The following is a 61,253-nucleotide window of genomic DNA, read 5'->3' on the forward strand; positions in this document are numbered from 1 at the left end:
GGGAGACTAATACACTCATAATAAGAAGGAGCCCAAAATGTAATTTGGGATTGGTGCGGTAGTTCAATAATAATTTTTTAGAGGTATGAATTATAATTGATGAAATTTAGTTGGGTGTTCGGGGCGAACACGGGAAGCTTATTTTCATCGGGAGACCAAAATCAATTCCTCCTCTCGGTCCCTATCGTAACATCTTATTTATAAAGTGTTATACCCACCTATATCCACCTTCTTACCCAACCTTAGGTGGTCGGCCAAGTAAGCTTGGAGTCCAAGCTTGGGTCGGCTAAGCAAAAGGTTGAGTCAAGTAGAGGTGGTCGAACCTAGCTTGGAATCTAAGCTTGGTGAGGCCGGCCATATAAAAATTAAAAGGATTTTTTTAAAATATTTCCTTATGTGGAAGCCATGATTTAAAAGAAAGTTTAAAATTAAATATTTCGTTTTATAGTTTCTACAAAAGATTAAAAAAAATTTTGATATCTTTCATTATTTTTAAATTGAGAGGAAGATTTTAATTTTAAAGATAATTTTCCTTTTTGAAAATCATCCACATGTTTTAATAGAGAGATTTTAATTTATAAAAGTTTTCTTTTATAATCAACCATGAAGAAAATATTTAAAGAGAAATTTTCTTAAAAAATTTCCGGAAACAAATTAAGAAGTTTTAATTTTGTGTTTAAAATTTTCCTTGTTTAGAGCTCTTGATGTGGCCGACCATTGAAATTTAAAAAGAAAATTGTTGTTTAAATTTCTTTTTGTTGGCAAGGAGAATAAGGAAGTTTTTATTAAAATTTTCTTATATGTCAAAACCAAGGAATATAAAAGAGAGGGTAGAGGTGCCTCACCTAGGGCTGTAAACGAGCCGAGCCGAGCCGAGCTTTGGGGTGTTCAAGCTTGTTTGATAAGGTAACCGAGCCGAGCCGAGCCGAGCTTAAAATGAACCAAGCTTTTGAAATGAGTGTTCAAGCTTGGCTTGGTTTATTTTTGATGAGCTTGAGCTTGTTTGAAGCTTGGCTTGAGCTTGGTTCGTTTAGATGTTATCGAGCTCTCAATTCAAGCTTGGCTTGAGCTTGGTTCGAGCTTGGCTTGAGCTTGGTTCGAGCTTGGTTTGTTTAGATGTTATCGAGCTCTCAATTCAAGCTTGTTTGATTGTTTAAAACTTTCAGTTGTTTGATTGGTTATTGAGCTTGATAATTTAAATTTATTTATTTTATTTTATTATTTATTTAGTATATTGAAAAGAATTTTATTACTGAATATGGTTCATGAACATTGTTCATGAACGTTGTTCACGAACGTTGTTCACGAACGTAAACGAGCTGAACACATATGTGTTCAAGCTTGTTTGTTTAGCTTAACGAGCTGTTCAAGCTTGTTTGTTTAGTTAATCTTGTGCATATTGAACGAACATAAACAAGCTTTTACCAAGCCGAACACCAAGCTTGTTCACGAACGCTTGGTTCATTTACAGCCCTAGCCTCACCTAACAACACAACTCTTCTATTCCTCTCTCTTTTCTTCCTTGGTGGTGGTCGGCCCTATCATCTCTTCCTCTCTTCTTCTAGTGGTCGAACCTATCATCCTCTTGGAGCTTGTTTTGGTGGCCGGATTTGATTAGTGAAGAAGGAGAGAAAGAATGCTTTGTTTCCTAGTTTTCCTTGGAGCTTGGTTGATGGTCGAGACTTGCTATCTCTTAGTGAAGGTTGCTTGGCCGAAACTTGGAAGAAGGAAGCTTGGTGGATTCTCATCTCGATAGATCGTTGTCCACACAACGTCCGAGATAAGAAGAGGAATACAGTAGAAGATCAAGAGGTTGTTGTTTATAAAGAAATGTATAACTAGTAATTCTATTCCGCATCATACTAGTTTTCTTTGTATGGATTTTGAAATACCAAACACGAGAGGCATATGATTCTAAGTTTTGAATTTGTAATTCGAATTTGTGTTTTTTGTTTTTCGAATTTATGATTCGATTGTTCTATTTGGTTAAACCTAGGGTTATATAAGGAAATTAAATATTAAATTTCTTTAAAAGGCTTTGTCTAAACGGTGGTGGATGATCTCATATCCAAGAAGGCCTAGTAGCTTGTCATGCAGTCCTGAAAGCTAATTTTAGAAATTAATATTTAATTGAATTTGTAACATGAGTGGATTTGGATCAATAATGTTAAGCATCGTTTACGATGCAAGTCTAAACCACTAAAAACAGATAAGTTAAATTTGGAATCAATAATGTTAAGTTCCGTTTGCGATTCCTAATTTAATTTCTAAAGAACACAATAGGTTGGTAGTAAAAGTTCAGGACTTGTACAAAAATTTTGTACAGGGGAACCAGTATGATATTCAGCATAACAACCAACAATTAGTATCAGAGCTAGGGGTTGCCTCTGTGTTTGGTTTTCAGTTATTTAGGCAGGATAATAGTAAGATGTGCTAACTTTGTGGCTGCAGGCTCCAACTATTATGGCTTATAGATATTGTGTGTGATTGGACCCTTGGACATGTAAAGGGCATTTTATTGTGTGTGCATGATTGTATGTATTAAATACAGGAGGAGTTGTATTAGTTTTAGGATTTTACATTTTTATTTCGATCTAGATTACATGTACATTCATTTGTGTACAAGAATAAAATTAATGGATAAAACCTCCTCTTACAAATGTTTGATTTTGTATATGACCACATTATCATGGCATGCAAATTTCACGGTGTTTGAGGTGTTAATAAATTTAAATAATATTATTTGAGGAATCAATATTATTCTAAATTTAGAGTCTTAACCAAAATTTATTTTGTAATTCTTAAGATGACTTTCAACTCACTGCCATTATACTGAAAGAGAACAAATTTACTGACCCCAATTACATAGATTAGAAAAGAAACCTGGACATTGTCCTTGTAACACCCGCCCTCCCACTGCTTAAGGAGGGACGAGGTTACTTACTTACATACATGCATACATATAAAAATCATGGAAGCAGAAACATTTATTTAAATATTTTTCTACACTAATCATCAAGCTTATCGTACTGAACATGTAGACTTAGTAGTATTTATGCATTCACTTAATTAAGACCAACTACTTGAAGCATATTTCATTTTATCATAAGCATACTAGCATGAAACATAAAGAACATAAATGCATAACTATCCATACTAGTTAAAGTACTATCAAAACATAATAATAACACATGGTTCATAAGCAACTTAGAACTTAAAAACATATAGCACTTCCACCGTGCCACTGCCACACACACACTTGTCCTTCCTGCTGCTCCTCTTAGTTTAGCCATTCCTTTCCTTTTTCTGCAGTACAAGGAAACATAAAAACTATAAGCCCATAGGCTTAGTAAGTTCCTTTTCTACTCACAAAAATCATGAATCATGCATGAACATAAAGTAGTAAATCATAACATAACATGTGAGCGCATAACATAAAGTCATATCATATCATGTGAGAGCATAAACATAAAGTCATATCATATCATGTGAGAGCATAAACATAATCATATAAACATCATAGATATATTTCAAGAGCATCTTAAAGAAGCATAAAGAAAAGCATATAACATGAACTTGTAGATGCACGATGTCCTTTTGAAAACATGTGTCATGAGATGAGTATATGCAAGATGTTCTTTTGAAAACATATATCCTATACATACTTAAACATAATCTCAACATGAGGGCCCGACTTATACCACATACATACATAAATGCGTGCATCCTAAATAGATCCAAGGTAGCAAATCTTGAACCTACTAAGAACTAGACCCGTTTCATAGACCATCGACCTAGGGGCGCTTAGGAGCTCATCCCTTTTACTAGGCCCGTTTCATAGACCATCGACCTAGGGGCGCTTATGGAGTCCACCCTTGGTACAAGCCATACAAAGTAAAATAACATATCATGTTTCTTACCATATCATAGCATATCATGTTCCTTGTCATATCATAGCATATCATATTCTTGTCATATCATGCATATCATATTCTTGTCATATCATGAGAGAGCTCTTGATCCCAACTTAAGGGAAATATCTCTTAGACTTTTCATCTTACATAAGCGTTTCATAAACATATCATGATAGCATATAGTGCATATAACATAAAGCATATCATAAGGGATTCCAACATGATGGCATAAATGCTCATACATAAGCATATCATAAGAACTCATAACATGATAACATAAGTGCACATAACATTTAGCATATAGCATACAATATGGGGACCTACAATCCATAGCACATCATAAGGAGTCATTATCATGCATGGTTGGGGTTTTGATCTTCCTACAAACCCTAGCTCATTCTTGGCCGAAACCTAAAGGTGAGGTTCCAACCTTTCAATACAACATGTAGCATGGAAACTTAAACTAACAACATGTAAGAGATCATACATCATGAAGAAGCATAAATAAGCATGATTAGACTTAAAAACTTTGCTCTAAATCTCATATTCAATCTTAGCCGAGACCTAAGGTGAGGTTCCCAACTTTCTAACATAACATGAAACATGAAACTTAAACCAACATATATTAGAGATCATACATCATGAGAAAGCATATACAAGCATAGTTAGGTTTCAAACTTTTCCCTAAGTCTTCCATTCTTACATGGCCGAAACCTAAAGTTGAGGTTCCAAATTTTCTAACATAACATGAAGCATGAAACTTAAACCAAACATATATTAGAGATCATACATTATGAGAAAGCATATACAAGCATAGTTAGGTTTTAAACTTTTCCCTAAGTCTTCCATTCTTACTTAGCCGAAACCTAAAATTGAGATTCCAAACTTTCTAACATAACATGAAGCATGAAACTTAAACCAAACATATATTAGAGATCATACATCATGAGAAAGCATATACAAGCATAGTTAGGTTTTAAACTTTTCCCTAAGTCTTCCATTCTTACTTGGCCGAAACCTAAAGTTGAGGTTCCAAATTTTCTAATATAACATGAAGCATGAAACTTAAACCAAACATATATTAGAGATCATACATCATGAAAGAGTATATACAAGTATAGTTAGGTTTCAAACTTTTGCTCTAAGTCTTAATTTCTTCTTTGGCCGAAACTATAAAATATCATTCTAAATTTCAATGCAACCTAAAGCATGAGAACCTATACTAACATCATACACAGTGAGTTACATATTATGAGAGGTCATAAACAAGCATAGTTGGGTTCCTAAATTTCCTCTACTCCTTTTATTCTTACTTGGCCGAAACCCTAGGAGCATGGGTCTAACTTTGGATGCAATCTAAAACATGAACAACTTTCACTAACATCATGGAGTGGTTTACATACCATAAGGAAATCATAAACATCATAGTTATCTTTTTAAGAAATCCATAAACCATACATCTTTTCTTGGCCGAAACTTTAAAGATTTGAAATTCCAAGTTATGAAGCATAAAACTTTAATCACCATAAACAACCTTTTAAACCCATCTTGACCGAAACTTACAAGACAAAAACCCTAGCTTCTAAGAAAACTTTAAGCATGGAACGTATGGAACTATTGTACTGCATGTGAGGAGAATACTTACTTCCTCTCGTTTGATTCTCTAAGGGAAATAACTTTGCTTGTGAAGCTTTCTTGGAGAAGAAATCTTCTAGCTTGGCTTCGACAATGGTGAGGGGAGGTAAGAGTGATTTCGGTGAAGAGGAAGGAGAAAGTGAGAAGAAAAATAAATTTTCTCTTTTATTTTCTCCTTTTATTCCAAATGAATGGAAGAAGGAAAAATGAATTTTTCCTTCCCTTTCTCTTTTACTCATCCTAATGAAGGAAGAAAGCAAAACTTTCTTTTCATTGAAAGAAGAAGAAGAAAACTTGAACTTCTCCTTCTTAGTGAAGAGAGTCTTCACTTTCCTTACCTTTAACCATAAGTTCTCCCTTTTCATAACAGCACACCCTTGCTGGGGCCACTGGTTATGACATTCATGCATCTAACAAGGGGTCCAAGGTTCAAGCCTTGGTCATGCCTCTTTTTGGTTCTTTTTATTCTGTTTTTTTTAAGAATGATCCACATGAAACCTATTAATCATGCATAAATTTATGTAAAATTTCTAGGGATCCTATGGGTGTTACAGTCCTAACTGCTGAAGGTTATAAGTTTGTACTATTGGAGGTCTGTCCTAATGTGCCTAATAGTGATTCTAGTGAAGAGGAGATTGAGGCTCATAAGAAATGGGTAAAGGCAGATGAGATGGCGCGGTATTATATTTTGGCTTCAATGTCAAATGTGTTGCAACATCAGCATCAAGATTTGCCAACTGCTTATGACATGATGAACAATCTCAAAGAACTCTTCGGACACCAGAATCGGGTTGCTAGGCAAGAGGCAATGAGAAAGTTAATGTCAGCCACCATGTTAGAGGGGATACCCGTAAGGGATCATATCCTCAAGATGATGGTTTATCTGAACGAAATACAGATCATTGGAGCTGAAATCGATGGGGAAACTCAAGTCGATATTATTCTCCAAACGCTACCCAGAAGTTTTGAGCAGTTCCGCCTGAACTATAACATGAACAAAATGGCTTATACGTTGGTGAAACTTCTCACAGAACTACAGGCAACAAAAGGTATATTTCGTCATAGTTTTCAAATTCACTTTACTGAAAATGTTTCTACTTCTAAGTCGAAAGACAAGAAGAAGAAGAAACAGACTGGCTCAACAAAGAAGAGATCTCTAGGTACTGGACCTAAAGCTGGAGTGAAGAAGCCAAAGGGCAAGTGCTTCATCTGCAAGCAGACTAGACATTGGAAGGCAGACTGTCCTCGTAGGAATCAGAACAATAAAGGTATATCTTATTCTCTAGTAGTTGAAACATGTTTAGCGGTGTTATCTACCAACACCTGGTGTATAGATACAGGAGCCACTGATCATATTTGCAATACATTGCAGGGGTTCAAGAAACCCGTCGACTATATGAAGGAGAGATAACTGTCTACATAGGCAATGCTACAAAGGTGGCGACTGTTGCAGTGGGAGACGTCTACTTATCATTTGATAGGAATAGAAGTTTGGTTTTGAGAAATTGTCTTTATGTACCAACTTTTAGAAAGAATTTAATTTCAGTTTCTAAATTATTTGTGGATGGATATTATGTTTCTTTTAATCACAAAGTAGTTATCAAGAAGAATAAGGTTATTATCTGTTCTGGTACATTAATAGGCAATTTGTATACTTTAAATCTAATTTCTCTCACAAAGTAACAAATAAAAATTAATAACACATCTTCTAATTCTACTAAGAGAAAGGAACCTTCGGAAATGAACCAAACATATCTTTGGCATCTAAAGCTTGGTCATATTAACTTGAGTAGGATTCAAAGGCTCATAGCCGATGGACTCTTGGGTTCATTAGTGTTGAAAAACTTTCCAACTTACGAATCTTGCTTGGAAGGTAAAATGACCAAAAGACCTTTTAAAGCCAAGGGGTATAGAGCCAAAGATGCGTTAGAACTGGTTCATTCTTATTTGTGTGGTTCTATGTCTATTCAGGCAAGAGGTGGTTACGAATATTTTGTCTCTTTTATAGACGATTATTCGAGATACGGATACATTTACTTGATGCGCCGCAAGTCTGAATGTTTTGATAAGTTCAAAGAGTACAAGGCTGATGTGGAGAAACGTCATGATAAAAGTATCAAGACATTATGGTCTGATCGTGGTGGCGAATACCTCTTTGGAGAGTTTAGGAATTACTTATCAGAGGCTGGGATTCAATCCCAATTGTCTGCACCTGTTTCACCCCAACAGAACGGTGTGGAAGAACGAAGGAATAGAACTCTTATGAAAATGGTTAGATCGATGATGAGTTATTCAGAATTACCAAATTCGTTTTGGGGATATGCCTTGGAAACAACAGCGCACATTCTAAACTTGGTACCTTCTAAATCAGTACCTTCTACTCCCACAGAATTGTGGAATGGGCGTAAGCCTAGTCTAAGACACATTCGAATTTGGGGTAGTTCAACACATGTGCTGAAGGGAGATACTGACAAGTTGGAATCACGAACAAAAGTTTGTATGTTTGTAGGATATCCCAAAGGAACGAAAGGTGGTTTGTTTTATAATCCTAAAAATCATAAGATCATTGTTAGCACCAATGCTCGATTTTTAGAGGAAAATTATATAATGGACCACAAGCACATGAGTAAAATTATTCTAGAAGAAATAAGAGAGGGCACGCCTAACTTAGTACCAACAGTACAAGATGAAATATCACAAGATACTTCAACACGTATCATAAATGATACACAACCACAGACAGTGTCTCATCGTAGAGAGAGGGTTGTAAGACAACCTGAGAGATTCATGTTTTTGGTAGAGTCGTCGGACTTGGTTTCAGGTAAACATGAACCTGATCCCCGAACATATGACGAAGCACTCCAAGATAAGGATGCATCATCTTGACAAAAAGCAACGAATTCAGAAATAAAATCTATGTATTCTAATAAAGTCTGAGAGTTTGTAAAATCATCAAATAGTATAAAAGCTATTGGATGTAAATGGATCTTCAAAAGGAAAAGAGGGGCAGACGGGAAGGTGGAAACCTTCAAAGCAAGACTTGTTGCGAAGGGGTATACTTAGAAAGAGGGAATCGATTATGAGGAAACATTTTCACCAGTAGCAATGCTTAAGTCTATCCAGATACTCTTATCTATTGCTGCTCATATGGATTATGAGGTTTGGCAAATGGATGTCAAGATAGCTTTACTCAACGGAAGTCTTGAAGAAAACATTCATATGAAGCAACCAGAGGGGTTCATTGAAAAAGGCAAAGAGCATCTAGTGTGCAATCTAAATCGGTATATTTATGGACTAAAGCAAGCTTCAAGGTCTTGGAACATTCGGTTTAATGAAGTAATCCAGTCGTATGGATTTATTCAATGTCCGAATGAGTCTTGTGTATACAAGAAGTATGATGGAAACATGGTGGTATTTCTTGTACTATACGCATATGACATTTTGTTAGTTGGAAACAATATCAAAGTGTTGCCGGAAGTAAGGGTATGGTTGTCCAAACAATTCGATATGAAGGACTTAGGAGAATGCACACATATTCTTGGGATCAAAGTAATAAGGGATCACAAGAAAAGAATATTATGTTTGTCCCAAACTTCATATATTGATACAATCCTTGTTCGTTTTAGCATGCAAGACTCCAAGAAAGGTTTTCTACCTTTTAGATATGGAATAGCTTTATCTAAAAAAATGTCTCCAAAAACATCAAAGGAGATAGAGGACATGAAGGCAGTTCCTTATGCTTCGGCTATAGGAAGCCTAATGCATGCTATGTTGTGCATGAAACCGGATATCTATTTTGTCGTGGGCATGGTTAGCAGATATCAAAGTAACCCTGGACAAGGACATTGGACTGCTGTAAAGCATATATTAAAGTACCTGAGAAGGACTAGAGATTATATGTTAGTTTACCAAACAGATGATTTGCTCCCTGTAGGATACACGGATTCTGACTTCTAATCAGATAAGGACAATAATAAGTCTACATCAGGTTATGTGCTTACTATAGGAGATAGAGTCATTGCATGAAGGAGTGTTAAGCAGAAATGTGTTTCTGACTCAACCATGGAAGCTGAGTATGTGGCAGCCTCTAAGGCAGCCAAAGAAGCTGTGTGGCTCAGGAACTTCCTAATGGACTTAGATGTGATTCCTAATTTACCCAAAATCATCACAATTTATTGTGATAATAGCGGTGCAGTAGCAAACTCGAAAGAACCACGAGCCCATAATTGCAAGTAAACACATAGAGCGCAAGTACCACCTAATACGAGAGATCGTCAAGCGAGGAGAAGTTGTCGCCAAGATTGCATCAGCGGATAACCTGGCAGATCCTTTCACTAAAGTCCTTCCGGCGAAAACTTTCGATCGGCATGTTGAAGGAATGGAAATAAGATGTATGACAGCATAGTCTTTTAGTATAAGTGGGAGATTGTTAGAGTGTATACTAAAAGTCTAGCCTTTTGTAAACATTTTATTGTGAAATAAAGAATTATATTGGTTAAATGTCTACATTTATATGCTAAGTGTAGTTGTTCAATTAATTTATATTGTAGATAACATGGTGTGTGGTGTCACACACAGAAGATCATGTTATCAATTCCTTATAAATTATAAACAGTAGCTCACGACTAAAATGGAAAGGAATAAACCATTGGAATAGTCGTAATGTAATTTGGTATTAGTTTATCTTAACTATAAAATTACACTAGTACACTCTGAGTGTATTGAGCAGAACCATTTAAGGTAAGTTCTTTTTATACTGATTGAATAAAAGAACAAGACCTTTGTTATTATGAAAGTGTATACTCTTAATCCTGATATAATAACAAATACATATATCTAGTATTTATTTCTTTGACTTATCAATGGATGAGATTTAGTTCGATAAATCAAGAGGCCCGATAAGTTGGGAAATGATATTTTTTATAGTGTGTATTGTTGATTATAGAAGGAACTGTGTCTTAGTAATCTAAGTTGATGATGCCCCCAAGAGAAGCTCATAAGGATTGTCATGTAAACCCTGCAGGTGGACTTAGTCCGACATGATAATGAAGTTGAGTGGTACTACTCTTAGAGCTAGATATTAATTAAGTGAGTTGTCAGTAACTCATTTAATTAGTGGACATTTTATATCTTAAACACAGGGAGACTAATACACTGATAATAAGGAGCCCAAAATATAATTTGGGATTGGTGCGATAGTTCAATAATAATTTTTTAGAAGTATGAATTATTATTGATGAAATTAAGTTGGGTGTTCGGGGCGAACACGGGAAGCTTATTTTCACCGGGAGACCAAAATCAATTCCTCCTCTCGATCCCTATCGTAACCTCTTATTTATAAAGTGTTATACCCACATATACTCACCTTCTTACACAACCTTAGGTGGTCGGTCAAGCAAGCTTGGAGTCCAAGCTTGGGCCGGCCAAGCAAAAGGTTGAGTCAAGTAGAGGTGGCCAACCCTAGCTTGGAATCTAAGCTTGGTGTGGCCGGTCATATAAAAATTAAAAGGATTTTATTTTTTAAAATATTTCTTTATGTGGAAGCCATGATTTAAAAGAAAGTTTAAAATTAAATATTTCCTTTTATTGTTTCTACAAAACATTAAAAAAAAATTTGATATCTTTCATTATTTGTAAATTGAGAGAAAGATTTTAATTTTAAAGATAATTTTTCTTTTTGGAAATCATCCACATGTTTTAATAGAGATATTTTAATTTATAAAAGTTTTCTTTTATAACCAACCATGAAGAAAATTTTTAAAGAGAAATATTTTAAAAAAATTTCCGGAAACAAATTAGAAAATTTTAATTTTGTGTTTAAAATTTTCCTTGTTTAAAGCTCTTGATGTGGCCGACCATTGAAATTTAAAAAGAAAATTGTCGTTTAAATTTCTTTTTGTTGGCAAGGAGAATAAGAAAGTTTTTATTAAAATTTCCTTATATGTCAAAACCAAGGAATATAAAAGAGAGGGTAGAGGTGTCTCACCTAACAACACAACTCTTCTATTCCTCCCTCTTTTCTTCCTTGGTGGTGGTCGGCCCTATCATCTCTTCCTCTCTTCTTCTAGTGACCGGACCTATCATCCTCTTGGAGCTTGTTTTGGTGGCCAGATTTGCTTAGTGAAGGAGAGAAAGAAGGTTTTGTTTCCTAGTTTTCTTTAGAGCTTGGTTGGTGGCCGAGACTTGCTATCTCTTGGTGAAGGTTGCTTGGCCGAAACTTTGAAGAAGGAAGAATGAGGCTTAGTGGATTCTCATCTCGGTAGATCGTTGTCCACACAACGTCCGAGATAAGAAGAGGAATACGGTAGAAGATCAAGAGGTTGTTGTTTATAAAAAAAGGTATAACTAGTAATTCTATTCCGCATCATACTAGTTTTTTTGTATAGATTTTGAAATACCAAATACGAGAGACATATGATTCTAGGTTTCGAATTTGTGATTCGAGTTTGTGTTTTTTGTTTTTCAAATTTGTGATTCGATTGTTCTATTTGGTTAAACCTAAAGTTATATAAGGAAATTAAATATTAAATTTCTTTAAAAAGCTTTGTCTAGGCAGTGGTAGATAATCTCATACCCAAGAAGGTCTAGTACCTCACCATGCAGTCCTGGAAGTCAATTTTAGAAATTAATATTTAATTGAATTTGTAATATGGGTGGATTTGGATCAATAATGTTAAGCATCGTTTGCGATCCAAGTCTAAACCATTAAGAACAGATAAGTTAAATTTGGAATCAATAATGTTAAGTTCCGTTTGCGATTCCTAATTTAATTTCTAAAGAACACAATAGGTTGTTAATAAAGATTCAGGACTTGTACAAAAATTTTGTACAGGAGAACCGGTATGATATTCCGCATAGCAACCAACAAAACTTACCCCAGGTATAAGAAGTCGCCAAAAAGTGCAACAATGGGGACAAGGAGAAGAGTAAGGTGAAAATAGAATGTGCTTATCAGGAAGCAGGATCTGCTGGACCACTTTTTATGATCCAGGGGATGTGCCACTCGTATTTGCGGCCGGATCGTGGTCGCGATCCGACCGTAAATTGTTGTGATCTCTTCCTGGGTTCATCGTCCCCACTAGGTTATAGTTGTTGTTCAGAGTGGGCGTTCATCGTCCCCACCAGGTTATAGTTGTTGTTCAGAGCGCGCGGCCCCTCCGGCCACTCGGAGGACACCCTCGCTCGACGCTCAGCAACCTAACTACTTATCCACCACCGGAGACCTCAGGGCAGCCTCCGGCCGCCTGCTCCGAACAAAAAATATAACCTAGTGGGGGCAGTGAATCCAAGAAGGAATCACAACAATTTGCGGTCAGATCACGACCATAATCCGATCGCAAATACGAGTGGCACATCCCCTAGACCATAAAAAAAAATGATCCAGGAGATCTATGCTCGCTTATCAGCATTGCAGCACATATATTGCAAAATATATATTTCCTGCAGCAATAGTAGAGCAATAAGAATTGAAGTGAATAAAAACGAAAAAAAAAAAAGCACAAGGACTTACTTGTCTATCATTAGGGGTCATTACTCCAGAGTATATAAGATAAAAACAAACCAGGCCAAAATGCTTCCTAAAATACTAAGACGGTGCCATCTTGTAACTGAATTGCATGCCATAAGAAGACGCAAGTTGACAGTTACGACAACACAAGTGAAGGCCATTGTACTGACATCCCAAAGACCAAATATCTTTGCTGAAGAATTATGACCATTCTCACTTGCAGTAGTTGTGAAATAATAGAAGATTAGAGACTGGTAGAAAGCAAAAAAATCCCATACAGCCACAACTCCCAACTTGAAATATGTATTTGTAATTCCTTCCTGGTAAAGGTGGGGATACTTCTTTGCTAGAGAAGCACTGACATCCTGCAGAGTAGCATCCACAATTAGAACTGCAACCTAAATAGAAAGAACATTCTACGTGTAGAAGAAAACTAAGACAACTACCTTGTCAAAGAGCCCAAGAATGATTACAGGAAGAGCTGTAAAATTAACATTGTATAATGACTGAAACCAATCATCATAAAATCTCTGGCCAGAGAAGCCAGTATGAAAGGTGAACCAAAATTGAGTCAACGTGAATGTAAGATTCTTGTAGAAAAAATAAGTAATGACCTGCATTTAGAACTTAGTAAATTACTTCTGTCGGTGATAAAATAGGCTTAGGTGCATAGGTTGAACAAGCAAAACAAAGTTACCTTGCATAATCTGATATATGACCATCTTCCATGCACCAGCAGCAGATCTTTAAGGAAGCGAAACTGGGCAATGGCAAAATCACTAGCCATTACAGCTTGCATTCCTTCCAAACCACTTATGCCAACACCAACGTGAGCAGACTGAATCATACTAACATCATTTGCCCCATCACCTATACTAAGAGTTATTTTGCGAGCTCCTTTCTTGACCAAGCTAGTGACCTGACAAGTCACAAGATGAATATAACACTACATTTCTGAACTAACTTAAATCATGGGTAAAAATTCAAATTATTCAGTTTGAAAGATTATTTAATATATATATATATATATATATCATACTAATGTAGGGGAATCATTAAACAACAAGTAAAGGAAGCAATTCAGTCCTACAAAATCATGTAAGAACTCAAAGAAATGGAACAAATGTTGAAGTATGAATTATTATTAGAAAATAAACAATATATATAAGCTGATATGGTAATTACAGGAAAGATTTGATTAAATGGACAAGGAACATGTTCAATAGAAATCCATAAGAAATTAAGCTAAGAGGCCCAAGACATTGAAAGATTCAATATATGTCAAAACTTATTTCTACTCACGAGTTAAACATGGGCCAGATGGGTAATCATTTTTTCACAAAGTTACATGTGAAGTAATCTAAAAATGTATCACAGATACAAATAAGTCTACCTAAAAAATTCTTTAAAAACATTTTATGAATACTATAAGTCCAGCTATGAAATTCTTTACAAATCATTTCGTGAATATTGTAAGAATCACCTTGTTATATGTTACCAAAGGATAATGTCTACGGAAAAATGTTTAATGTCAATAGAGTAAAACACCTAGAAAATTACCTGTGCCTTTTGAAGTGGAGAAACACGGCAGCAGACTACTGAACTACAATTCAAGCTTAGCTTGAGAAGATTGACACATAAATTTCGGTCCAGTGCATACATTAGACATTTACCATCAAGTACTAGCACCAATTTTTGTACAGCTATGTGAACGCCCTCCTGAGCCTCTTCAAGACATCGTTTGAGATCATGACTCACTGAATCTCTAATAACCTGTGAAATCTCCACAGGATCACCCTGGCAATAGAAATATAAGCTTGAGCCAAGACATGGTTCTCATAAATTTCTTAGTGATGATGAGAGAGGATCATTAATCTGGGGGGGAAAACTGAAAGAAAGAAAGCAATATCTATCTTTGTTTGAATTTGATTTTAAAATGTCCCCATGAAATTAATTAGTGGGCAGTATTGGAACATTTGTGAGGCAAATGCGCGTAAAAGCAGCATTCCTGGTGATACCTTGGAAGGGGATGCAAAAGTAATGCTAATATTGGTGGTAGCATTAGTCATGATTGCCGCCATTGATATGGTTACTTATGGTCTAAACTCTATACTACTGCTATTGGTATTGGTGGCTATAGAAATGGTCGAGTGGTGAAATGAAGGTGGCGATTATGGTGGTGGTATAATCATGGTGATGTTCAAAATGGAAGAATACAATGCTGGTAATAATGGTCATAATAGCAATTACTGCAATGTTCATGTTTGCAATGGCCAACCAATTGCAACAATAAAGGGGGCAATGAAATTGTTAGAGCCAGTTGTAGTAATAAAACAAAATTTCTTTTTTTAAGAATGTGTAACAATGCTACCAGCCTAATAACAGATTATTATCCATATCACTGTAAAATAAGTATTCAAAAATAGAAACTGAAAATCCAGATGTCATGAAAAACAAATTTTATTTGAAAGGTACTAAGACAGCCATACCATTTGAACTATAAAAAAAAATTTCACTAAAACATTGAATCCAGCAATCATGTAAACCAATACATGTCCCAGGAACCATGTCTTGCACAGACTAGCAGCAACTTATAAAATTTTATTTATCGAATTATAGCATCATCTTACCTTCTCCTCGACCTCTCTAATTGCATCAGTTTCTGAAGTGATAATGAATTGTTTCATGTCATTATTGATCAGGTTGCATGCTGCAAACCATACAGAAAGGACTTAATCTTTCAACTAGAGAATACAGCAAGGAATTTATTCATGATATTGTGGATGGTCTCAATTTCATGCGACTACAGGCATGGAAGACAAATGTTTGTCATACCATATGCTATGTTTATTGCAGTTTCCAATTTATCCCCAGTCAGAACCCAAATCTTTATTCCAGCTCTGGACAAAGTTTCAATGCAATCTGGAACACCTTCTTGAAGCTTGTCCTCTATAGCAGTGCATCCTATCAGAATAAGAACCTTTTCTATCATCTCCGCCACCTACAATGAAGAAATTTAGATTTAAACGCTGAACAATACATAAAGCAATTGAAGTGTTAAAAAATAAAAAATGAGTTGCAAAATTACTTGAGCAAAACTTAGAAGGGTTTACGGTTTACGGTTTAGGTGCAAGACATTATAAAATATGGTAAAGAAATTGACTTCCAATTGTGCAAACTTGATGGACATGTTTAGGTGCAAGACATTATAAAATATGGCAAAGAAATTGACTTCCAATTGTGCAAACTTGATGAACATGTCAAGTCTTGATGTCAAATACCAGCCAAGCATGGTCAAGAAAAGAGATGCATATGAGTTTAGAAAATTAGATGATAACAAGATTAATAGGATACCAGCACAGGATAATTTACTAAGTCAGCAATGCAATTTAAATATAAACATTTGCATGTTAACCTATAAATTTCAGTTAAACTCAGACTAATCAATTTGACATCATCAGGTGCCACAGGTTTTTTGATTGTTCAGATGAGGGAGGTATGTAATGAGGCCTATTGAAATTGGCCATTCAAAATTATGTGAAACTGAATCAATTCATAATCATGTTTGAAAGAAGAGAAAGTAGATAAGAAAAAATAAGAAAAGAGAGGAAGTAGTTTAAGCAAAAAGCAATTTCTATTCTAAAATGATGTCACAGCAAGTACAAGACTCATTCTTTTTATAGAGCTAAGGACTATGTGAAAAGATATATGCTAAGTAATTTTCTAAACCTTGAAATAAATTAAATATAAATACAACAAAAATTCCTAAACCTTGGAAACATTTGAAGACTATGAATAACTTACTCATCCTTAAGAAAATGGATACAAATTGAAGAGTTATAATAAATATCCATAAAAGCTTTGGAATCACCATGTGAACTTTAAGTTCTCTCATTCACCCTTAGATATCTTAGGCCTTTACGTGTACATTTTTCTATAACTAGAATATGTACTTCTGAAGTGATTTATAAAGATGGATGGTTCTCCTCCAGTTGAAGCCAAGAATTCAAATTGGTTTCTGCAGGTTTGTGTATGATTGTTTTAATATGGCAGCAAAAACTGAACATGAGTGCATGAAATCTAAATTCAAGTTAAAAGAGAGACTTGCTTCTAAATTAATCCTTGCCTAACCAACTCATATAATGATAAAGATAAAATACAGATTGGCTGAGCTAGGCAGTTTTCAGGAGTATAAACACTTGGTAAGAGGGTTGAATAATATATATTACCAAATCAGTGAATTTAATCTGTTCCATTGAAGTTCCTCATCTCCCCCCACTTGATCCAGTTTAGTTTTAGTGGACTCTCTAGTTTTTTTTCCATCTCTTCTTGCACTCATCTTCCTTCCCCTAAAAAAACAAGAAAGAGAAGTGATCCAATGTATACTCAGCTCATACTAGCCCATTGATAGCATTTGATGTTACTTCACATGTTTATAGTTTAAAAGTTAACAGAGAAAGTTTGAGGGTAAGGAGCAACTGAATGTGATGTACTTGATATTCAATAGTATAGTTGAGCTCAAGCATTTTGGAACATATTGCAAATTACTATTTAATTTAAATGGTAATGCCAATTGGTCTGTTAGAAAAGTTACACTAAAGAAATATGTTATAAAAGCCTTTTACAGAAGTTACATGAACCAAAAGATATTCAAACACTAACTCTTATTTTAGACAAGGATTTATGCATTAAAAGTGTACCAATAGCATATTCAAACAATTTTAAAATAAAGAAATGCAAACAAGATAAAAGCAGGGGAGGAGGAAGAGACTGTATTAAATATAATAATATTGTGATTATGACGCCCTAAAGAAACAGAAAAAAATTATATAAGGTAAATGATAAAAAACTGTCACCAACTAACAACAAATCTTGTCAATAATTCCAATGGTCCGGTAGTTCTTGTTTACTACAATAAGTATCAGTTTGTCCCTAGATTAGCAATCAATGTCTACCACGCCAGAGATGTTGTAACATCCACAAAGTAGACTAGTCATGATATTTGCATGAACATCTACAAAATATTACTCTAATTTAAGTTGACAAAATGTACCCAATACATGTTTTACAAGAAAATTTCTCCAAGATTTTAATCCTTGATTCTAGACATACATTTTTACCCTGAAATACAAGATTGTTTAGCAAGTCCCTTTAAGTTTTATCACTAGGATAATCAAATAATTGGGTGATGTATGCTATCACTAAATAAAAACCAGAAGATGCTCATCGAGTAATATGTAGATAAGGAAAATGCAACCAGGTTTTATATAACACGCACAAATACACGAGAGTAATATCATTAGATACCTCATTGAGTTTCTTCTCTGTCTCTTAGAGAAGATTTCGCTTGAACAAATTTCTCATTCCATTTTTCAAATGTATCAATTGTCAATTCTCTATAAGCAAGGCAAAGTGTCAGTAGACCTGATGAACCAAACTGTGCTCCCTGGTAAATCTTTTAATATCTTGAGAGGCATCAGCCATTCTTTCATATATAACAGTATCAGCACCCTGTGGATAGTTCAAATGATTTCAGATACACAAGACTTCAGCCTAACATACGATAACCTAGTAAGTACCAAAATTCAAGATCTTACCTTACAATAGATAACAAGCCTCCCATTCGGATAGCGGCACACTACTGATTGGCGCTTCCTTGTACTATCATAAAGCAAACGGGCAATTTAAAGTCACATAAGACAATCAACTTTGAAGAAAAATCATCTGTAACAAGAATACACTAACCTATTAAACTCTAGGACATTTAAGATTTCATAGGATACATCCTGTATATTTCCCATCCTTTCAACATGTGATTCACATAGCATAAGTGTAGTGGGAGTGCGCCTGCATAAACCAAAAATAAATTGCAATTGAACTTTTTTACATGAGTTATAAATGCTCGTGGTTAGAGATGACATTTTCCAACAAGATGAAATCTTTGATTCTTTGGTATTTATCCTTTAAGGTCATCTCTGCCATCAATATCAATGCTGATTCAATTGTCCACAGTCCATGACCAACTAAAACTGTGTTCCAAACCTAGATGATCTAATCAATATTGATGTGTAGATGCTTATAAATGCCGATAAACTAAAGATTCTTTTATAGAAATTATATCAAAATTTAAAAGTTAGGACCTTGATCAATATACATGTAAAAGAGTATTTGGGATATATTTGAAATATCAGAGAGAAATAATATATGACTTAGTCCCAAGTAGTTGAGGTAGGCTAGAAGGATCTCATCTTCATCGAACAGATAGCACACAATTTACAAGGGAATAAAAACACCAGTGTTACCTGTAAAAGAAAAAACCAAAGTGCTTAGCAGCAGTTACAAGAGCAGCTTCATCTGGTGATGCAGCTTGATAAACAATTTTTCCAAGAGACTCATCACCTTCTGGGAGAACAGTATGGCATAATGCAAGACATATGAAAAATTCCTACATATGAAATAGGATCTATTTCAAAATACTATTGTATTGCAACTAAGCCTAATGGATTGGCTAAATCTAATAAAGGAAAAAAAACAAAGCTCAAATAGTATCTAAATTTTATGTGGCTGGGATGAAAGACTCCAAGAAGCCAAATGATTTATTTCAAAATACTATTGTATCTTAAATAAGTCTGATGGATAGGCTATTTTCCAATAAAGGAAAAAAAAAACAAAGCTCAAATAGTATCTCCTGCATTTCTTAAATTTTATGTCACTAGGATGAAAGACTCCAAGAAGCCAAATATATCTGTATTCAAATAAATTCCTCAGCAAAATGAGACTCAATCAGAGTAGAGTCATCAATCAAAATTTACACCAAAAATTACCAAGGATATAGCTAAAGAACCAACCGTCATGAAGATATGACAAACCAACCACTTTGGCCTAATTTCAAAGTATCTATATATAAACAACCACAAAAATTGATATAAAGATGCATATGCTCTCCAAAATTCTCTCTTAATTATCTCACTAATGAATTTCTATCCTATTTTATTGGGTTTTTATTCTTTTGAGTTTTGTCTATCTCATTCCCAGTTCCAAGAAAAACATCAAATTAAAAAAGGGCAAATATCAAATGAGCACCTTTTTTCCAATCAGTCAAAGGGGTACCCCTCTTTCCAAAATGTCAAAAGGTGCCTCAATCAAAGTGTTTCCCTGTCATAAATGTCCTCAACCCACTATAACCCATCACCCATTTGCCCAAAAAAATCAGACCATGTAGTCATTTTCTTCTTAAATTTTAAATCTGAATAGATAGATGCACTTAAAAGACTATTGGAATCCACCCATTCTTTCAGTGACCAAATGAAAAATGATCATGAAACAATTTTGGTCAAATTTGTTACATGAAATCAATCTGACATGTAAAGTTTGTCTAGGCCTCATTAGGGAGGATTGAAGCTCTCTTAGAATCAGATGAGAAGTGGTGGGAATTGGATGGATTAACTTCCCCTCTTCAAGAGTTGCCAACCAACACAAAAAGAGGGTGAATAGAAAAGAGAAACAAGAGAGCACATGTGTTGATTGCTCAGAAGCACCAGACTTGCCAATGTGGTCCGTGCATGTGGAGTTAGACACAGGCAACAAGAAGAAAAACATGAAATGAGGTGGGCATGCAGTTTAGGCAAAGATAGAAGCAATCAATATGGCTTCTGCAGGATAGTTATACTAATTAATCATAACAATACATCAAGAAAAAGGTTTTTCTAATAATTAGTATATGGTATTTATTAATTCATTATAAAGAGAACTACCTAATGTTATGTGTAGTGGGTTATTAACTAGCCAGAAGTCAACAGACGCTGGGCACGTGGCGCTCTCCGACTCGCTGATGTAGATCTCCAACTGGTGGCGCGATGCTCCGGCTAACCTGCACAGAAGTCGGGCCGGGAAGGGGGTTCCCAGCGGCGACCCTCCGACGCTCAAGTCAGGTAAATTACGATGAACAAGGTGGCTCCCAAAGTCTCAGAATACCTCGAAAAATCTCCTCTCCGGCGAAGTCTGAGGCTCTTTATATAGAGCTGTGAAGGGTTTGGGCACGTGTACCGAGGTGCATACGTGTCCTCTGTCCTTTCCTAGGTATGCGGCTGTCAGAAAGCTTACCTGACCCATATCGCTACAGTCAAAGCATGCCCTTGATGGGACAGCAGAATCCCCTGTCACAAGATTTGGAGCATGGCACACACGTGAAACCTACCGGTTGTCAGAGAAAGAAGTCCCCTGTCCTTTTCCCTTGCTCCAAACTTGTCGTCCGGGCGGACAGCTCCCTCAACATCCGGCCGGACATCCGCAGTGGTTTACTTGTGCTTTGTGGAGACTAATAAACAGGGGTGCTTTATGACTTTGGTCGGTCGAAAGGTCACTCGGTCCATGACCTTTTCAACCGAGCGTCGGAACCCGACCGATCCGGGTCTTCGACCATCGAGCGGCCGGCGGTCCGGTCGGACCGGCCGTCTGGCCGTCCGTCCGGTCGGACCACGCTCTCCCGGATGGGCGTTTTGACTTCCACTGGCGTTGACTTTGAGGGGGCTCTTACCGGATCACTTGCCTCTCCCTTGAGTCTAGTCGAAGGAGGCGAATAGTCCGAGGACTGTGAGTCTAGCCGAACGGCTCCTCCATGCTAATACTCTCCACCCGGTCAGCCGTAGAGATATCATTGAATGAATCAATGATGGCCTTCACCGGATCTCCTCGCGTTCTGCGCCAATCTTCGACATCAAGGTTGATCATACCTTCATTAAATGCTCCGAATGATTGACTGTCACGTGGAGCAATGTCATCAGAGTACGGAGGCGGTGGCATGATATTTTGATGTGATCGAAGCAATTCGAAATAAACGGCTAGATGCATGCTTTGATTCCCGTGACCTGGATCCGACGGTGGAGGTCGCCCGGCCCTCACCCTATAAATTCTTCGTTTCCTTCTCACCTTCACTCGCCTCCGTTACCTCTACTGTTGCCCTCTGCGCTTTGGAGCTCCGGCGATCTTGTTTCTGCCCTTTGACGCTCTTCGGCGCCTTTCCTCGATCCCTCTCCCCTCAGTAAGGTTTTAGATCTTTCCTTCTTCCTTTCCGGTATCTAATTCGCATTTCTTCCCCTAGCTCCAGTCTTTGAAACTCCTTTTCTTCGTCTTTGAAACTTCTTTTTTGATTTCTTCTGTCCGGATCATGGCCAGTTCTTCTCATCCCGAAGAACAATCCCTAGGCCCATGGTATACTACCATGCGGTCCCGTTTCGAACAACGAGATTTTGATATTTTGGCTGACAATTTCGAAATCCCCGAGGATTTGATTCGCCTAGGTCCTCGGCCACACATGTGTCTTCGCGACGATTTACTGATCTGCGGTTCCCGTCATCCTTTTATAGTAGGCGTAATTATTTTGGCGTGCCGCTCGGAAGTTTAGTACAATACCTTTAGTCTCCTCTGCGGTGTTGTCGTTTTGTTCAAGATTCACAACATTCCCCTCCGTAGGAGGTCTTCTTTTATTTATTACCTAAGCAAGCCGGGCACCTTTATGTTCAGCTCGGCCGGTCTGTCTTCTTGATAAACTACCCACTTCGATAAACATTGGAAGGACTATTATTTCTACCTCCGCAGCCGAACTTTCCGACCCAGTGGCGGTCGGTCTACCTCCTACTCCCGAGTTGAAGAAATTCAAGACCGACCGGATTATCTTCACGCCATGAACATGCTGGCGGCTCGACATCAACAAACTTCTTCACGAGGGAGTGATGTACATTTTTGGGCTGAGTCTATCTCTACCGACCGGCTTCGGTAAGAATTTTGCTTGGCATTTGCTTTAATTGCTAAGCGATTTCTTCTTCTTTTCACGGTGACATCGTCGTGGACTTAGAAGACCCGCGATACCTATGTCGGAGGCATCACAATTGAGCTCGAATAATATGTCAAAATCAAGAAGGGCCAGAACTGGTGCTTCAGTCATCCTTGGCCCAGTTGAAAGCTAGCCTCTGCTTCTTCAGACCACTTGAAACCCGGCCCTGAGACATTCGGAGGAGGAGCAATCAGAGTGCTAAAATTTTTGATGAACCGGCGGTAGAAAGAAGCTAAGCCATGGAAGCTTCTGACATCGTGCAAGGTCCTCGGTTGAGGCCACTCCCGACTGCATCCATCTTTGTTTGATTTGCATGTACATCATCGGTCGACACGATCGGCCGCGGCAAGTTACCCGGGTTACTCTTCATCTTCCAATTGAAGAGTTGCTACCGAAGCCGACCGCCAACCGTGCCCGAGCACACCATTACTTTGAAAGGGCCCTCGCCGAGATGTGGGCCGACGCTCGGGCGCGTGTCGCCTCCTCCGGAACCACATGCAAGCGGCTACGGGGTAAGTTTGTTGTTGTTTTTTTGAAGTTTTGCCTGAATATTTCCGCTCGGCTTTTAACAACTGCGTCTTCTTGCCTGAGATGGGTGGAAGAGATAGCTTTGTCTGGCTATGGCGGACGAGGAGATAAAAGCAGCTGCGGTCCGGCGGCTCCCAGGCCCTTCCTACTCAAAGAGTGAAAGCTCAAACTCTGTGGGCTGGCGGAAGAAAGCAGTGACGGGCCCAGCGCCTAGCCGAGTCCGGCGACAAGTCAGTCGCTTGACCTGAAGATAACTCGGCCACCACTCGGAAGAACACGGCCATCTCCGATCTGGAGAAAAGCTGGAGGCCTGGAGCAAGATAAAGAGCTAACGGAGCAGCTCGACAGGAGAAAGCGGGCCGCTCGGTCCGGAGAAGATTGAACATCTGAATGAGGCCCTCCAGGCTCGGCGACCTTGAAGAATACCGGGATCTGGGCCGAGTTGCCGCTCTCAAGCAAAGCCGTATCCGATCGCAGTTCTCGGAGAAAATTTGCGAGCGGATGTACTCGGCTTTCGACTTGGCTATTACGGCCACTATGACCTATCTGAAGTCGAAGGGCCTTCTTCTGGAGTCCACCAATATTCCAGCCGGCGATCAGGTGGAGCTTCTGAGCAACATTCTGAGGTACCTCTACGACTACATCGAGTAGTTCTTGTAATTTCGCCGCTCGGCTGAACATGAATCTTTTTGTACTTAGGCCACTTGGCCTAAGGTTTTAATTTCAATGAAATGCTTTCCTTTCGTGTACTCTATCTTTTTGCACTGTTCCCTTGCTAATACTTGTGCTGCCCGCTCGTCTACTATCACACCTTTGGCATTCGAGGTGCATTCTTGCAAGTGTTTTCCCCAGCCCTTCCGTTCGGCCGAATATCATTCTGTGTTGCTAGCAAGAATCGCTCGTTATAAGCCGATCAGAACCTTTATACCTCGAGTCTGAGCGGAACTTAGCGTCGGTCTAACAATATCGGCGGAGAATACGGATAATTGCAGTGTCGACGATATTCCGCTCGGATTATTTATAGACGCCGACGCGTCTCTCGATGTTTAACGTCGGAGCTCGACGGCACGGATATTTATAGCCGGACGGCGCGGCTCTCGATCTTTAACGACGGAGCTCGTCGGTTCGTCCGCTCGGATCATTTATAGACGCCGGCTCGTCTCTCGATATTTAACGTCGGAGCTCGACGGCGCGAATATTTATAGCCGGACGGCGCGGCTCTCGATCTTTAACGACGGAGCTCGTCTATTCGTCCGCTCGGATTATTTATAGACGCCGGCTCGTCTCTCGATTTTTAACGACGGAGCTCGTCGGTTCGTCCGCTCGGATCATTTATAGACGCCGGCTCGTCTCTCGATATTTAACGTCGGAGCTCGACGGCGCGAATATTTATAGCCGGACGGCGCGGCTCTCGATCTTTAACGACGGAGCTCGTCTATTCGTCCGCTCGGATTATTTATAGACGTCGGCTCGTCTCTCGATTTTTAACGACGGAGCTCGTCGGCGCGTCCGCTCGGATCATTTATAGACGCTGGCTCGTCTCTCGATATTTAACGTCGGAGCTCGACGGTGCGAATATTTATAGTCGGACGGCGCGGCTCTCGATCTTTAACGACGGAGCTCGTCTATTCGTCCGCTCGGATTATTTATAGACGCCGGCTCGTCTCTCGATATTTAACGTCGGAGCTCGACGGCGCGGATATTTATAGCCGGACGGCGCGGCTCTCGATCTTTAACGACGGAGCTCGTCGGTTCGTCCGCTCGGATTTATAGACGCCGGCTCGTCTCTCGATATTTAACGTCGGAGCTCGACGGCACGGATATTTATAGCCGGACGGCGCGGCTCTCGATCTTTAACGACGGAGCTCGTCTATTCGTCCGCTCGGATTATTTATAGACGCCGGCTCGTCACTCGATTTTTAACGACGGAGCTCGTCGGCGCGTCCGCTCGGATCATTTATAGACGCCGGCTCGTCTCTCGATATTTAACGTCGGAGCTCGACGGCGCGAATATTTATAGCCGGACGGCGCGGCTCTCGATCTTTAACGACGGAGCTCGTCTATTCGTCCGCTCGGATTATTTATAGACGTCGGCTCGTCTCTCGATATTTAACGTCGGAGCTCGACGGCACGGATATTTATAGCCGGACGGCGCGGCTCTCGATCTTTAACGACGGAGCTCGTCGGTTCGTCCGCTCGGATTATTAATAGACGTCGGCTCGTCTCTCGATTTTTAACGACGGAGCTCGTCGGTTCGTCCGCTCGAATCATTTATAGACGCCGGCTCGTCTCTCGATATTTAACGTCGGAGCTCGACGGCGCGAATATTTATAGCCGGACGGCGCGGCTCTCGATCTTTAATGACGGAGCTCGTCGGCGCGGATATTTATAGCCGGACGGAGCGGCTCTACGATTTAACGTCTGGGCTAGACGGTCTTCCGCTCGGAGGGTTTATAGACGCCGGCTCGTCTCTCGATCTTTAACGACGGAGCTCGTCGGCGCGGATATTTATAGCCGATCGGCGCGGCTCTACGGTTTAACGTCTGGGCTAGACGGTTTTCCGCTCGGAGGGTTTATAGACGCCGGCTCGTCTCTCGATCTTTAACGACGGAGCTCGTCGGCGCGGATATTTATAGTCGGTCGGCGCGGCTCTACGGTTTAACGTCTGGGCTAGACGGTCTTCCGCTCGGAGGGTTTATAGACGCCGGCTCGTCTCTCGATCTTTAACGACGGAGCTCGTCGGCGCGGATATTTATAGCCGGTCGGCGCGGCTCTACGGTTTAACGTCTGGGCTAGACGGCCTTCAAGGCTAACTCCTTACCAGGTCGAGCGACCTTGGCCTTCATAACTTATCTCGCGCTTGAACAGTTTTTATGCCCGGCCGAACAGCACGGGTCATTTGCTCGCGAATCTAATCGGCTAGGAGGCCTTCGCTATTCGGGCGCTTGGCTCGGATAATCCATACGCCCCTGCCGAACGGTAAGCCGCTCAGCGGAGAATACTCAATGTGTTTTCATCTTTTTGCTTCCTGCATCGCAAGTACATAGGCGACCAAAAAGTATATAAATTTATATTTAGCGCACCTTTCACCCAGCTTGGAGAACGTACTCCTGGCCGAACAGCTCAGGGTCTGCTTCGTCGAGTATTTTGGCTCGGATAATTTACCTCCGGCCGAACGACGCGGGGCCTTCGTTTTTGTTGACAATGCCTTATATTTGTTCTCTTGATTCTTCATTTCTACATTTCCAGTGTTCAGTCGAAAAAAGTACACAGGATGATTTACAGTGGTACACCTTTCATCCCGCCCGGTAAGGCTGGAGGTGGCGGTCTATCCAGCTGCCGGCCGTCCTTATCCTCCAAATAATCGCACCGGCGGAGCTTTTGATGATTTTGAAGGACACCTTGAGCTTGAGCTTGCGTCGCCGACGGTTTGACTTTCTTCGAGACAGGTCGTGAGCACGGAATGATCGAGGAATAGCGGCGGTTGTAGTTTTGCTTCGGTACGCTATCAGCCGAACGGATGCCTTGGCTCGCTCCTCGTCAATCAAATCCGACTCCATGTTATAAATTAAAGCCGGAGGTTTCTCGGTTATGGCGTGTACCTCGATCAGGCGCCTTCGGAGCAGGCGGATCGTCTCTATATTGCTAGGCGATCTCCACGTACTTCTCTACTTTGTCCTCCGGGAACTTGATCTTGATGGAAGGTTGGGGCATTGCTCGGAATTGAGCGTCGGTCGTCCCAAAATGACGTTGTAGGACGAAGGAGAGTCGACCACCACGAAGTTTATTGTCACAGCCCTCTGGCGGCTCTTCTCCCGATGAGGTAGCCAGGATCTGTCGCCGTTACCGTGAACCCGTAGGCGGGCGTTGTCGGCTCTGTCAATTCTGACTAATCGAGCGAATATAATGTTGAAGAGCTCCTGTGTCAAAATATCGATGAATAGTGTAATTTGCTATTACCGCTTTAATGGGCAGCGCGCTTCTACTCCTTCGAGTCTCCGGGCCGAAAGTGATTTCCGGTCCACTTGCACGCTCTTGGCTACAACCGACTGCGTGGATCTGGAGCTGCGGACGCCCGCCTTTCGGCTCGGTTGGATTCTCCTCCGGTCGGCCCGCCAGCAATAACGTTATATTTTCCTATTCGGCGGACGGTAGGATCGTTCTCTTGACGCTCGGCGATTCTCCCGCCTTGGAGATCGATGCGTCGGGCGTCTGTTGATGTCGCCTCTCGGTGCGGGTCCGGTCGGCTTCATGGGTCCTTTGCCTCCTGTCGATGGAAGGAGACCGTCGTTCGGCCTTCCTGGGAACGGGATTAGCCACGAAGGGAAGACTTCGACAATCCCTTGTGTTGTGCGTATCCGTCCGGTGGAAGGAGCAGAACATAGGGGTCCATTTCTTCTTTGGCTTGCTTCGAGCGGCAGCTACTTCTTGTACTTGGGACCTTACACGAGGGGAGCGGATTGCTTCGGCCCTTGGTCCCCTCGGCAGTTGATGAGCGGAGAAGGGTTTCCGCTCGGCAGGAGGTGCCCGTTCGGTTGATGTTTCTTTTTTCCTGGCCGCTTGCGCTTCTTCCACGTTGATGTATTCATTGGCTCGGTGTAGCATGTGATCATAATCTCGGGGCAGTTTCCGAATGAGTGATCGGAAAAAATCGCCATCCACAAGGCCTTGCGTGAAGGCATTCATCATCGTCTCCGAGGTAGCCGTTGGAATATCCATTGCCACCTTGTTGAACCGCTGGATGTAAGCTCGGAGCGATTCTCTCGGCTCTTGCTTGATGGCGAACAAGCTGACGCTTGTCTTCTGATAACGCCAACTGCTGGCGAAGTGGTGGAGGAAGGCCGTTCGGAAGTCCTTGAAGCTTGTGATGGATCCGTCCGGCAGCCTCCGAAACCACCGTTGAGCCGATCCCGAGAGAGTGGTAAGAAAGACTCGGCACTTTACTCCATCTGTATATTGATGGAGCGTAGCTGTGTTATCGAACTTACCCAGATGATCATCCGGATCGTTGGTTGTACTTGCCGATCGTCGGAGGCACGTAGTGCTGGCGGAGGGTCTCGTAGAATAGCCTCAAAATTGGCGATTGATCCGCTCGGGAGATGAGTCCGCTCGGGAGCTTTTCCCTTGTCGTCTCGCCTAGGCATTTCGTTGGAAGAAGATCCTCTATCTCTCCGAGCCGGGGGTGCGGAATAAGGCCCGATGGAATGCGACGGTGGCTTGAGGTGCTTCGGCCACCCGAGATGTTGCTGTTGCTCCGCTCGGTGATGCTTTTGTTTTGCTCCACAGTTTGGCGGCCCTCGTCTCGACCGGGCGTGAGTTCTTATGAAAGCGCCACGTGTGTTGTCGTCCGGCCTCGTCCATTGTTCCGCTCGGATGCGCAGTGCGTTCCCGACGGCGCGTGATCTGTCCGAACCGTCAGCGAGGGCGCTCTCACTCGTGATGTAGATCTCCAGTGGTGGCGCGATTCTCGCTCGGGCCGGGAAGGGGGTTCCCGGCGGCGACCCTCCGACGCTCAAGTCAGGTAAATTACGATGAACAAGGTGGCTCCCAAAGTCTCAGAATACCTCGAAAAATCCTCTCTCCGGCGAAGTCTGAGGCTCTTTATATAGAGCTGTGAAGGGTTTGGGCACGTGTACCGAGGTGCATACGTGTCCTCTGTCCTTTCCTAGGTATGCCCTTGATGGGACAGCAGAATCCCCTGTCACAAGATTTGGAGCATGGCACACACGTGAAACCTACCGATTGTCAGAGAAAGAAGTCCCCTGTCCTTTTCCCTTGCTCCAAACTTGTCGTCCGGGCGGACAGCTCCCTCAACATCCGGTCGGACATCCGCAGTGGTTTACTTGTGCTTTGTGGAGACTAATAAACAGGGGTGCTTTATGACTTTGGTCAGTCCAAAGGTCAGCTCATGTTTTGATTGCTCAGAAGCACCCGACTTGCCAATGTGGTCCGTGCATGTGGAGTTAGACCCGGCATCCAGACGACACATGAACTGCGGTGGGCATGCACTTTAGGCGTTGATAGAAGCTCTCACTAGGCTTCTGCAGGATAGTTATACTAATTAATCATAACAATACATCAAGAAAAAGGTTTTCCTAATAATTAGTATATGGTATTTATTAATTCATTATAAAGAGAACTACCTAATGTTATGTGTAGTGGGTTATTAACTAGATGGACTTAGGTAACTCCTCATGAAGAGTCACTTTACCATATATGAAGAAGATAGAGGACACATCTGAATGAACTCTCAGAAGGGCTTCTATACAATCAAATGTCAAAGAAATATTTCAGTGAAGATCACAAGATTAACCATGCATATCTCAGGATCACGCTCGTTCCTCCAAGCACCACGCATGATCCTATCATCATTGAAATTGAAACCTTTTTCATAAGCAGCTGTGTCTGACTTTTGAATCTACAGCCAATAATGAAGGAAAAAAGTAATATCAGGTTATCCAAAGTGAATAATTGTTGATTACTATCCCTCCAAAAAGGGATACATATACCTCATTCAATATTCTCCCTTCCCGCTGTGCTTGCCCTTTCAATTTCAGTAATACCTACACCATATGACACTCCACCAATTTAACACTTGAAAAACTCCATTAGATTTCTAGTTAATGTTCCTGTTTTTTCAGAGAATATGTACTCCACCTACACCAAGAAGCACTCACATTTAGTAACAAGAAAAGCACAAGAGCTGATTGAATGGATAAATAGAAAAAGTTCATCCATATAGTAACAAGGACACGAATTACAAGGACACGAATTACAGGCAATCCCATCACCTCCATGAACTGGAATGCACCAGAAAATTTAAAAAAAAAAAAACTAAATTGGCGTGGTCAGCTTGTCTGTCCAGTTTGTGTTGAGCTAACTTGACCCTGTTCAGTTTTAATTTTTCAATATTTTGTGTTAGATATTCTCATGTTTTCCTATATATATGATAGTAATGTTTAATATTTTGAAACATGGATGCAGTTTAACTCATTAATAAACCATATATCTGAGTTTGGTCAGGTGTTCAAGAAGGTCAGTTATGATATATGATAAAAGGATTTTTTTTTTATTCTGAGGTTAAGAGGTTTAATTATAGGTTATTACGAGCATGGTTTTAAATTTCACTTCAATAGCGTATGGTAAATCCTACAAGTGACGAGGATAATTCTAAGATGTTGTGATATCCTCACCAGTGTTTTCTTGTGTTGTTAAGGGATGTTTTATGAAAGACGTTAATTGAGGGATTTGGGTGATTGTTGATCAGTTGATGTGATAGTATATTGTTTAGGCAAAAGGAGGCATTTGGGTGATTGTTATTGTGATAGTCAAGAGTTAAGAGAAGATGGTGGTTCAGTTTTGCCAAAGTTGTTAAGATTGAGATCCTACCTAGAAAAACAAAATAAAAAAAGGGGTTAAGATGCAGGCATGTTTAAAGACAGATGGTAGTTTCTGTAGAGAAGTGGGATCAAATAGGATTGAAGGCATGAGAAATAGAGGAAAACCAAAGAACCTCAACCAACTTGATGTAATAAGATTTACATGAGTTCAATGGATGAAAAAGACCTATACATATAATTTAGCCACAAAAGAGTTGACTTCACACCTTATATGCTGGTTTATCATTGTTGTTGCACTAGATTCTGCTTGTCTTGTTCCTTCACTCCTATTAGGTCTACTCAATCTTCAGCTTTGAAGATCCCAATCCTATAATTCCTCTACTCTCAAGAAGAAAAATAAGTGATACTCCCTAACAGTACAAATTTATCTACCAAACCATCCACAATTTCCAGATTTAAAATCTTTTAATTACAAATGAGTGCTTCTAATATCCTACTCTCATTTCTCTTCTTTTGTTATTTTTAATCCATCGAATCCTTCATAAATCAAAACCTTCTAGCCTGAGGTAACTCAATGAAAGGACTAGAATCCTGGCATTCGTTCTACGTTTCAGAATAGGAATTGTCTGACTTCATTCTGGATTAGTGATCTTCAACATGGTTAGTCAAACCATATTCATTTTCATAATAAAGCCAATTTTAAAACATGTTTGAATTCAGCTGGAAACAAATAATACTAAAAAAATATAGCATTCACATGGATAGGTAACAGCACTCAAATAATGCATGAGAATTTGAGCACAATGAGCATATCACTATGTAACTGAATAATCGTGTAAAATTATATCTACTATAGCGGAATCTTATCTAAACTCATAGACAATAGATATTAGAATAATGAAAATATGTTGGTAGGATGAACAAAATAACTAGATATTGTTACCTGGCCAAGTTCCTCATTCAAATTTGATGTACGTGCTAATGCAGAGGTGTTAGTGTCAGCATGATACATATGCAAATCTTTGTTGATAAACTGAGGGCATTGAATGAATTTGATCATCTGAAAGTAAAACAATCACATAAAGTTCTAGTTATACTAAATGAAACACATTGTGAATTTGAAATAACACTCACCTCAACAGAAACATAAAGAGAAATGGGTATGACGGTCGAATACAATGTTATCACTTATCAGTGTGAACATAGTCAGAATTGTGACCTACAGAAGGGCAAACTGCATATTCAGTCCAGGACAAATAACTGTTAAAAATTTTCACTGTTAAAATTTTTCACAGTTTCCCACAAATCTATTGCTAGGATTAAACTGTTGTTCCACATCTCCAAAAAGTTCAAGGTTATTATTGATGAAGATTCCACTTAAACATACCAAACAATTACCGTCTTAACAGGAACAAAAAACTGAATATGTGTGCATAAATAAGAGACATCTATTTTAGAACGTATAGATACTCCAAAGACATCTATTTTAGAATCAAGAAATACAATGATTTTAAATACTATACTTTTGCATATTGCAATTTTTTCTTAATCTTAACAGGAAAGTTTAGGAAAAATTACACATGCAAAACAACATATGTAATGAGTAAGTAGCATGAAATGTTGTTATGTTTATTCTTTAAGTACACATTTACAAGATAGCATTTCACATGTGAGCTTAAAAATTATCAAATCAGCCAAAACATTACGGTTATGAGTTATTTTTGCACACCAGTTGATTGCATATGGAACTTAGTGGTACCTCAAGTTTAACAGGCATTATGAAAGTACCAACTCAAGATATATCTGAAAGAGTGAAAGGGTACATAGTTTTTAAATTTGTATAATTTTTCCATCATTTCCTTGACTATATCTTTACTGAGAAAGTTCCTTGAACATAATTACTTTTGCGGCATGAAGGATGTCGCTTAGAATGTTGGGTAAAACAAAGGGAAAATTTTATTTCACTTACCAGGGTTTACTCTCTTTTTCAAAAGCTCTCCAAAGTTTTAAAATTAACAAAATGCCCCCCTTGTGTTTTCAAACTCTTGTCACTTTACCCCTAACCACTAACATCATTACTTGATAGAAAAGCAATATGGCACATAAGTGACACACCCATAACACCATTAGTCCATTAGCTAGTATTAATGATTAAGGGTTAAAATGACAAAAGTTTCAAAATTCTAAGGGTAATATTTCAACAATTCCAAAACTCCAGAAAGTAATTTGATAAAGGAGCTAAACTTAAGAGGAAGAAATAAAAATTTCCCTAAAACAAATGGCATCTCTTTCCCATGGTCTTAGGTATACTATACCAATGTTCTTTCATACATTAACAAACACAAAGTTACTTGAACATAATTACTTCCACAACATGATGGTAATCACTTGAGAACGTTTGATAAAACAAAGGGAAATTTTCATTTCACCACCTAGAATTTGCTCTTTTTTCAAAAGCCCTCCAAAGTTTTAAAATCATCAAAATACCCCAAGTATTTCAAATTCCTGTAATTCCAACCCTAACTACTAACATTGTTACTTGACGAAAAAGCGACATGGTACATAAATGGCATACCCATAGTATCATTAATATGTTAGGTGGTGTGAATGATTATGGGGTGAAATGGCAATCGTTTGAAATTCCAAGGGCAATATTTCGATGATTATGAGACACCATTGAGCATTTGGATAAAGAAGCTCAACTTCAGAGGAGGGAATAAAATTTTATAAAACAAATGGCATCTCTTTTCAATAGTGTTAGGTGTACACTATACAATGTTCACGAGCTTTCATACATCAACCAACACAAAGCACATGATCTAACTGTTATTTCAACATCATCTTCTTCATAATTCAAACAATTATGATTAAAGTATCGGATAGCATGACACGAAAATAAAGCCCCAATATATCATATAAAACTATGTCAAGAATTTCTTGAGCATAGATTGAGCCCTAACATATCATATAGTTCCATGATGGAATAAGATCAATGTAACTGATTCCAATAGTTGGAACTCACAGATTGCTCATTTTATAAGAAATATAGTAAAAATGAAATAGAGATTCATAAAGAAACTTAAGTTGACCTTCCAATGGCTCCAATCAGACACATGAAAAACAAAACACCAAAAAGAGTAAGTACAAGTTTATCGAGTTTTCTGTCCAATGTACTTCGTATTGAAGGGACACTCATAAAGTTCAACATAACCTATCAAATGATTATCAGAGGCCATAACTACATTGAAGTTGTTTGAGGAATTAAAACAACCAACATGTAGATCAGGGATCTTTTAACCACAAACCTTTGTTTCATGACCAGTAAAAATAACAGCTCTGACAATGTATTCTGTGTTTCAAAGGCTGCAGCCCTATAGAGGTTTATAAACACTATAATGAAAATGAAGAAAGTCAGCTAAACTAAATATCCTGTTCCACATGCTGCAAAATTCCAATAAACTAAAAATCCACAGTTGGTGCATGAGTGCATCGAATTTGGCAGATGAGCATGTGCAGGCCATGAAATTGGGAGGTGGATTGGTGAACAATTGCACTGTGTTGTAGCTTCTTGATTTACAGAATAACATGGAGGGAAAATTCTTATTCACAGAATGTTAAGAGTGATACATGCAGTGTGTGCAGAGGGTGTTTATCTAGTAGAAATAAGTTTGGCTTGGTGGACAGCTATATGGGTGGTTGTTCTTTAAATATCGGTTAGCGAGGGAATAGAGAGCTAGTTGTGGGTAATTAATTAGTATTCAAGATTAAATTGGTGAATATTTACGCTGATTTTATGGTGTTTGAATCAACTTGAGTTCAATTTGGAGTTAGTTTAACCAATTGAGGGTTGCATTAGACAGAGATTGATTTGGGTTCAAATTCGACTAGCCTTGGAGTTGAATTGAGTGAGTTTTGGTTGAACAAGCATCAAACCAAATTAGTTTAACAGGTTAAGATTGGTATGTTGGTAAAATTATGTGTTATATTTATCACCCCATCTCTTTTCCTTATGGCATGAATTTCCTTCCATACCCTTCTTCATTCACAACCACCCCACACAAAACTGCAAAACAACCCCAACCTCTCTTTTTCTTCCACTTTTCCTGTGTGAGCAGAAGTCACCCCCTAGCCTCCTTTTTCACCGAGCAGTTATTTCCTCCTCCCTTCCTGACAAAAGCAATCCTTCCTCTCCTCACCTCCCTTTGTCCAACGACCAAGCAGAAGCACTCTTTCCAAGTCCCTTTCCTGTTTTCTGGTGTCTGTAGGCAGGGTGCATTATTGCATCTTGCTATAATTTTGGGTTTTCATGTGCAGTGTGATTGTAGAATTGGTATTTCCTTGCTATTTTCATTTTTAGTAACCCACGAGTGTGTGAGGACAATCTATTGCAACAAGGAGACAATCTTCTTCCACCTACAACAATATTTGACATTACTACGATGAATCACGTCTTCTATAAGTAGGTTCCTCTTTTATTTTGTTTGAATCGAGTAACATTTGAAGAAGAGGTTATCAAAAGATTTGGAAGGTTGGTTTTGTACAGCGTACTCAAGAGTGGAGCAGGACAATCAGATAAACTAATTTGATAAGAGATGATGTTCGATGGGCTAAACCAAACTTGTTAAGTGTGTATACTTAAACAATTGTTATAGGGCCCTACTATTTCTTGCAAGTTTTTGAGTTGAGGGCTATTCGATGAAAAAGGTCAGTGAAAATGATGCTGGTGTACCGAGGATTAATCTTGGGGGTTTATTGTTTGAGTTAAAAAGGTCGAAATTAGACTATTGAGTGATGGTTGATGTGGAATTTGAGTCTAAGAAGACGGTGATTTGGAGTTGAAGTGAGTCAGTGAAAATTATTAGAGCATCACACCATAATTCTCATCCAAAATCTAAAATTTAGGTAAAAGAACTACTTTATTAAATTTAGATATCTATTTTTCACTACACAATATATCAACTTCCCTATAATTTGTCATATATTTATTTTTTTATTATTTTTCTCTTTCCTTCATATTTTTAATTATTAGATGGAGGAGAGAGAATTTTTTTTTATTATTAGAGGGAGGAGAGAGAAATACTATTTTAATGTTTAGGGAATGGAATCCATTCCATAAATTTAAAGAACTACTATTCATAAAATGTATATTTAGGGAATGGGTAGGGTAGCTGATGCGGATGTTTTTTTAATGCAAAATATAAAATTTAAGGTAAAAGTTTAGTTTAGGGTAATTGATGTGAATGCTCTTAGTCTTATAGCTCTAACTTGGAAGTTAAGATGTGCGGTTAGATTGGGTTGAATGTGATTGAGTGAGAATAGAGTTAAGCGTGGTGTAGAAATTCTTATGGAGAATCTAGAGTTACCTTGTTAATTCGTCAGCATGTCTTTGCTCATGCTATCAGATTAGCCTCTAGCAGTTTCTTTTCTCCATGCATCATATTGACTGTTATATATGTGAATTAAGAATGCAACACATATATGTTGTTTTATATGGTGATCTGTTATCCTGATATTATTCCATATGGCTTGTATATGCAGTAATGTAGGATTATTGTTTCTCTAAGGTAAAACACAATTTAGCTTACATTGTTAGTGTTGGTACTACACATTCAGGACGACAGATATTTGAATTTATACCTTGGTTAGGATATGTTGAACCAAAGGCATAGCATTACAAAATACTAGTTAAAAATTACTTGAAAGTGATCACTTGCTCAGTATAAGATACTTGTGAATAATGATCCTTTTGTGGATAAAGCCTTTGGCCTATAAGATGATTTGGAACATAACAAGTATACCAATTTTTCTCTCCTCAATGTAGGTTGGTCATGTCAATGAGAATGAGCTTGAGCTAGCTGTGGTAGTCACTCATTAGAGCATGCACATGGTATCATTCTCTATCACAGTATAAGAAATACAAGGGTACCGATGGGTGGGTCAAACCATGCTCATTTGCTTGCAGTCTATCATATAGCAATTGGATGATAAATTACAGTATGATTGTTTATTTATGGTGTGAACTACAGTGCATGTATCTAGTTTATCATTTTTCAATTACACTTTGTCTATATCCATTTTAACCATGTTGTACAACCAACTTGGTTCTACCCACTAGCTCCACTTTTCTTGCAACTATAAAACCATAAGAACAAGGTTTATAGATCTAAAAGTTTATTTTTGTTAGAAGAAATGCTCTAAGAACATTTCACATGATTTTGCAAGATTTTAGATTTCCTCGGTTCTTCTTATTCTATTTTGCTTCTCAATGGAAGATATATATCTATTTTGATACTCATGTTTCACCTTACATTTGTTTCTAACTGTATAAGAACTTGATCTATGTTATTTGGCTTTTACTTGGTAGAGTCTTTATCATATGATGCGGTTGCAACCGTGATGGATTTCATGCCATACCATTGGTCATAGGGACTCACTAGGAAATGACAACAGGTATTGAGGGAACCAATATTTTCAAGTGTCAAACCTGTTGTTTAGGATGCACAAAGAGAGATGGAAGTACAAAAGAGTAAATTGTCTATATTTTTGTCCTTATTAATACCAGGATGGGAAAAAGATTTTACGTGTTTTACTTTGATTTTATGTTTTCCCTTGTCATATAGTTTGGGTCTTTTGAATAAAGGTTACATATCTGAATATCTTCAGTAAATAATAGCATCTTTTCAAGCCTTGTTGAAAAAACAATATTGTCCTTGTACCACAATGGCCAAAGCTAATGGCTAACAGGACAACTTTATCCTATTAGTATAACTTCTGAATGGCAAAAAGATTACAAAACAATAAGCAAATATGTATGGAATAGTGAGTGAGACTGAATCTAGAATATGACAAGCTTCTTTAAAATGACAAAAGTGTGATTGCAGTTTGTCTTTGTTAGTGAAACAACATATATTGCAAAAATAATAAAAGTGGGAATATAAATCTTCATTCTTACTCTAAGTAGAATTTGATTCAGAGAGAGGGGTAGTGTCTGATTTTCAACAATAAGGTTTCCGGTAAAGGTGTACAGTGAATTGTTTGGTTGTTCACATTGTATTTCTCCTGTGCACAGAATGTTGGCTAGGGGTATTAGTTGGATATCATGGAAAGTTTGCATGCAGAACAGACAATCTTCATTAGTCAATCAAGCTAGCAAACAGTTGTAAGTGGAGAGGCTCTAGCATAAGAGAAATGGTTCACAGTTGCGATACCAAAAAAATTGGTAATAGTTTAGCTGCGTAGTCACAGCAATTTAGAAGAGGCTAAACTTCCAAACTAAGCAACATAGTTAGCAAACAAATCTAAATTCTAACAAAATATAGAGGGTCGTCTAAAGCATAACCTCATTTGTGCAATTACTAACAATTGAGATCTATATTTTAGGAAAACTCATTTGTGTAATTACTATGATGATGATATACGAGTTTTCTTAAAAAAGGATCTAAGGGAGTGCTTGGTTGGGCGGAATGGAAGTGAGGAATGGGAATGGGATTGAAAGTTAGTGTTTGGTTTGGGGTATTGATGGTGGGTCCCACGGATTCAAACCCCCAAATATGGGATTGGGCCATTACCAAGAAAAATGGGGAGAATGGGAATGGTGGGTCCCACGGATTCAAAACTCCCCATTCCCATTCTTTACTTCAATGAATCTCATTCCTATTCCCATTCCCTTCCGCAAACCAAGCGCCCCCTAAGTATGAAGATCTCTATGCAACATGAGGTGCATACGATCCTATACAAACAGACCTAAAGAAACTAATAGGAAAATAAGTATTAGGAATCAGGTGGCTCATGAAATTAGTCATGTATTTTAAAATACCATAAACAAAAATCAGGAAATGAAATGTCATGCAATGTTCCACATGGATTGCCAATCTCTGCGCTGTACTGGTCGGTGGGCTGAACGAAATGTTTCGCCCATGTCCAGTACGGCCGGGCATGAAATTTTAAACCATGATCAAACCTACAAGATTTTGAAAAAAAAAAATCAAAAATTGAATTTTAGTGACAAATATAAAGGGCAGCCCGGTGTACAAAACAGACAATGTGGGGTCCCTAGGAAAGGTCGGACCACATTGGATCTATTGTACGTATTCTTACATGCATTGTAAGAAGTTATTTTCAAGACTTGAACCCATGACCTCCAAGTCAACAGCAAATTTACTGTTGCGTCAATGCTCCCTTTCAATTTCAGTGAAAAATATATCAAAAGAAAATACTCAATACGCAACCGCAAGTGTACGATTTCGTCGTCAGTAATATATAAGATTTGTCGAATCCACAGGGACTGTTGATTAAGCACTAGAGATGTCGCAAAGTAAGTTATCTAGATGGCCGAAAGTTGGCTTTGGCGCTTGCAAACTAACAAGAGTGATTGAAGAGAGAAAGAGAAGGTTGAGACAAAGAGAGAGGAGAGAGAGAGAATTGATCTTGGAGGGAATGAGCTTTGGGAGATGGATTCTAGGATTTCGGTTTCATTATAATACTAGGAGATATTACATAGATTGCTTAGTTTCTACCCTCTATGTCCATGCTCTTGCAGGAAGTTAAATTGATCAATATCCCTAAGTATTGAATAGAGACGATTCCTGTGAAATCTTGTAACAGTTAACCCCTGTCACGAGGGTGCCTCGGTAGATCACAGGAATACATGTCTAGTAAATAATAATAAGGATAAAGGTAGAGATTTGGTACGGTTTCCTACTTCCTTATGGAGGAATTGCCTCTCCTTTCAAGAGAATGTCCTAGACGTCCATGAACGGGTTACCCTTATCACTAGGGCCCCTCGGGTATACGATCTAGAGAACTCTTTCTGCGAGAGCAGCAACTCCTAAGGGATTGTTTCTCCTTTAAGGGAACACCCTAGACGTCCCGAAAGGGTTACCCCTGTCACTATGGCACCTTGGTCAATACGCTCTAGGGCATCCCCTTTTCGTGATTAACAATCCTCCACATCAATCAACAAAGCATGCGAAGAAATATAAATATGTCACACACACAATTCATCAAGCATGAACAAGGCATTAACAAGTCATTGAATAGAAATATGGCGAATCTACATAGTTCTACACCTCCATCATATTACAAATACTTCCTATTTCTAGAAAAGGATATCTACTCTGAGGGAAGAACAATCCCAAAACATAAAGTAAAGCATACTTACAACCCTTGATGTGAGAAGAAGGGGAAGAAGAGATGCTTGCTGAGGTTTCCAATGTCTTGGGGATGCCTCCTTACTCTGGAGATGGACGGAATGTTAAGGGATGGCGGTGGATGAAGCTCTAGGGTTTTCCCCAAAGGGGAGAATCCTTTCCCAAGGAGAGGGACGAAGTCCCGAACCAAAGATGTCCCCAAGAATAGGGTTCTTGACCCTTATATAAGTTAGGGCACAAGCGTCGCACGGCCCGTGCCACGGCCGTGCAAGATCTGCATGGCCAACTGCCTCCTCCCTGCAGGTTGAGTGGCACGGTCGTGTCGCTATGGCACAGCTGTGCCTTCTTTTGTCTCTGGTTGCGCTGCACGACCGTGCTAATTGGCACGGTCGTGTGGATCTGGGGCACTGCTCCTGGGACACGGTCGTGCAGGATCGCACGATCGTGTATGGCTTGGCTGTGGTCGTGGGGGGCACGCCCGTGCAAGTTTGCACGGCCATGCACGGATCCGCCTCTGTTTGGCCGCACGCCCGTGCAAGAGTTGCACGGCCATGCACTGTTCTTCCTCTGTTTGGCCACACGGTCGTGCGAGGTTGCACGGTCATGTTCTCTGTCTCGTTTCGGTGCGTCGACAATCGTTGTTTTTCTCCGAAAGTTCTCCCTGTCAACACAAAACCAAACAAAGAGCAGATCTCCGAACAAAAGAGCATTTATGCTGAATATATGCTAAGAGAGGTGAACATGCATAGAATATACGTGAATAAAGTAAGTGAATGTGCGTCAAAACATGTATATATGATCATAAGATTTACGCACATCAACTCCATTAGGATTTGTACTAGGTAGTAACAACAAATCAGCAGAAAAAAATTCATCATGCTTGACCTGCTCGACATTGAACATCATTATAATATCAGCACATGCACAGACCACAACTGAAGTTCTAAAAACATTGAGGATTGATCTATCTTGAGAAGAAAATATCGATGCAAGAAAATGCATACACGACAAAAAAAAATGTTTGGAAGTAAAGCTTTAAATCTGCAAGTCCAAATTCATCAATAACAGCTACTCAGCAATTTTTTGACATTGAAATAACCAAAAAAAAACTCTCATTTTGCTTTAAATGTCTAGAAACAAGCAAAAGGAATTTGACACTAAATTCAAAAAAGCACTAATCTGGGCATTGGATCTCCTGAGATAAGACACAATTTGGTTACAAGGAATGCAAGACAAATACATCACTAAACTTTTGTTTGCAGTGGAAATTGAAAATTCTGTGTTCGGCCCACTTCTTCAAAACATGAAATCAAACACAGGTTCGAAAACATCAAGTTAGAGAACTATGTAATCTGAAATTATTGAAGTTAGTTAGTATCAAGTGATAGAAACAAAAGTTAAACACTATAACTACATTTTAAAGAGGAGTGAATTTGTCATTTTCCAGTGTTTCCTAAGCATGCCACGTCCTCAACACTTGCAAAGCTGTCTCACACATCAACCTTAAGTGCTCCACGCCTCCACCTGCCCCACATCATCATGTATATCAAATACTAATTCACATAACATTTTGTAGGGGTTCCCATAAGCCAGCAGATGTACAAAATTTCAAGCTTAAAAAGTTGAAAGGAGTAAACTTTCTATGCACTTCCTCTATTATTAGAATCTAATAATAAAAGATTCTGTCGAGGTCTTAGAGGCAATGCAATAAATCTTGGAAATATTCATGCAAAAAAATATTTTCTTCAAATAAAAAAAATGTCCACAATGCTAAATATCTAAAGTAACTGCTCTTCAACGAATATAAATCCAAGAATTATTAGCAACCACAAAAAAAACAGATTGTTACAAAAAGGTGTATCGAAGTTTTATATCCTACCTTAACAATGACGCCAACTTGCAGCTTACTCCAGGTAGCAGTTTCCCAATTTTCACCTTTACACATCAACTGGAGTACTGTTGATTGCAATTATCATTTTGAAAACGCTTCTGTATTGAAAAGCAAGTTGATTGAGAGAACAAATAAAAACTTTCATATCAAAGCTTGCTCAACACAGAGATGAGAAGAATAAAAAAAATAAGGGTAGAAGTTTTGCTAACCCAATCTTCAAAAGCCTCCTTAATAAGGGAGACCAAAAGAACTAGACGAAGAGGTACCACATTAGTTACAGGAGAAACTGGACTGCAAAAATGACAATAAGCTTAGTGTAGTGGGTACAAAAAAGCATATTTGAAGAACCAATATATTAAAAGTTGCAAAGGTTGTTCTAAAAAAAAAAATACCTGATTGGTGTAGTAGATAAGATTGAAATCATGAGAAAATACAGATTAATAACTCGCCTAAACTGTGAGTTTAATGGCAAAATTGTTTTAGGATTGAATAACAGATATATGAAACTAAATAGACTTCAAATATCTGTACAAAATAAACAAATATTCTCCAATTAACAAATTTGTGAATGAATACCTGTTCAAATAACCCCTTGGGTACAAATATCAGAATATTGTATTTCGTTGTCAATACAGAATTAACCTGAAATAATAATTTAGCCAGTATATCAGAGTCTTAGAAAAGTAATAAGATAAAAAATGCCAACATATCCTGCAACAACTGTCAAATAAGGAGTAAATTCAAAACAAATTTTACATAGAATATGAAATTACTAAGATCTACAGGTTAAGCTAGAAAAAATAAGCATTGAAAGAAGGAATCCAGCCTGGTATTCATATGAACACAAATGAATGTTGCAAAAGAAAACTAACTACCATATACAATAGCATGAGTGTTGTTAAGGTCTGAGGTACAAAGTTGCTTGAGCAAGTATATAACAGACGCTCAACAAATAACAACAAATTAGTGTGATTTTCCCATCACTATTGCTTGAGCCTTGCTACTAAAGGAGTTAACCCTGTATCTGCAAAAGGATTTCCAGAAGTAATAATAGTTTAGGATTATTAATATTGGTCTTGATATTATGATAATATATTATGCATTATTAATATGAATATATTAATTTTGTTACTATTAATATTATAGATATTATTATAGTTAACAATATGATTATTCAAAGATACATAATTTCATCCAGGGTTTAAAATTTCAAGTCGTGTCGGAGTTTTGATTTATAACCAGAATGATACGGTATTGTTATCATATTGTACCTTGCCAATGCGGATTGGGTGCTTTTTAAAATAAAAAATATATTAATTAAAAAGTATTTTTATTAGTATTTGATTGCTATAGATATCTTTCTAATAATTCATCTCCATTTTCATTCTTAAAGAGATTTTTTCATTAGTCAATGTAACAATCTTTAGTTTTATTATTTATTTTGTAAGCGCATGAAGGAGAAAAAGAAGCAAAAAGATATTATCGGAGAAAAAAGAATTAATTGAAAAATAAAATAAAAGTGAAAAAAAATTAACGGCCTAAATCCTAAACTCTAAACCCTATAAATATCCTATAAAATTATAAAACAAAAAAATAAAATAAAAATAAAAAAAGGCCAAGCATGGCAGTGGCAAGGCGAGGACTCTGTGAAGTAGCCACAAGATCGCAATGGTTTCTTGACCTTGCGGAGGCCTCTGCGAAGGTATCGCGAGCCTGCTTTCACCGTCAGTGTCGATGTCGAATGGGTATTGGTGTCGGACCCTTGCTGGAATGGTAAAAAATGCTCGTTTCGGGTGGCATGGATCGGCACCCCAATCCATGATTTCATTCATCTTATAATTTTTTAACGTCTTTTGAAATCTCATATATGAAATAACTTTGTTTTATTTGTTTTTTTTTTACTGATTTGGATTCCATCAGCCCCGAGCAATCCATTGACAGGGGTACATTTATTAACCATTTGATCCTGATACTAATACCAATACCAACTTTGATTTGATCTTGAAAGTAATATGGATACCACTTTTGGCAATCATGCTTTGCTTATATCCCATGATTTGTAGCAAAGATCTACAGATGTGAATACAACGATTAAAATGTGACAATACCACAATCATCAAAACGAAAAAACTCTTATTTTCTTGTCAGATTCTCAGGCTACCTGTTTGTCCCACTTCCATCAAGTTGCAAGATAACACTATACTTACAGAATGTTAACTAAATCAATCATGTTTATTATCTTGTGTCATCATCGGCTTCCTCAAAGAATGCTCAAAAACATGCTAGTAAGAGCAAGCTCCTAACTGCTATACCTTAATTCAATTTGTCAGTGACAAGGATTTTTTTGTTATACTTGTAAACCTAACCCCATCCTCGGATCTTATTAAAACTGTTCTCTACTTAAAGAATGCTATTGTTCTATCTGAATAGTGAATGCTATAAATCAATCAACATATTGTCATAATTTCCTTAAGAATACTAGGAAGCTAAATTGCCTTTGTTGAATTTGCTAATCAGAGGCAATCACATCTGCAGCTATAAACAGGTCAGTACATTGACAACCTAGGATTTCGAAATCAAAGCAGCATAACAGAGAATGTAGTAGATGGGACAATTCCTAGAATCTAACGTTGACACTTGGGACACTTGGGGATAGCAATCTAGAAGGCACTAAATTTACCTTTTATATATATATATATATATTTTTTCCCCTTGTCCCTAAAAGAAGCTATGAGAGACTTAGAACAATTACAACTTTTTAACTGGAATTGGATTAAACCTTTTTGCAATGACTTCCTTGCCTTAACTGCCATATCAGGAAATTACTGTAACCTAGAATTAGGAGAAAGACTATTTAGTAAACTACTAGGGGAATTAGGAAACGAAATACACAAGGCCTGGACAGACATGAAAGTAGCATCCCAATATGACAATATTGGAATACGTATACAACATATTATTTCTGTACTAAAAAAATGTACTTATATCCATATTCAAAAACAACTTAAAAATCAACAATATGGGTTCTGTAATCAAATCTACACTCCCGAACAGTATGGCTCAATGATACCTAAACAAAAACAAAAACATTATCGAAATACTAAAACAACTACACAACCAGCTAATACTAAAAATGTCAGGCCAAGAAAAACATATTATGTTTGAAAAAGCAGAGAAAAGAAATTGTATTTAAATAAAGAAAAACATGTTAGAAAATACAAACCAAAGAAAACTTATGCTAACACTATTACTTATTTTGCTTGTAATGAACCAGGACATTTATCTTCTGTCTGGCCAAATAAGAAAAACCTATATACAAGAGAAGCTAAATTAGTCACATGTACAAATTTAGATCTAGTAGAAATTCAATCAGATGTCTCAGACACATCTTCTATTTACTCTATTATCTCCGTAGATGACATGGAAGAAGTTCCCCCCCTCTTCAGACTATAGCCTAGTAAATTTCTTCTTACAACCTTCGTATTACACAAATTTTGACTACATATCATTAAACCTATAACCAGAATTATGGGACGACTTTCCTCCCATAGACACAAATTTAATGCTCACACAACTAAATACAACTTTAAGCAAATCCAATTGTACACATGATTGGAAATTCAAAACAGAAACAAATAATATACCTTGCTATTTGTGTAGTTATTATCCAGCAGTTGATAAAAGAGGTACCTGTATAAATTGCAAAAAGCAGGCCTATAATCTTTGTCTCCATAACTATTTTAATGTTCTAATCCCTATAACACAGCCCACTAAAAGCAGTACTAGAAATATCCATTTAGAAACAAGAGTATCAACATTAGAAACTAAAATAAATCAACTAGAAACTCATATGGAAATGATAACAAACCAAATAGAAGAACTGGTCTCAAAAATTCTCCACCACCTGACAAGGGTAAAAGTTCACAACTGACATAATCCCCAAACATTGATATGGTTTTTATAAAAACCCCTAGCATTTGTAATACAAATAGAACCCTAGATGTTAGGGTAAAATGCCCAATAAATATACATGACCATGAATTTACATTATAAGTCTTCTTAGATAGTGGAGCTACTAATTCTATTATAGATGAGACGACACTGCTGTCCATTTTACCCAAAACTTTCATCAAAACCTCATCTCAACCTTTAATTAGTACACAATTTGACGGACAGCAACTTACTAATACCCAATTTGTCACAAATATACATATAAAATTTAATAATAACTGTGGTACCTATAGCGCTCCCCAAACTCTCTCCAAATTATGGGTTAAACCCTTATTACATCAGAATATCCACCTTATCCTGGGACTCAATTTTCTCATAGCACCAGACAAAGCCTTTTTGCTTACTAAAGATTATGCTCTATTTTTCTCCACCCCAATCGTAGCACCTATTGTTTCAGACTACCCCTCGGTAGTTCAGCCTCTAAAAGCTTCAGCAGAAACTAGAACCCAGTCTACTGACACCCCTTGTCAGTGTACAGTCAAAGGAACATGCAAACAGACCCCTCTCATGTCATCTTGTGAACTTGCTTTTTCTGAATATCAGGAAAACTAGACTTACTTGGCTGGACAAGCCCGCTAAATGATCTTTCTTTTTGGGATATTCCTAATTATCTGCTCCTCCCCAAACAATTGCTTCAGACTATCAACACTCATCAACCAGATATCGACTCTCTCATCTCCCGCCTAGAAAAACTAGAAATTATTGGAGGTAACCCAACCAAATACCGGGAGCGAGATAAAATCTATTGTAAATTAACAATTATTAACCCTGACCTCACTATTAAGGCCCAAGATTTAAGATACACAAACTGGGAAACTGAAGAATGCAAAACACATATCCAACAATTATTACACTTAGGAGTCATTCAGAGATCTACCTCCCGACATAGGAGCCCAGCTTTTATAGTAAATAAAGGAGCTGAACAAAAAAGAGGTCAATCCCGAATGGTATTTAACTATAAAAGGCTAAATGATAGCTACCAAGAGTATGACTACAAAATACCAGATAAAGACCAACTTTTGAATAAGATACAACATTCTAAATGGTATTCGAAGTTTGACATGAAATCAAGTTTTTGGCAGGTAAGGATACACCCAGACTCTATAGAATGGACGACTTTTTCCTGCCCAGAAGGCCACTTTGAATGACTTGTTAGTTGTTATGCCTTTTGGTCTTAAAGTAGCTCCTCAAATTTTTCAACGAAAAATGGATGATATTTTTAGGAATGTTTCTCATTTCACCTATGTTTACATAGATGATATTTTAGTCTTTTCCAAAACTAAACAAGAACACTATGCCCATTTACATACAATCTTTAATCTCTTTGAAAACTTGGTTTGATTATTTCACAAAAGAAAATGAAACTAGCAGTTACACATGTTGAATTCTTAGGAGTCGAGATATGCCAAGGACAAATCATCTTACGACCTCATATTTCAGCTAAAATTCTTGTCTTTCCAGACAAAATGGAAGATACTAAGACATTAAGAACATTTTTAAGACTTCTAAATTATGCAAGACTCTACCTAAAAGATATAGGAAAAATTAGTGGGCCTTTATACAATAAGACATCTTTGACTAGACAAAAACATTTCAACCAACAAGATATTGCTTTAGTCCAGCAAATTAAACAATTGGTGAAAACTATTCCTAAATTAACTTTACCTCTTGACTCAAATTATTTAATTATTGAAACAGATGACTGGGAGACTGGCTGGGCGGTATCTTATATCGCAAAGCATCCAAATATGAACCTAAATCAACAGAAGCCTTATGTCGATATACCTCTGCAGAATACCACGAAAAATGACACTTGACATCCTTAGATTATGAAATCTTAGCTGTTATTTACTGCTTAGAAGTTTTTAGATTATTTATTTGTAACAAATCAGAAATTCTTATCAGAACAGACTGTGAAGCCACAGTTAAATATGGTCAACAAATGAAAATTGTCAGAAAAGGCCTCAGTACCAAGCATTGGTTAAAATTTACAGATACCATAATCAACAAGGGACTTAAGATACAATGGAATATATAAAAGGGGTTAATAATTCCTTAGCAGATACATTATCACGACTGTTGCATTAACTTTTTACTTTTTGAGCTTACAGGATGGACAGACCAAGGAAAATTCGTACTTTTTCCACCAAAACCATGTGTTTTGGTACTCAGGATTTAAAGCTATTTACACAACCAGAAGATCATTTTCGATTTGCTTGCAGAGATAGACTTGATCACATCCAAAATTGTCTTATTGACAATATTTGACATGGACATAAAATTGTTGTGATTAACGCTCTTTCCAACTATTTCCTTACTATTATCCAAAAACTAGCAGGAAAGAATCTTTCCTGTTACGTAGTCTTTTCAGGACCTCAGGTAGGGGTATACTCTACATGGGAAGAAGCCAACTTAGTCATTCAAAACTTAGAGCATCCATACTTTAAGGGTTACTATTCGCTTGAAGAGACTTTTACAGCAGCCAGAGCCCATCTAGGGCCACATTTCTTTATTAGTACAACTCTGCAAACGACACCAATACAAGCTACTAACCCTGATACAAATACTTTCACTTATGCTCAAATTGTACAACATACTCCTGAACTTCATTAACAGAACACAACATTACTCCTATCAGACCAGAGTACTTAACTTTAACCCAACTTAAGGAACAAAATAAGACAACTTTACAAAGAGCATCTGAGGTGCGTCTGGCAGGATTACCGATTACTATTCCTGAAGACATTCATACTTATGTTCGCAGTTTGGCTGAAAAATCTACTTTACAAACTTTTATCGAATTATGTGAAGCCCTAAAAGCTTTTCACAAAACACCAACTGAAGGAATGACCATTGTATATGAAGCTGAATTCAATCCAAAACTTAAATGCTAAAAGAAAGAACCACCTTGTTTGGAATCAGATAAATACGGATGTCAATGCCAGCTTCTCTATGCTTTTAGAAGAGCTAACATGAATTATGAATCCTACATTATTACAACTTACAAAGGGAGACAAATTACCCCTTTTACTCTTCTAGACTATGGACCCCTACATAAATTATGGGTTAATAACCCAGATTCAGTAAAAGATTTCCGAAAGAAACTTGGTACTGCTATTTCTGCTGCTTTGAAAGTAGAAGAAACATTTATGGTATGCACATTTGAAAGTACTCCTCCAGAATGACTGGACCTAAAAATCGAGTCAGCCCGACATTTAGTTAAAATTGACGTAAATGAAGTTGGAGGTTACCAAACCGAGCTAGAAAACTATCCTACCGACTCGGACTGTGATTGGGAAGCTCCTCCCTCCTTTTCTGACCAACTTAAACACTGGAGAGCTTCAATCCAAGGGACGCATTGGGGTTGGGACCGACTTGAAGATCCAGATACTTATCTCCTGGTTAGAGAATCGTTTATCGAAAAAAATTTATTGGCCGAAGGGTATGGGTACCAGATTCTTTCCTTTTCACTTTACTACTCGGCATACTACTCTGTTTCAACACTACCAGAAGAAGACAGAAAGAATGAGTAACAAGAGGTTAGCAAGCTCCGCCCTTTCAGCCAGAGCCTACCGAGCTGCCTTAGCCAGACGCAGAGCACCAATCCAAGCCTCCAACTCACAAGCACCATCGTTGTACTCAACAGGAGAAGATAGCATTGATAATATGGTTGACAGCTAAGACTACTATAACAGTAATCAACAGTGTCACCACTAAGACAGTACTACTTTCCACCTGTCTCACTTTTCTAGCTAAGACTACTACAACAGTACTTACAGTGTCACCACTAAGACAGAACTACTTTCCATCACTTTTCTAGATGCTTTCCTTCATCTCCAAGCAAGTGTTTCCTTCCGCCCGAAGTCATCTCTCTCTATAAAAGACCCTTCTCTTCTGCCTCCTAAGGCATCCACCAGCAACTCTCTTTCCCTCCCTCTATTTGCCTCCTCACACTCCCTTATTCTCAAGCTCTCTTTTGAACGTCCCTCCTCTCTTTCTGTAAGTATGTAAGATATGCCTATATCAATATGTAGTGTTTAAATATTTCTGTTTCAGTATGTAATATTTTGCTTGCAAGTTTGTAAAATAGTTTTCTTCCTGAATGCGTTTTCTTCCTGAATGTATATGTTGTATGTACATGTAAAATATCTGGCTAAATACAACATAATATTACTTCTTTTCTAGATCTTCTTCAGTCCTTATCTAACTCAAAGGTGAACAGTTACTGTAAAAGAATAAGTAAACTAAAATAAGACATGTGCTGGCTCAGGAAGGCCATTAAGTAGTCATCATCTTACATAGCCGGGGCATTTGGTTCTCTTATAGCTCTTTTGTAGGTGAGACACACTAGAAGACTTAGAAGACCAAGTTGAAAATAAATAAATAAATAAAATAAAATAAAAAATTGGTATCAGAGCCTTAAGACCCTATTCGGACCTTTTATGAACAAGCTACAATTTTCCAATTCACTCCAAGGCAGCTTTAGATTATTCCCAACAATTTGCAAAATCCAAAGACATTGGCTATAGCAATTCTACCTTAGTTAACTAAGGAGATCAAATTCTAGTACAACAGAACAACACAATTCAAGCACTACTTACTTCTCTACATTATAGACTTACAGTCTTAGAAAACCAAATTCTTACTTTGGAAAAGCACATACATAAAAATACCCTGACACAAGATCTAAAGCAAACATTAGAAAATATAAATAAAGATCTTGGTAAACTTTCCTAGGAAAAACTATTACAAAACACCCACCTACCACTTTTAAGTTTCTAAAAATACAAGATTCACCTTCTAATGGCTCTGCAAATAAAAACACAAGTTGAAAGTTTTTTTGGATCATCACATACACTAAGACCTCCTAAGAATCTCTCTATGATATCTAGAAAATCTACAAGTACTCAGGCTACCTATCAGTTACAAGAACTTATAGATATCTACCAAAACTTAGACATCTTCTCTAATGAACAATTATATACACTAAACCCAAAACGCTTATATCATCAAGGGTTGTTATCATTTTCTACTTCACTTTATAGACATCATAGAACCCAACCATTACACTTACCAGATGGGGGAGAAGAAAGATTTACCCTTATGAATAAAGAATCAGCTAGAGCACTCCTACAAAGCATCTAGAAAGTTGAGTAATATTATGTTGTATTTAGCCAGATATTTTACATGCACATACAACATATACATTCAGGAAGAAAACGCATTCAGGAAGAAAACTATCTTACAGACTCGCAAGCAGAAAATTACATACTGAAACAGAAATATTTAGACACTACATACTGAAATAGGCATATCTTACATACTTACAGAAAGAGGGGAAGGGCGTTCAAAAGATAGCTTGAGAATAAGAGAGTGTAAGGAGTCAAAGAGAGAGAGGGAAAGAGAGTTGCTGGTAGATGCCTTAGGAGGCAGAAGAGAAGGGCCATTTATAGGGAGAGATGACTTCGGGAGGAAGGAAACACTTGCTTGGAGATGAAGGAAAGCATCTAGAAAAGTGAGACAGATGGAAAGTAGTACTGTCTTAGTGGTGACACTACTGTTGTAGTAGTCTTAACTAGAAAAGTGAAACAGGTGGAAAGTAGTACTGTCTTAGTGGTGGCACTGTTGATTACTGTTATAATAGTCTTAGCTGTCAACCATATTATCAATGTTATCTTCTCCTGTTAAGTCCAACGATGGTACTTGTGAGCTGGAGGCTTGGATTGGTGCTCTGCGTCTGGCTAAGGCAGCTCGGTAGGCTCTGGCTGAAAGGGCGAAGCTTGCTAACATCTTGTTACTCATTCTTTCTATCTTCTTCTGGTAGTGTTGAAACAGAGTAGTATGCTGAGTGGTAAAGTGAAAAGGAAAGAATCTGGTACCCATACCCTTCGGCCAATAAATTTTTTCGATAAACGATTCTCTAACCAGGAGATAAGTATCTGGATCTTCAAGTCGGTCCCAACCCCAATGCGTCCCTTGGATTGAAGCTCTCCAGTGTTTAAGTTGGTCAGAAAAGGAGGGAGGAGCTTCCCAATCACAGTCCGAGTCGGTAGGATAGTTTTCTAGCTCGGTTTGGTAACCTCCAACTTCATTTACGTCAATTTTAACTAAATGTCGGGCTGACTCGATTTTTAGGTCCAGTCATTCTGGAGGAGTACTTTCAAATGTGCATACCATAAATGTTTCTTCTACTTTCAAAGCAGCAGAAATAGCAGTACCAAGTTTCTTTCGGAAATCTTTTACTGAATCTGGGTCATTAACCCATAATTTATGTAGGGGTCCATAGTCTAGAAGAGTAAAAGGGGTAATTTGTCTCCCTTTGTAAGTTGTAATAATGTAGGATTCATAATTCATGTTAGCCCTTCTAAAAGCATAGAGAAGCTGGCATTGACATCCGTATTTATTTGATTCCAAACAAGGTGGTCCTTTCTTTTAGCATTTAAGTTTTGGACTGAATTCAGCTTCATATACAATGGTCATTCCTTCAGTTGGTGTTTTGTGAAAAGCTTTTAGGGCTTCACATAATTCGATAAAAGTTTGTAAAATAGATTTTTCAGCCAAACTGCGAACATAAGTATGAATGTCTTCAGGAATAGTATTCGGTAATCCTGCCAGACGCACCTCAGATGCTCTTTGTAAAGTTGTCTTATTTTGTTCCTTAAGTTGGGTTAAAGTTAAGTACTCTGGTCTGATAGGAGTAATGTTGTGTTCTGTTGATGAAGTTCAGGAGTATGTTGTACAATTTGAGCATAAGTGAAAGTATTTGTATCAGGGTTAGTAGCTTGTATTGGTGTCGTTTGCAGAGTTGTACTAATAAAGAAATGTGGCCCTAGATGGGCTCTGGCTGCTGTAAAAGTCTCTTCAAGCGAATAGTAGCCCTTAAAGTAGGGATGTTCTAACTTTTGAATGGCTAAGTTGGTTTCTTCCCATGTAAAGTATACCCTTTCCTAAGGTCCTGAAAAGACTACGTAATTGGAAAATTTTCTTTCCGGCTGATTTTTGGATAGTAGTAAGGAAATAATTGGAAAGAACGTTAATCATAACAATTTTATGTCCAGAGCTCCCTGAAAGTGTAGGGATATGTCAAATATTGTCAATAAGACAATTTTGGATGTGATCAAGTCTGTCTCTGTCAGCAAATCAAAATTGATGATCTTCTGGTTGTGTGAATAGCTTTAGATCCTGAGTACCACAACGCATGGTTTTGGTGGAAAAAGTGCAAGCTTTCCTTGGTCTGTCCATCCTATAAGCTCAAAAAGTAAAAAGTTAATGCAGCAGTCGTGATAATGTATCTGCTAAGAAATTATTAACCCCTTTTATATGTTCCCGTTGTATCTAAAGTCCCTTGTTGATTATGGTATCTGTAAATTTTAACCAACGCTTTGTACCGAGGCCTTTTCTGACTGTTTTCGTTTGTTGACCATATTTAACTATGGTTTCACAGTCTGTTCTAATAAGAATTTCTGATTTGTTACAAATAAATAATCTAAAAACTTCTAAGCAGTAAATAACAACTAAGATTTCATAATCTAAGGATGTCAAGTGTCCTTTTTCGTGGTATTCTCCAGAGGCATATCGGCATAAGGCTTCTGTTGATTTAGGTTTATATTTTGATGTTTTGCGATATAAGATACCGCCCAGCCAGTCTCCCAGTCATCTATTTCATTAATTAAATAATTTGAGTCAAGAGGTAAAGTTAATTTAGGAATAATTTTAACCAATTGTTTAATTTGTTGGACTAAAGCAATATCTTGTTGGTTGAAATGTTTTCGTCCAGTCAAAGATGTCTTATTGTATAAAGGTCTACTAATTTTTCCTATATCTTTTAGGTAGAGTCTTGCATAATTTAAAAGTCCTAAAAATGCTCTTAATGTCTTAGTATCTTCCATTTTGTCCGGAAAGGCAAGAATTTTAGCTGAAATATGAGGTCGTAAGGTGATTTATCCTTGGCCTATCTCGGCTCCTAAGAATTCAACATGTGTAACTGCTAGTTTCATTTTCTTTTGTGAAATAATCAAACCATGTTTTTCAAAGAGATTAAAGATTGTATGTAAATGGGCATAGTGTTCTTGTTTAGTTTTGGAAAAGACTAAAATATCATCTATGTAAACATAGGTGAAATGAGAAACATTCCTAAAAATATCATCCATTTTTCGTTGAAAAATTTGAGGAGCTACTTTAAGACCAAAAGGCATAACAACTAACAAGTCATTCAAAGTGGCCTTCTGGGCAGGAAAAAGTCGTCCATTCTATAGAGTCTGGGTGTATCCTTACCTGCCAAAAACCTGATTTCATGTCAAACTTTGAATACCATTTAGAATCTTGTATCTTATTCAAAAGTTGGTCTTTATCTGGTATTTTGTAGTCATACTCTTGGTAGCTATCATTTAGCCTTTTATAGTTAAATACCATTCGGGATTGACCTCTTTTTTGTTCAGTTCCTTTATTTACTATAAAAGTTGGGCTCCTATGTCGGGAGGTAGATCTCTGAATGACTCCTAAGTGTAATAATTGTTGGATATGTGTTTTGCATTCTTCAGTTTCCCAGTTTGTGTATCTTAAATCTTGGGCCTTAATAGTGAGGTCAGGGTTAATAATTGTTAATTTACAATAGATTTTATCTCGCTCCCGGTATTTGGTTGGGTTACCTCCAATAATTTCTAGTTTTTCTAGGCGGGAGATGAGAGAGTCGATATCTGGTTGATGAGTGTTGATAGTCTGAAACAATTATTTGGGGAGGAGCAAATAATTAGGAATATCCCAAAAAGAAAGATCATTTAGCGGGCTTGTCCAGCCAAGTAAGTCTAGTTTTCCTTATATTCAGAAAAAGCAAGTTCACAAGATGACATGAGAGGGATCTGTTTGCATGTTCCTTTGACCGTACACTGGCAAGGGGTGTCAGTAGACTGGGTTCTAGTTTCTGCTGAAGCTTTTAGAGGCTGAACTACCGAGGGGTAGTCTGAAACAATAGATGCTACGATTGGGGTGGAGAAAAATAGAGCATAATCTTTAGTAAGCAAAAAGGCTCTGTCTGGTGCTATGAGAAAATTGAGTCCAAGGATAAGGTGGATATTCTGATGTAATAAGGGTTTAACCCATACTTTGGAGAGAGTTTGGGGAGCGCTATAGGTACCATAATTATTATAAAATTTTATATGTATATTTGTGACAAATTAGGTATTAGTAAGTTGCTGCCCGTCAAATTGTGTACTAATTAAAGGTTGGGATGAGGTTTTGATGAAAGTTTTGGGTAAAATGAACAGAAGTGTGGTCTCATCTATAGTAGAATTAGTAGCTCCACTATCTAAGAAGGCTTATAATGTAAATTCATGGCAATGTATATTTATTAGGCATTTTACCCTAACATCCAGGGTTCTATTTGTATTACAAATGCTAGGGGTTTTTATGAAAACCATATCAATGTTTGGTGATTCTGTCAGTTGTGAACTTTTACCCTTGTCAGGTGGTGGAGAATTTTGTGAGACCAGTTCTTCTATTTGGTTTGTTATCATATCCATATGAGTTTCTAGTTGATTTATTCTAGTTTCTAATGTTGATACTCTTGTTTCTAAAAGGATATTTCGAGTACTGCTTTTAGTGGGCTGTGTTATAGGGATTAGAACATTAAAATAGTTATGGAGACAAAGATTATAGGCTTGCTTTTTGCAATTTATACAGGTACCTCTTTTATCAATTGCTGAATAATAACTACACAAATAGCAAGGTATATTATTTGTTCCTGTTTTTAATTTTCAATCATGTGTACAATTGGATTCACTTAAAGTTGTATTTAGTTATGTGAGCATTAAATTTGTGTCTATGGGAGGAAAGTCGTCCCATAATTCTGGTTCTAGGTTTAATGATATGTAGTCGAAATCTGTGTAATACGAAGGTTGTAAGAAGGAATTTACTAGGCTATAGTCTGAAGAGGGGGGAACTTCTTGTATGTCATCTACGGAGATAATAGAGTAAATAGAAGATGTGTCTAAGACATCTGATTGGATTTCTACTAGATCTAAATTTGTACAGGTGACTAATTTAGCTTCTCTTGTATATAGGTTTTTCTTATTTGGCCAGGCAGAAGATAAATGTCCTAGTTCATTACAAGCAAAATAAGTAATAGTGTTAGCAAAAGTTTTCTTTGGTTTGTATTTTCTGACATGTCTTTCTTTATTTAAATACGATTTCTTTTCTCTACTTTTTCGAACATAATATGTTTTTCTTGGCCTGACATTTTTAGTTTTAGCTGGTTGTGTAGTTGTTTTAGTATTTCGATAATGTTTTTTGTTTTTGTTTAGATATCATTGAGTCATACTGTTCAGGGGTGTAGATTTGACTACAGAACCCATATTGTTGGTTTTTAAATTGTTTTTGAATATAGATATAAGTACATTTTTCTTTTAATACATAAATAATGTGTTGTATACGTATTCCAATATTGTCATATTGGGGTGCTACTTTCATCTCTATCTAGGCCTTGTGTATTTCTTTTCCTAATTCCCCTGGAAGTTTACTAAATAGTCTTTCTCCTAATTCTAAATTACAGTAATTTCCTGATACGGCGGTTAAGGCAAGGAAGGCATTGCAAAAAGGTTTAATCCAATTCTAGTTAAAAAGTTGTAATTGTTCTAAGTCTCTCATAGCTTCTTTTTATCTAATATCTAAACCTGTATCGGCATCTCATGCTGTAAAAGTCTGTCGATAGTATAACAAAAATTAAGTATATTATTTTCCTGTGAAGCAATCCTAGCTATTTCTTTAGGATTAGTAGTTTTATAGGATTCCCATGTTGCTCTGGATACATCGCCTAAATAGTTTTCTCCTACTCTTATTATAGCGTCACCAGATTCTATGTCTAGTTCATGTTTTGCCTGGTAGTTTCTTTTAACAGAGACTATCCACTGTTGTAAGTAAGTGTCATACATTTGTGGGTCATCGCATTCACCTATATTAAGTAAGACTGAATTCTTACCAAAATATGTAATTTCTGGTGGTCTTTTTTTCCCTATAGTTCTTAACAAGGGATTATTGTTGGTATAAGGGTGAATTTGTGTTCTTGGAGGATGTCCTTCTCCTTAATCCATAGTTCTCATGGAACTTTCTGAGTATCTTACCTGTAAAGGTTGTGGTGTATTAGTAGCACTAGATTATGCAGGATTCATTAAAGCAATGTTGGAAAAATAATCTTTCTTCATCAAAGTACAACATCCAATCTTCATCTAACTTATGATGCAATATGTCAAAAGTTTCTAATTCTGTAAGATCTTCTTGTGTAAAATAATTAGCTATTTCAAATGGAAGGTAGACGTATTCATTTAAATCATCATAAAATAAAAAGTTGTCTTTCTCTTTCTGTGAGTGTGTACTGATTTCTATATTCATTAGATTTAAAACAGGTTAGTTGTCTTCTTGGCTGTCTTCTTCAGAAATTGAGAACTTGTAATTATGAAATCTTACTATTGATTTGTCATGTCTATCTTTATAGATTATGGATTCTCTTGGTTGTAGTGTTTGTGGTGTAATATTTAAATCTAGGTTAAGATTCCAAACTAATCCAGCAAGTAGGTCAGACAAAAAGTCTTTAGGTTTGATGAAATAGATTCCCCTTGTTGTAAGGGTTTCTATTATGTTATTAATTTGTATTTTGAAACTGTTGTTGGTGCTAGTCATTGTCTTTCCTAGAAAAATTATATCTATTTGGATATTATGTTTCTGAAAATCTCCATATCCCTTGGCTTGAACGTAAATTTTAATATAGTCAATAAAATCTGGAATAGTCATATTAAAATTGGGACAAAAATACGTGATTCTTATATTACTATTCATATCTACTTCTATAAGTCCAATAACTGCTTTGTCATTATCAGATAACCTTGAGTCATATAGTACTAAAAAGACTTTAGCTCCTATGTTTTTTCTGGTAAGTCCTCTTAGGCCAAACACAATAAGTCCTAGGTGGATATAATTATATTTTCTTTGTAGAAGTGCTCTAGCTGATTCTTCATTCATAAGGGTAAATCTTTCTTCTCCCCCATCTGGTAAGTGTAATGGTTGGGTTCTATGATGTCTATAAAGTGAAGTAGAAAAGATAACAACCCTTAATAATATAAGTGTTTTGGGTTTAGTGTATTTAATTGTTCATTAGAAAAGGTGTCTAAGTTTTGGTCGATATCTATAAGTGCTTCTAACTGATAGGTAGCCTAAGTACTTATAGAATTTCTGGATATCATAGAGAGATTCTTAGGAGGTCTTAGTGTAGGTGATGATCCAGAAAAACTTTCAACTTGTAGGTCAAGCCACTTTCAGGAAGACTATGAGCACTCGTAGTTGCCTTAGATATAGAAATCACAACGTTAAACAGTCACTAGATGGTGCACGCTTGAATCCATTTATACATGTTTGGAATTTTTTTTCATGTAGCTTCTTCTTGTACACCATTGAGGATGCTAACTGACAAATACTTAAGAATGAATTGAGAGAGGTGTATTGAAATACCATAGATATAGTGTGATCACAGATCTAAGTTCTGACGGAATCAGAGTAATTCAGTTCAGATAACAATAACTCAAGCATCTTGACTTCCAGTATCCAAGAGAAGATAATAACATCATTACTACGCATCACAAATATCATTGCAGCGATTGTATTCTCTAGTAATACATTCCTTTTTTCCCAACGAAAAGATGAGAATTCGAAAATGATGTGTTTGTCAAAAGCAGAAGTGACAACAGCACAACAACAGAATGAACCTTGAATCTAACCAGGAGGTTTGCCTCCCGGTAATTGCAGACGATGGTTCGATGGCTGGGGGGCCGGGGCTGCACGGGGCAGAGCCGCACCGTCTGGGAAGATGCCTGCCGGAGTTGTGCGGCCTCTGGACTCCTTGACGCGTTTGACTCACCCAGCCGCGCCGTCCGTACCCTCTCCCACCCTTTGCTGTTCATCCTCGCTCAGCCACCTCCAGAGATCAAGCCCTAAATCAACTTTCCCTCCCCTCCTCGATCAAAATGCTGCAGGTTGATTGAAGAAATGTATCCGAAAGAAGATTTCAATAAGCACTCGAGTTTACTTCTCGGATCTCATTCCATCACCGAACCAATAAGAGGAGGATCGACGTTTGAGGATTCCGAATACGGAGCGGCGGCTATCTCCACTTCGTCACAAATCGCGGTGTAGGGCGGACAGGTCGCCCGGGGTCGATTATAATGCCACGAGTCCAAAGACCGTTGGCGTCATTTCTCGTTATAAAAAGGGCCAAGTCGAAGAGCCGATAACAGATTACAGAACGGGAGAGAAAAGAGAGCGTTCCGTTTCCCGGGACGACCGCGCTGTTTATTTCTTGGACGTTGGCACCAGCTGACGTCTGGTTGGGTGAGTATTTAGATTAATTCAATCTACAAATTAATTAAATTAATTTTTATTAATTGGAATTTTATTAAAATCGAATTAACAGAATTAAATTAAAAATCAATTATTTCACTTAATAATGAATTAACTGAATTTATTTAAAATATTATACAAAATTAATATTAAATTAAACGAATGTTCACCCCTATCTAAGACAACGATCGTCATAAATGATACAAGTATATTCATCTCGTTGGAAATGCCTTGGGAGTGACTTTGACTATGGTGTGAATCGATTCGACAAATCAAAGATGACAGTTTGATAGTTTAGAATTATATCTTCATTTGTTTGAGTTCTTTTAGATAAAGTCTAAAAATAAAATTATGAGAGTTTAAATCTAAAATAGATAATATTATATTATTATCATTACATAGATATTTAAATTCCTTCCGTTCTAACCATTAATATCAAAATCTAAATTATCAAAAGATTTAAAAATGAATAATATCAGCCTTTATTTATAAAAGTTTAAAGAATAATACATTAAATCGTAATCATTAATTAAAAAAACATAATCAAATAATTTGAACCATTAAAAATAAAACCCTCCCTACTTTTAAATATGAGAGAGTTGAAATTTTTTAACTCTTACTTTTCGTTTAGAGATCAATAGTGGAAAATAAACCTATATTGATTTGTTACTAAATAATTAACTAGTAATTAAGGATATCAATTTGTTATAGTCTAGGTGGATAGAAGACTTCCATCCAAGAGAATTATTCAAGTTTCAGCAACACTAAATTTGTCTGAGGACCAACACAGAGGAAGTAAATCATGAGTGCTATTAGCTTTTGGATTAGTGGTTGGTATATGAGGGAGGCATTTACCCCAAACCTAATGATGGTAACACCTCAAGCAACATTATACAAATATTGTATTTTTTTTAATTGCTAAGAGGGCTCGAACCCAGCACCTCAGGCAACATGGTATCAACGTGCTAGCCACTAGGACAAAGCAACGGCAATAAAAAAAAATATCTCCTGCGCGACAGTCAAGTTCCGCACTTAACTCAGCCTACCAACGAATACACCACAAAGGCACAAAGAAATCTCAAGGCAAAGACATTTTAAAGCCACAAGAAAGTCACAACAAGCAATACCAACAATTATAGGAAAACTCCCAACCTTTATTAGTCTCAATAAAGGAATACAAGTGGAACAATATAGAATTACTTACAAATCGCTCAAGATCCGTTTATACAAATTCTTTATGATTAACTCACACTTCTTCACAATCCACCTTCACAAATTCCCCACGAATTTGTTCACAATGTCCACTCTTGTACAGTCATGCACACCTCTTGGCCTCCTTTGCCAATGACCCACGTTGCATATTTATCATGCATAGGCGGCGATTACAAAGGAGGTTACATGGTGGTTACAGCAACCACTTGTGCCACATGGATAAAACTACCTTAACTTACAAAATCGTTTTGTCCACATGTCTTAGTTACATTGGCACAATGTCAAGTGGCAGCCTGCACCCCTGCTTTGCCCCATCATCATGCTGCATTGGTCCATGTCAAGTGTCAACATGCATTGATTTTGCTTCGCCGCATAGCTTTACTGCATTGGTCCACGCCAAGTGTCAATCTGCACACACAGACAAGTTCATCTATCCGCCCAATGGCTCCGCTTCTTTGGCACCATGGACAAGTCCATCTGTCCGCCTTTGGCACCATAGACATGTCCATCTATCCACCAAGTGTTCTGCTTCTTTGGCACCACAGACAAGTCTATCTGTCCGCCTTTGGCACCACTAACAAGTCCATCTGTCCGCCTAGTGCTCGGTCCATGACTTTGCTTCTTTGGCCATACGCCAAAGTATGTATGCACGCTAAGTGCTCGGCCCACGACTTTATTTCTTTAGCACCACAAACAATTCCATCTGTTCGCTCTCTCGGCGCCACAGACAAATCCATCTATCCACCTTTGTTGCTGCTTGGCATGCCCATCACACATGTCATGCTCGCATGATCACCAAGTCTGCATCTGCATGTCTGGTACATTGGACAACACCCCGCATATTGTCACAAGTC

At 37.8% G+C, this 61,253-nt stretch overlaps 1 pseudogene; it reads right to left on the reverse strand.

Moving 5' to 3' along the window:
• Window positions 1–12,938: 12,938 nt before the first annotated feature.
• On the reverse strand, window positions 12,939–59,115 carry LOC121972541 (annotated as a pseudogene).
• Window positions 59,116–61,253: the final 2,138 nt, after the last annotated feature.

The sequence above is a fragment of the Zingiber officinale genome, chromosome 4A (genome assembly GCF_018446385.1).
Source record: "Zingiber officinale cultivar Zhangliang chromosome 4A, Zo_v1.1, whole genome shotgun sequence".
NCBI classification, from domain to species: Eukaryota; Viridiplantae; Streptophyta; class Magnoliopsida; order Zingiberales; family Zingiberaceae; genus Zingiber; species Zingiber officinale.